The sequence below is a fragment of the Anopheles bellator genome, chromosome 1, assembly GCF_943735745.2.
Source record: "Anopheles bellator chromosome 1, idAnoBellAS_SP24_06.2, whole genome shotgun sequence".
Lineage (NCBI taxonomy): Eukaryota > Metazoa > Arthropoda > Insecta > Diptera > Culicidae > Anopheles > Anopheles bellator.
Genome location: NC_071285.1, coordinates 7576802 through 7647480, shown reverse-complemented (window position 1 = coordinate 7647480; position 70679 = coordinate 7576802). Strand labels below are relative to the sequence as shown.

At 50.8% G+C, this 70679-nt stretch overlaps 4 protein-coding genes across 4 annotated transcripts; 1 reads left to right on the top strand and 3 right to left on the bottom strand.

The window, feature by feature from the left end:
• Positions 1–11234: 11234 nt before the first annotated feature.
• LOC131215972 (zinc finger protein rotund-like) lies at positions 11235–20724 on the bottom strand. Its single transcript, XM_058210371.1, has 5 exons — positions 20574–20724; positions 20316–20486; positions 19363–20252; positions 16294–16444; positions 11235–11683 (listed from the first exon to the last, which is right to left on the bottom strand). The coding sequence occupies exons 1-5, from the start codon at positions 20722–20724 to the stop codon at positions 11235–11237; spliced, it is 1812 nt and encodes a 603-aa protein (XP_058066354.1).
• A 15844-nt stretch (positions 20725–36568) lies between these two features.
• Positions 36569–38981, bottom strand: LOC131213771 (eukaryotic translation initiation factor 2-alpha kinase 1-like). Its single transcript, XM_058207889.1, has 2 exons — positions 38833–38981; positions 36569–38733 (listed from the first exon to the last, which is right to left on the bottom strand). Exons 1-2 carry the CDS (start codon positions 38921–38923, stop codon positions 36683–36685), a joined length of 2142 nt encoding a protein of 713 aa, XP_058063872.1. The 5' UTR covers positions 38924–38981; the 3' UTR covers positions 36569–36682.
• Positions 38982–39396: 415 nt separating this feature from the next.
• On the top strand, positions 39397–44476 carry LOC131216285 (peroxisomal ATPase PEX1). The gene is made up of 10 exons (XM_058210735.1): positions 39397–39489; positions 39588–39818; positions 39888–40002; positions 40068–41495; positions 41564–41822; positions 41884–42503; positions 42567–42925; positions 42994–43167; positions 44106–44209; positions 44298–44476. The coding sequence occupies exons 1-10, from the start codon at positions 39397–39399 to the stop codon at positions 44365–44367; spliced, it is 3453 nt and encodes a 1150-aa protein (XP_058066718.1). The 3' UTR covers positions 44368–44476.
• A 10972-nt stretch (positions 44477–55448) lies between these two features.
• Positions 55449–63086, bottom strand: LOC131205471 (transcription factor Sox-1b-like). Its single transcript, XM_058197577.1, has 2 exons — positions 62845–63086; positions 55449–55902 (listed from the first exon to the last, which is right to left on the bottom strand). The coding sequence occupies exons 1-2, from the start codon at positions 63084–63086 to the stop codon at positions 55449–55451; spliced, it is 696 nt and encodes a 231-aa protein (XP_058053560.1).
• Positions 63087–70679: the final 7593 nt, after the last annotated feature.

Below are 70679 nucleotides of genomic sequence, written 5' to 3'. Positions count from 1 at the left end.
TATGGGCGCGACCTTGCACATTCCATGTTGTGCGCAATTATGAGCGATCGCTGCTCGCTGTCACCTGCCTGCCACCGCGACGGCACTTGCCGGCAACATCCGTCTCCTGCCGAGTTGCTGCTTCCGAGTTCCGAGCTGCCGAGCAACTGGCGCGAAAGTTGACTTACATAAGTGGCTGGCCTATGCGCGTAGATCCTTTTCTCCCGGTTCCTGCAGCTTTACTGTGCCGGCTGATAACAGGTTGTCTCAGGCGGTCGCAGATGATGACGGATTCCCGGTGCGCCAGTGCACCGCGATCCATTTACATGGCTCGCAATATGGCCTCGTTATCTTGTTCGATGAATTTATTTCCCCTTCGCGATGCGGCCCCAACAGCGCCATTGGCCTGCGGCCACATTAATATGGTACGGTGGGCACACCTAGCACACCTTTCGGTAATCCTTCGGCAGGGAGCTCGGGAAGCGGAACGACAGGACTTTCGCGCACATGTTCCGGACGCGCCGAGCATGATCGCGCAATGATAATGCGATCGGTTCGGGCCGATCGGGGCGGCTGACAAGCGAAAGTGTGCGGACTCCAGCGTGATGACAAAACTGTGGCCGACCAGCGGACGATAATTTATATGAAACCGCTGGGCCGAGGACATCAGCCGCGGACGATCCGTCAGCGGGGCGTTTTTGCTCCTGAAGAAGTCCTGTCCTGTCTTTTATGCTGATTTCGGTGCAGATGCGGCTGAAAATGTACCTTTTTTTCTTGTGAACAAACGGGAAATAGTTTAAGGCCGAGAGAGGTGGCCAATCCGAATTGATTAAGAATCCTACGAAAAATAGGTAAACGCAATTGTAAACGCTCAACGAAAGGGATTACCATTCTTAATGAGCGTGCGACAAGCCACACATCATTTGGCCAAGGATTGGCCACATATCAAGCGACTGACGCTGACGTCCTGCGACACAATGACGGTGCTTTGCGTTCGCCTGCGGATCAATTTATATCCCTTAATTAATGTCCGGTCCGAGGCGAGCCGATCGCGTGACACCGTGATAAACATATGCGCCGTGACACTATTTGTCCGCAATTGTGACGTTATGCAGTTATCGCCTTCAGCCCATCTGTCCTGCCGGGGCCGAAGGTGTGAGCCGTTTTTGCCATCGTCATCGCCCATTCCGCGTGAAAGTTCCACAGCACAGATGGCGGACGATTTTTTTTTCTGCGCTGTGCGTTGCCCCTCGTTCCGCCGCCGGATGGTGGTGAGAGTCGGCTGCTGATGGGATGAACCCAACATAAATCAACAGTCTGGCCGGTGGACGCGTCCGATTCGCGTGCACTATCGATTGCGGGCCCATTTCGCGGACCACGGTGATCCTGCGCCCCAGGTTCAATAAACCGGACATCCGAGCCGAAAAGTCTGCCGTCTGCCGACATCCGACAGCCGCGGGTCCGTCGGCCAGCTGATAGGCGATTTTCAATCGAACGGAAGACGGCGATCAATAGTGTGCCGGTGCGAGACGATAATTGCGAGTCGAAATCCTGGTGATTCGCGCAGCAGGATCGAGAGGATCTGTCGCCGCTCAGCTCAGGATCAGCCTGACAGGCCAACCTGTTCGATTGTGCGTACCCGGGCCGGGCAAACAAATGGCAAGTCGGAGCACGTCGGAGAGAAGTCATTAAGTCGGCCGCTGGCGGATGCGCTCCACAGTTCCACAATGCTCAATGCACAATGCTCATCAAGCTGCCGGGGAAGGCGATCGCACCTCGAGGAAAAGCTGTTTCCTCTGTCCTTCTTTTCTGTTCACGGAACGCGCGAAGCGCGATGGCGAAGGAATCGCCAGCAAAGGATAACATTTGGACACATCCTCAGCGGACGGGCCCCCCCCCGAGCGCTCGGACCCCGAGTTCATTCACTCTCTGACGAACGGCGCAAGGAACAGCAGCAGGGGTCTTAACGGACGCCTCAAGGAGCCCGTCTGTGGCGCTGATTTTGCCGGCCAGATTTCGAACCGTTTTGAATTTTTATTTAAATTTTCTTTACTTTTGAACAACTTTTGGGGAAAATGTCAAACAAAATGGAACACATCCTCGAGCGAACGATAATTCAATTGGAACAGTTGTTTCGGTCGGTCCGACGATTAATTTACGCGGTCCGAGCCACCGGACCCCGTGTGCCCTGCGGGCGGTAAAGCCCGATGTCCGCACCCCATCTCGTATGAAAAATAATAATTAACCTTAAATCCACTACGTCCACCAGAAAATGATTAGTACATTTTAAGACCGCCGGGCCGGACTGGGGCGGGCCGGACCGGGAGTGGCAATTTATGACAGATGCAATTTGCGCGCATTCGGCGACCGACGGGAGTCGGTCGCGTGTCTCGCGTGCTCCGGCCATCAATTTCACTTACCCCGCGCCCCACCTCACGGGTCCTGGCGAATCCTTGCGCGGTGCGGCGCATATTATCGATCATCATCAACCATATGATCGCGATCGCGGCGGCCGCACGGCTACTGCATGCATGACCTATTTTGCATGCTCCTGCTCCTGCTCCTGGTGCCCGGTTTCGGTGGCGCAAAAGCTGGCAAAAACGAAGCAACTTTTGCTGTAAAACCCGCAGCAGCCGCCGTGTATTCGCCATTAATATATCGTTAATGAAAACATCCTACTTTTGGGGGCCCCCGTGAATGCTTTATGATATCGGGAGGCGGGATGACCCGCAATGGGTCGCTCGCTGTGCAAACATAATTCTGGGCCCCCAGTTGTTAACTTATCTTAACGATACACTCCGCCGCCACCACCGTTCTCTCCTGCCTCCAGGTGCCTGTGGACGTAAAATAATTAAGCGCTCATCCACGCCGAACCCGGCGAGCTTTCACTCTGCGCGCGGCGCTTGGAGAAACTCGCAATCAGCACGCGGCGCGCATAAGGCGCAAGAATCTATGGGCGAGGCAGAACCCTTTCGGGCTCGTTACGCCGCACACACCGCATTTTTTTTTTGGCGCCCCAAATGCGCCATTGACACTTTCTCGCACATCGCGTGACCGAGCATGCGTCGCAGGAGTCGCATTAATTTCGAATTAACGCGACGGCCAAACGGTGGCGAGTTCTGGAAATCTTTTCAACCATTCCGCGCTAAACCTAATTCAGTAAACTGTGGCCGCACAGCGATCATCATTAGGTGCCGGTGAAGCGTCGAACGCTGTTCCCCGAGTCAGCCGGCTGGTCGGCCGGCCGGCCTCATTTATTATGCTAATGAAAAGATGCGCCGGAATCCCGTCCATGACACCTTGGCTTCCGATACGTCAACCACACCGGGCAAAAACGAAAAAAATGGGGCGACCAAATTACACTCGCAAAGCTGTTAGAAGCAGCCGATGGCAATGACCACGGTCGTCTGCACCTCATTTAGGTGTCTCCTAGTCGCTCGTCCTCTGACACACCGCCAGCCGCCGATGCCAACTGCTCCGAGCTCTCGTGGAGTGAAAACGGACACCACCACGGAAGAGATTTTTTGTGCGGCCCCAGGACGGTGCTGGATCCTGGGCGCTGGGCGTCTGCCGTTCACCTGGTACCGCAAAGGAACAGGAAAACGATAAACGAGCCCCCAAAAGCGGAGCCCCCGAGAAAGATTGAGCGCAAAGCGAAACGCTCGTCCACCGGCACCGGCCGGCCGGTTGTGGTCGGGACATTTGGTGCAATTCCTTTGTGTAAACAGCTGAACCAATTATTCGATAGTTTTTAGCGCTTCTCGGCCACCGCAAAGTGCCTAGAGCAGTGCCGGAACGGTGCAGGCACACACACAGGGCCAATCAACTCCACGACCTTTGCGCCAAATTACTTGACTGACTGTTTAATTCCTCGGCACTCGGATGATGGGCCGGCCGGCCGGCCGGCATGATGGTCGCAGCATTCGGTGACGTCATAATTATGCTCAATCGGTTGGCACGTGCTGCCACCGAACGTAGCTTTGGGGATTTACTTCATTGATAATATTTATCGACATGGCAACATAAAACTATGCTGTTTCAGATCATCGGCAGCATTTGCCAACGTTGGAGACCCAACATTTATGTTTAATCAATGCGATTATCGATTCAGTAATAATAGATAAAAAATATCCTCCTTTCGTTAGAAGTACTTGTAATACAGGGATTGGAAATTGTAATGTGTTTGGATTGGTAAAACAATTGAATTTAAAAACATTAAACTTCATTCAAAAAATTGTAAACATTGAGTAAAAACTTTGACATGAATACGAACGTCAAAAGAAATTTCTCATACTCATTTACTTAAAGCTTATTTTCACCTCGTTGATTATGTTAATAACCGGAATGGACGCATTTGGAGCTCGGAAAACCCACAGGCAGAGGAATTCAAGTTAGGAGCATCAACGAAATCCAAACACTGTTAGAAAAATTGGGCAAACTAGGTCTAATTAATCGTGTTTTAAACTTTCTTTCCTAATGTTTAAGGATCTTTGACAAAATCCGAAGCTCTGAAATAATATGAAGCAACTAAACCAAAAGTTGTTGCTACATTTGGGTGACATCTTCGTTCAAAAATGCTTACAGCTCAGTGTCCTTGAACTTCGTCGGAGGTCTTCCATTATCGCTCCGCTTTTAAATCTCCAATTTTAAATTGTTTTAACCTCTCAAAACGCTGCGACTGTCCAAGAGCATGCTTCCCGACAAGCATTGAATGCAGCAGTTCTTCTTCATCTGGAGGCAAAAGTCGACCTGCCCAACACCTAAACTAAATGGAATGCTAGCGCCAGTAATCCGGTACACCGGTACATACACAATTCTGTCTAAATTTCACATCCTTTAGTGCTGTACTTTAAAGCATTGCCCGTTTCGTACAAACGAACCAAAAGGCTTTAATTGAAAACGTGATGAAAAAGAAAGAATCCGGCTCCGTTCATTCATTGCGTTCAGTTTGCAGACTGCAGACCGCATAATGATCGCTCGTTTCCGTGTTACGTTACGGACCCACACAACAAAAGGACCCCTGGCCTGCCAAAGAGTCGTGCTTCGGAACTGTAACGAACTGCCAAAAAAACCACTGGCCCTTTCCCAGGTGCGCGTACTGAATTCGGTCAGATTTAAGACCCACCCCAAGCAGAGCCAGCCATCATTCTAACGACCGCAGCAAGTGGAGCACTCCGAGTGCAAACAAGCACTGCAAGCGGAGCAAAAAAAAAGCCAATTATGTTTGAAATTTATCTGCGGCCAGGCTGGGGCCCCCTTAAATCATTCCCGTTCCCATCCGCAATCGGTCGCCTTATAAGGCAGACAAGAGAAGCGAGCTACAAGACGGGCCTCAAGTGCCGATCAATTTATCAATGCGAACCTCTACAACCGCTCAGCGGCAGCACTCAGCGGGCCATAAGGATATCAGTTTGGGGCCAGCAGCAGGAATTCGAGCGGGAGAAATGCAAAAAACGGCCCCGATCACGAAACCAATCACCCGGCACTAACATATGGATGCTACTTTTGACCACCACCCCGCACACACCCCCCCACAGCGTCACCTTCCGCTTATAAGATTAAGTTGTTCCACACCGAGGGGGGGGGCAGGTGCGCCAGACGCGCGCGCGCACCGCGTTCGCGTCACATTTCGAGGCACCTCAAAAATCGTTTGGCCGTGTGAATGGCGACCAGGACGATTCCGATGCCGTGGCGCGATGCCATAAAATAATTGATAAATTAAGAGAAAAGCCCCGTGTTTTTTGCGCGCCCCCCATTTCACCGCTTTTTGCTGCCCCGCCGGAGGTGGGCCCTTTCATTTCGCTTCATTTCGCTCGCGGCTCGCGGCGGGAACCGAATTATTCCGAAGCCCGGCGAGTGCTGCCAACATTGATTTCATTGCTTTTTGATTGACCTGCGACGACACCAGCGACACCGAAGACGGGACCGAACGACGCATCAATAATCGAGCCATCTCCAGGAAATCAATTAAATAAATATCATTCACTGGATTTTTATTGCGATCGGTTGGGGCCCGCTCGATTCCTCTCGAAACGTGCTCGAAATGACTGATGGCCGCAAGCTGCGGCTGCTGCTGGTGCCAGCCATTTGGGACCCCCACACCACAGTCAGATCTGTTTTCGGGTCCGCCTGGGATCGATCGAACCGTGCGCAAATCAAACGCCAACCCCCCGAACCATGATTGATTTTCTAATGGCCGCACGCGGAATCCTTTAGCGCGGCGGCTTCCAATAATCGCGAGCGTCGCGAGCATCGCAATCCATCACCACGCAGCACTTAAGCCAACGACGGCGATCGCGCTGATGGCCAAAACACACATCAGTTAATTACACCCGACATGAACGATGCCTGCGGACGGTGGGGCCGGGGCGAGGAGAGCCAACGACACGACGGGGCCCCAGGCCAGGATCGCAAAAAGGCGAACGCGTGTGCAGCGCAGCGCGGGCTGCACCACGCGGAAACATGTGTAACTTGCATGCTTAATTGCACTCCGAAAAAGGTGCCACGTTTGTTTTATTGCATGGCGTTTCGGGGTTTTTTTTTTGGTTGTTGCCCGGTGCAGCTTATCGGCAAGGACCTCAAAGGGCGTCGATGGCGATTAGATGGCCTGCGTGTTGATGGATCGGCTGACGAACGGAGATTCCTTTTTTCCGGTTCCGAGCATTCGAGAGCGAAAGAATAGCCCGATTCCAGAGTCCCTTCTAGAGTTCCGAGCGCTTCGAAAGATAAATCAAGTTCGTGAAAGTCGCGCGTATATTTTAGAATAATTAGACAAGAAGTACTACTCGCTCCCGGTAATTGCTCCCATTTAGGATACTTTTCATAAAACGAAAGCACGCCCGGCAGAAAAAAGGACACTTTAAATTAAACATTATTTTCTCTCGCGTCAACGCTGCCAGCGGAGCCAATCAATCATGAAACACCACGCGCACACCACATGCTGGCTACAATTAATGGGCTGTTGGCCGGGCAGCCGGGCACGGCCCCGGTTAACAATCGTAAAATAAAGCCCCGCCAAAAACGGTGTTGTGGCCAACGCAGCAAAAAAAAGGCCCCAAACCCTACAACCAACCGCACAGCATTTTACCAACGATTCCGTTGCACGTAATGGGATTTTAATTAATTTCTGGTTTTCCGGGAGCCAAAACGGTGACGACCTACTGTTTCGCATAAATTTCTGCCGGTGTCTGCCCGGTGATCGTCGTCGGGCCAAGTTCAGGACCAAACAACGGTACATTACGCATCGCGCGTCCGGGAAACGAGATTGAAACAATCACCGGGCCCCGTGTTCATTCATGCCGGCCCCAGGTGAGGCAGCATAAATCATCGTTTGCCACACGGGGCCAACTCGAGCGGGAGCATTCATTCACCGGCCTAACAATTACCCAATCCCGAACCGATGACACGGTGGTGGCGCTTCGGTTTCGGTGCCCTGCCCGCCCGGGTTTAACGTCCCTTAACGCCAGCAACAATGTATAGTCCGCAGGACCTGGCGGTGGGCTCGATGAATATTTATCGCGGGTATCGCACGGGTTGATTGTCCTTTCCGAGAGAGACGTGATTTTGATCCTTCAGCCAGCCAGCCAGTCAGCCAGCCGGTGCCATTAATTAGCAGCGTAAAGTATTTAATTGCAACCCGAACTTTCACAACGGCAGCGTTTGGTTCGCCCGCGGTATGTGAGGTATTTTAGATTATGTGATAACCGGACGAAAGCGGGACCGGATTGCCACCGGAGGCTGGATCAATCTGACTGCTGGAAGGCACCGCACGAGAGCATTCGAGAGAAAGAGTTCCGTTAGGCGGAAAATGATAATATATTGATTTTTGACAGATGTGTCCGGGGCGCGCATGATTTTCGGGTCGAGGCTGTTGCAGGTTTGCTGAATTATTCAACGCTGCGCGGTTCGGCCCTGGACGGACGCGTCCTGGGCCCTTTGAACTATGCGTATGTGGCTGCGGGCTACGCACAGAGGGGCACAGGAGAAAAAGAAAACCCGCTGTAAATGGTTAACGACTGACGATGATGACGACCGTGACCACCGGGCGAGTGACATTGTAGACGGCGAACGGTGGCCGAGTTTTGCGAGGCGGCATCCGGCATCCCCCGAAAGCCCCGAAGTGACCCCTTTTTTCTTCGCCCCATCGTCGGAATAAATGTTTAATTCCGGTTTCATTTATAATCTTGTTGAGCAGCGGCCAAACAGCGTGTATGCGGTCATGTTCATGACACCATGCGACAGGCGTTCGAAGGCGTGCGACGTCCTTTTTGTGCGGCTTTGCCGAAGCACGCAAAAGATTTGCATTGTGGGTCCCAATAATGAGGGGTTGCGATGGGTTTTGGAAACTCTAGAGGAAATGGACTAGTTTTAACAAAAAATCTAATTATTTATTAGAAGTTGGCCCAAAGAGTGATTGGAACGCGTGGTTTAATCGAAGAAGGCCTTCATTCACTTCACTCTCTTGTCATCGTTCTCAGCTTGATCTCCAGATCATTGAAGAAGGCGACGCTCGTAGCCAATGAGTGAGATGAGTGGATTCAGTGAGATGGTGAGAGGACCAATAACCTCACTTTCATCAAGAATTCACTTTGTAAAGTGACAATGCAATTAATTGCGCCCATCTAATGCTGCGAACGAAAGGTTACTGACCCGAAGACCGGGACATCAAAACAGATTTGATGTCAATCACTTCGATCCACGGGAGAGGAGACTGAAACACGGCGTTTGCCGTCGCTCGAGGCACACGACGAAAGTTCGCATTACCCCCCGCTCGAAAACATAAACAGGAAGCCAAATTACCGGCCGATTGGTAAATTGCGCCACCGCAAAACATCCCCAGGCATTTTCTTTCCGAACTTTCCCCCACCCATGACCCGATCCGATTCCGGTGGCCAGGCCGGTCGGGCGGCATCGATTGCGGCGGCCTTAGCACCTGATGCAAAAATCATAAACCGACAAATTAAAACATTCCCCGACAACTATCGGTGGCCGCATCCTTTGATCCTTGGCGGGCGGTGCGACGGTGGCGGTCAATTTCCTGCCAATTGACCGCAGCACGGTGACCGCCCGTTCGATCCGGCCGTATCGATCGCGCCCTAACGAGCTTCGCGGCTCGTTTTAAAGCGCGAATCGCCCGGTGGCAAGTATGTTGTATCTTTCCGGCGGCGACCGCCGGCCAACGAACCGATTCCTAACCACAGATTTCGAATCCCAATTGCAGCGGGCGGCGGCGGCAACGGCGAGGGCAGTTAAGTACGTGCAAGGTGAGCAATTCATCAATTTTTGCCTGGCCTGGACCCTGGGCGGCTTCGGAAGTCCTTCGGATGGGTTCTCCAATCAATCGGACCGATTCACGAATTGAATCCATCATCAACGGCACCGCCGCCGGGCGGCAATGCTTTGCGGCAGTGTTTGATCACCAACGAGTAGCATCCGAAATATGCGCTCGATGCAAACACTCCAGGCCTGGCGGCGATGCTCACCTTCCGGTCAGCCTCAAACGCGGAAGCTGCGGTATGTAGGAATTTCGGCTTTTCTTTCTGGTCGAGGTTTGGTTTGGGCTCTCTGTGGCGGCGTAACGAATGGACCAAAGTTATTCAACGCTGTGTTCAGCGCAAAAACAATATCATTAAACACCTAAACTACCTGGCAATTGTACACGAAACAGTGAATTAATATGCTAATTTTAACACTCCAATAAAATGGATCAAAGCATAAATATCTTAAAGCAAATAATTTTGGCGCTTGGTTGTCGGCCAACAAATGTCGTTCCTTGGCCAAGGATTTAAAATCCGGCCATCGATAGATAATAGTGTAGAAGATAATAAACGCATTCGTTGCTTACTTAAAATAATTTAAATTGTGTACAAATTATTTAAGTTAATCAAACGATGTAAAATGTGAACATATTCGAAACTCGAAACACGAAGAAAAAATGTTTTGAAATATTCTTGATGGGTTTTCTTAAATAATTTCTTTCTAAAAACAGCAAATTACCTCGCAAGTAATCAAACACATCGGGTCTGTTTTGGAATGTGGTATTTTATTGACCTTACGAAACAATTTATACATCCCCCCATTTTCGCGGTGGTTCTCTTTCACCGGCGCATATCCCCCCCTGGATTGTAATTCTAACAAAAAGATATCGTCTACTTACGGCGACTTATTAAAAGACAGACAGAGAAGAGAAGGAAAGAAGTTTCTCTAGCTTAAGAGCTTACGCCACTAGGGCTAAGGGCCTCTGCCGTCTGTTCTATTGGTTCTCTATTCACCTCCCGACGCGCGCTGGTACGCTTCCCGATCAACATCAATTTTTGCCGTTTCACCTAACAAAATATTTTTATATCTAGACACTAGATAACAGACGCGTCCTAACCATAAACGCTTACTCGAACCAGGAGCCGGATCGAGTGCTACTTTGCTGTGTCCGAAAAGGAAGGCCGCGGCCGTTGGGGTTCATTCGCAAACTCGCGGAGCAAGATAGCAAGATAGCAGAAGAAAGAAGGAGCTTCTCTTTGGTCATGTAGCTGTTTGATGAGAATTAGTGACACACGAATTCATGACTAAAGACTGTTCGACTTCGGCCTTCGGACTTATACTAGAGTGTGCCGCGCGGCACCTAATTCACATGTACAGGAGGAAGGTAATCCTAGTCGCAATCCGCGCTTTTGGGACGAGTATGCCTCATAAATTTTGATGTAACGTCGGCCAAGTCGGGCGAGTGAATGAACAGCGGTGCGGTGCGGTCAAGGGTCCTTGCAACGCGAAACTAGACTAGACTGCCCGTAAACGTGTCGCGCGGCTCGTGGCATCCGTCCCGACGCCCCAGCGCGGTATGTACACAAGATCGCAGGGCGTGACCAGGACGCAACGAGACCACGACGACGCTCTAATTTGGTTTAAAACGGTGTGTGCGCCAAAGGACCTACCCCTCCCGAACCTAAGCTTGCCGACGGCTCGTTGGAAGGACCCTTGACCCTGGGTTCATTCGCACGCCAAACCCCGACACTCACTTTGGTATCAGCTGGATCAGCGAAAGTGGTAATAAATTTGCGCTACATTACGCGAGTGACCTCTCGCGGCTAGTTAATGTTGTGATTACACGAAAGATAATAATAATAAATAAAGTACGATACGATACGATTGTGGGGGGTCATTGTGGTGCCTATTTACAAGGACCCTTCCTAATTTTCGAGGCCCCCATCTTACCACCACCATCTTACCGCCGTCGATGGCGAACGGGGAAGCACCGAAAATCAGGAGCAACTGCTGCTCACCACCTCCATCTTGATGTCCGCGTGGTGCTGATGGTGGTGGTGGAGCGGGTGATGGTACCCAGAGGAGGCCGAGCTGCTGCTCCTTGGTGCTGCTCCGGCAAAAGCTGCGGCTGCGTCGTCTTCCGAGGCCATCAGCATCACCGGTGGTGTCGGCGCGCCGTCTGGCTGGCTGTGGTGGAGCTTCGTCGGTTCGTAGCCGCCACCACCGAGCGACAGCATATCGATCGGGCTCGGAGCGCCACCGTTGGCGGGCGGCTCGTTGTGCTGACCCTCGCGATGACGCCGCAGGTCCACCTTCCGCTGGAACGCCTTATCGCAGAGACCGCACGAGAACGGCTTGTAGCCCGAGTGCTTGCGCATGTGCGTGATCAGGTTCGAGCTCTGGCTAAACGCCTTCAGACAGACGACACATTTGTGCGGCTTTTCACCTGCAAGAGAGAGAGAAGAAACGAACCCCATTAATAGGATAAAACTTGTGAAACGGTTTAAACATTGTTTGCACAAATAAAAGAAAACACCCGACAACGCTTCCGGTTCGTCCAGCGTCCTGCGTCTAATCATCAATCATTTCTTCGCGGCTCTGGCCGCGGCTCCAATCGCAGCCGAGTGCGCGCGCCGCTGCGTAATCATCAATCAAAAGACTTGCAGCAACGCGCGAACCGTAAGCGACGAACCTCCGATTTGTTCTGTCCCTTGCACTGGAGTGTGTGCGCCGGGACCGCGCCGGGAGCACCGAAAAAGGGCTAACGAAACGAAAGGCAGCCCCGGACACCCCGTACAAGGGTATCGCGTGCGATAAAATATTGCAAACACGCGGCCGCGCACGCCCGAGAGCGGGATTTTAAAGGCTCTTCCCGTCCCGGTGCCCGGTTAAGCCGCCCCGGGGAAGCAGGGAAGGGATTGAATTCTTTCCAGGCCAACCAAATGCCAACGGAAGTGGAGTGCAGAAGGGTGTCCGCTGCTGGTGCTGTTGCCTGCTGCTGCTGCTACCACAAATTAAAAGTATATTAAAGCATCGCGATGATAATTAATTTCAACGGCGGCGGCCCAAGATTATGGCCAGCAGCAAGCAGCCAGATCAGCGCCGAGCATGTCCGTGGGTTGGTTTATTTTATTTGCGTTTTCCAGGGGTCCCCCCGTGGGGTACACGGGGTGGCATAATAATTAAGTGTAAATATTTTGAAATGCACTGTCCGGCCATAACTTTCGGGGGGCCCGTACACCCGTTTAACACGTTCCCTCGAACGTGATACCGTACCGAGCGGTGGCCGAAGGATTTAATCAACGACCCAAACCGTGGCTCACGCCATTACTCGTCGGTGGGGCGCGCGCACACGCAACACCAGCTCCGAATCCGAACCGTTCCCGGGGACCAATCGGGCTAATGAAATCATTTCTCATCAAATCACCTTCGAATAGAGTGACCGCGAGGACGAGTACGCTGTCGCACTGGCTGAATAGTGGCCACTTCCGGTGTCCACCGTTCGCTGTCATAATATTATCGTCGTATAAATTGTGATTGTTATGGCCACTTTACGTGCCAGTGTCAGTGTCGTCGTCGTTCGTTGGAGGAGAAGGGTGCCAGTGACACCTTATTTCCTGCCGGCAGCCGGCCCGGGCCACCGGGCCAGAGTACACTCATTAAACTCGTACTGACACGCAAATCTAAAATAAACATTAAACCAGGTTCGGTCGTCGGAGTGTCGTGAGAAGAAGCGCTGACCCCGTGATGCCGTGCGGTCAATCGGTTCAAGAAACAGAGACATCTAACGCCGCACAATCAGCTCCCGGTGGTCGGTACACCAATTTACGAAATGAGGTAATAAATTGGTTCAAATTTGTTGCGCCACCGTCCACCGCCGTTTGATCTGATCCCGAGTGGGTCACCTGGCCCCCCGCCAGACGGTTCCGAAATGAAAGGTTTCACTTTCCACGAACCGACCGCAAATTGATACCGGGGGCGGGGGGGGATTTCTAGGAAATCTATCAACCTGGGGCCCCGGTCCACCCGGAGACCTCTAGCGAACGGGAAGCGCCACCGGGTAGCATAAATTTCGCCGTTCGCACAAACAAAACCCGGGTTTCGCCTTTCGGAACCCGCTCGGTCTTTTGTCGCGCCCTTTTGCGCCACGGTTTCGGCTCGGTTTTATTGCTCGGTACTTGTTACGGTAAAATCATGTGTCTCAAGGGGGAGGCCACCAGCATAAAAGCCGCCGCCCGAAGGGGATCGCGACCGCCGATCGCTGGTGAAATTGCTCGATTGCCTAAATAAGGATATCTCGACCGTTCCGGGGGCCCCCAGATGGCCAACTGTTGCTGCGCTTCGTGGCAAAGCGAAGGATTCCGGCGTTCTCCGAAGCACTTCGAAGCCACGGGGCAACATATTTATCACCGCACCGTGGCCGCACAATCGGAGGCAGCGTTTAAGGCGGCACTAAATGGCCCTCGGCCGTGGTTGCCCCGCGATAGCCGAAACACAACGGAGCGCCGCGTATAGACAAACATCAATTAGTTTAATTAAATCAAGATATGACCCACGACGGGACGGACCCACGCGGACGGGATTTAAAAACGTCGTATCTCTCTAACGACACACAACACGGTGGCCGGCCCGTCGACCGGCGGCTTTATTATCGGCGTCAATATGCTAACGCGTCGTCGAATCGCGTCGTAGGACCCTCGGTGGCCAGTGAGTCACCAAGTAGCGCTCGTGGCGCTCGTGAGATTTCCAATTTACGAAATGGGTCGATGACGTAATTCGATTTTAATTGTTAGGGTCCCTGTGGGACTCCTATTGGTTTCCGTGGTGCCTTCCGTGGTGGGTGTCCTTTAGGCTCCGTGTTCCCCGGTGGCTGGAACAAGGAAACGGCCCACAAACGGCCCACGGCTGCAGTGTAGATTAATCGTCCTGTCCTCGGACCCCGTAAGCGATCGCGCGAAAAGGCTGCTGGCGATCGCACAATGGCCATGCGCCATGTTAACAGCAGCAGCAACCGAGCCGCGATGGGCATTAATTTTTGCGTGTGCCCCCCGCTTTTACGGACCCCATTAACGGCCCATTTCTCATAAGCATAAAAAGGGAGAGAGAGAGCAAGGCGATCGCGTTCCGCGTTGTGTTGTGATTTCTCCCCACTGTTCGCGGCCCGTAAAATATGAGCCACGAAGCACTGGAACTGGCGCAACTCAAACCGGAGTGGCAACCATTTGTCCAACAAGCCAAGTCCTTAGCGCGACCCCGTGGCATGTTGTTGCCCCGTGCCGTGCTGCGGTGTGTCGTCAATCTCTTTCACTCGCGCCATGAATCGCACCCATTCACAGCCAACCTTGGGCACAGTGATCGGAAAAACCAAAGTCCCCGGGTGGTGGGTCACATTCAAATCAACCAACGAATAAGGCGAATCCCCCCCAAAAAAATAAGGCGCCCAAACAGAAGTGAAACAATTGTCAAGCCTCGTCGTCGATCGGCGGCAAACAGTGCGCTGTGGAGGCAAACAACAGCAACAACCGGCGCCTTTCATTAGTCATCGCGCATCGCGCACTCGTCGGTTTGCGCAGCGCAAAGAACAATATTTTCGACGACGACGGATTGCAACGCCGCGGCAAACAATCGAAAAAGGGGCATACGGGCCTAGCCGCCACGTCGATCTGACAGAACCCCGCTAGAGCGAGGGCTGTTCCAAAAAGGCTGGCGACATATGAATTTCCGCGGCCTACTACCATCCGATTATTTTTGGGTGACGTTAGGTTGCTACACATGTCAGTGACTTGTGGTGAAAAGTTCGTCCATTTTGAGTCGATCGTCGATTCTTCTCGAATCTTAAGGCCTCTTCACACCAAAATGAACTGAAAGTAGCGTAGCGAACGACGCGTTGTCTCGTATGGGATTCTATGGGACCCTTCACACCGGCGTCGACGAAAACGTCGTACGGCGACGACGAATCTGTATGAAAAGACAACGCTCCTTTTGTGTCGCTTAAAAACTTTGGCCAAGGTTCGTATACTTGGTTTTTGGGTGAGTGGGGCGAAGTCTTGTGTTTTGACAGATTATTTGTGTTTATATTTGGAAGATCAAGACACATTGAATTTTTGGTGCGAGAATTAAAATAGTTTCATGATGATTTGAGATTACTTATTTGAGATTGAGATTACTTATTTGTGTTTGTATTACAAGTAATAATTAAGTTAAAATTATTTTGCATGCTTGTGATACAAAAAAATCGTCAAATGAGTAATCTTCGATTATTTTTCAACTACCCAAGATGTCTAATTGTTTTCGCCCGAACGAGAGGGCGAAAGACTTTTCCGTTGCCTGTCCCGCCGTTCGTAACCGGTGTGAAAGGTCCGAAAAAGCGTCGCGTCGAAACGCACGTAACGTTCCCTGTGTGAAGAGGCCTTTAATCAAATTTTCTGTTAAAAACAAAATTATGAGCTCGGCCCAATCGAATGTTTACTGTGGCTTATGACGAAGCTATAATGGCCCATTTATCGGAGGTTCAACATTTTTTCAGAGGCCCCGAGAAGATATGAACATCGAAAGCCCATATTTGATCGATTGTAAACAGATTTGCTTACAGTTTTCTTACACTTTCAGGGTCTTGTTTCATCATGAGTTTGTCGCCAAAGGATGCAAAATTCACCAACATTTTTGAACAGCCCTCATATTTGCCTGATTTACCCCCGAGCGGCCATCATCGGCGGCGGTGATGATGGTCGTGGCCCAACCCGCTCCACAATGCTACCGATTCACCGCCACCATTTGTGCATACAAACCCTCCCAAGTGGCGGCCAAAATTTTGGGCTCCCGCCCCGAGTGACCCCGAGAGATCCGATATGGCTCGGGGCCGACCGTGTTTTATGCTGTCTTTCGCAGCCGGCAACCGGACTCTGCCCGGAGCCCCGGAGCAGATGCCGGGTCTAATGAATCAGCATCCCTTCCCCGTCGACCACAAAAGGACACGACCCCGGTAGGTCGCGTGCTGCGGGATCCACCACCGCAGAATGTCCTCGGAAAAGGAGTAACAGACGGCTAGAGACTTACCGGTGTGGATGTACGTGTGCTTCTTCATGTCCGACTTCTGGTGGAAGCGCTTGCCGCAGTACTGGCACGGGTACGGCCGGGTGTCGCTGTGGATCAGCAGATGGGTCGATAGCGTGCTGGACCGCTTGAACGTTTTGCCGCACTGTTTGCACTGCGATAGAGAGAGCGAGAGAGAGAGAGAATGGTGGTTAAGGACGGGCATCTAACGCACGATAACGATTGATGTGATTGAAGAGGCCTCGAAACGACGGCGATCGGTTAAATCGGAAACATTTCACTTTCGATTGAGCGAAAGAAGGGCCAACATAATTGCTGTCCCCGGCGGGACACACGCAACCGCCGGAGCTAATGGAGCCCGTCACGATAGAGCCGAAAGTTTCGGTACTCCTTTTTCGGTCCGGAATTTACGTCGATGGCCCCATTTCCACAATCCGCTTTTAATTAAAGTCCCCGGTGGGGTTCGTGAACTTTAATCGATTTCGAATATTTGGATGTCTAATGGACTCGTTCGCTTGGGAATCTCGGAAATTATTAACGTACCGCGCGGCAATTCAATTTGTTCTCCGGTTGGGGGTCTCCTCCTCGTGGTCATTTTGATTTATGAATGTGACCCGCGATAATGTGTGTGCCCGGAACCACAAACCCTGCATGCCGGGCAACAAGTAGACCATATCCGTGTCCGAGAACGGAATGGTGGTCCTAGGAGCCGAGCCGAGGGTTGTAATTTAATTACACAAACACCACACACATTACACCGGCCGGCCGGCCGGCCGGTCGGCGGATACGAGTCCGCGGGCGAAGGAGTGCTCACTCCGTTCCTCGGTACGGTCTGGTCACTCTCGGGTCGGCCGGCCCCGGGGATTACATATTCATGAGCCGCCGCATGACGACCCTTAAATTATGGATGTGGAAACGCGCGACCGAAATGAGAAAAGTTTGACGCGCTGATTATAAATCAATACCCGCGAGAAAGGGTGTCTTCCTGTGTGTGACCTTAGAGGGCACTTCGCTGCGCGTGGTTCCTTTATGGCCCCCGCCCGCCACTGGCCCACTGTCCTCCGAAGCTCACTTCCTGTGGCCCAGTTCCGAGCCCATTATGTTGCGATTCCTTGTCCGCCTCGAGAATTAGACCATGACCGCCGCGTTTTTGGGGGTTTCTTCTTCGGAAGCATGGAAAGGCTGCGCTCCAGTGGCTTCGAGATCTGCGCCACTAGGCGGAGGGTGGGGGGGAGCACCAACCACAGCAGCAGCCTGCCACCCACCACAACGTGACCTGATTACATTAGCATAAACTTCTGCCGCCGCCACCAGTTCTGCACCCGAGTATCTGGACCGTGCGACCGATAATTTATGAACGACACGGACAACAACAGATACTGGTCATCAGTCCAGCGGGTATGTGTTGGTGTGTGGCAAGGAACACTTGTCCAAACACCGCCGGTCCGCTCCCCACCGTGTACGTGAAACATCAGACGAGCGCAAGTCAGACGCGTCGCCGCGTCTTTCCTTTGACGCAGGCCGCACACTCCGCTTCCAATAAGTAGATCGTCCCGGGAGCTCCGGGACGCCACAATTTGTCAACCGAGCCGGACGGAAGTGGCGCACCAGCAAACAGCAGCCGCGGCGGGAAAATCGAAGCGACGCCGGTGATGATGAATGCGGCATCTCGAAAAACGAACGAACGGCCATTCCGGTCGTTCGCGAGTCCCCTGGAGATTCTTGTGACACTTGAGCAAACACGACCGCCGGCGGAGACACTGAGCCAATCGGCGTTGAGAATCCTTTCGAAATCCACCGGCGTTGTTTGATTGGAACACACCCCGGCTAGGGGTGTCCTTCATCCGTTGGGTTCTGTGTCAATTTAACTATCATTAGCCGGCGCATTGTGTGGCCGGAGGACGGAAGATAAATGGGCGGTTCGTTACCCACGACCAAAGTGATTCGAATGTGATTGATTGTGGCGCGAAGGTCTGAGGATTGGAACCAACGAACCGGGACGTGGTTTCAAGTGCAAATGAGCCTATTTAAGGAGCAGCTTATTAATCGCAAAAAGCCATTGGTATCTTCTTCGGTGATCGATAGAAATAAGCAATTTATCGCAGTCTCATTATAGTCAATATTTTGACAGGCCATCCCCAACATCCCTGACAATTTGGTGAACATTTTGGAGCAACCTTATGAAAGCTCATTTCAATTCTACAGAAACAATTGGAACAAATCTATATTTGGTAAAAAACATAATTTGAACGATTGAATGATAATTCTTTCAAAATCGGAATTCGAAATCAAGTGAAGCTCAATTGGCAATCACAAGTCTAAAGCAGAGTCTCTGTATGAAACTAGAAGCAATAACTGGATATTAATAGCTTAATTGAGCGCTCTCTCTCGAATTCTTTGGAATCTGTCTTTCTTTGAAGTTTAACTATTTCCCCATTTTTGTTACGGCTTATTCGCTACTCTGGTGTAACTTGAACATTATTTTTAGATTTTATTTTAGATTTAGATCCGAATGTTTTCTGTTAGTTGTCGTCTTTTCTGGACGAATATTTCTCGAAACAACCCGGGCCAAAATGTTGACAGCCGTGCAGTAGTTTGGTGATGCCAGAAACGTTTGTCTACATCAGCAAATGGTCTGAGTTTCGGAGAAGAAGAGATTGCTTCTGCGTTAAAGTAACAACCAATAAGTCTGCCATGATCGAGGATAAAAAATTGATCACTATCAAGCTTCCTTCACCACCGAAAGATCACCGAAGCTTGTGGGATTTAACGATGACGATGGCGATGGCGTAGGACGCTCACTATCGATGGATTGTGTCGGGAAAAGGATGAAAATGGAATGCCAAAACCATTGCCGGCCGAGTCGCAAAATTTAACACACCAATTCTCGCCTTAATAGAAACTCAACCGACGTGAAACGAATCGGTTCACTTTCGAGCTGTTTTCCCGCTCGCGACTCCAGTCGAGAACCACAATAAATTAATGTTTCTCAACGAAACTTCGTTAAACAATCTTTACAAAACTGGGTCAACGTTCAGTTACCAAGATTAAAAGAAGGTTACAGCAACTCACCTGGTACAGCTTGACGCTCTTCTTGCCCTCGCCGCTGGCCCCGACAAACGTCGGTTGATGGAGGTGCTGCTGCTGATGATGGTGGGCCTGGGCTCCACCGTGATGGGAAGACGAGTCGTTGGAGCTCCCGTAAGGGCTGTCGGAGTGCGCGGTCGAAGAGTCCGGTCGGGCCACGGCCACCCCACCACCACCACCACCCTCCAGCCCAGCCCCGTAGCCCAGCAGCCCATCGACGGCCGCCATCACAGTGCTATCACTCTCACTACTTCCGGCCAACACCGCACCCCCGGCACTCAAGCCCCGCGCACTCAGCCCTGCCCCACTCGCGTTCTGGTTCTTCACACCCTCCAGGTTGTTGTTGCTCCCGAGGCCCCCATGGTGGTGATGGTGGTTCCCATGGCCATTGATGACGAACACGTCCGTTTTGTTCTGGCGCAACACCTCCAGGTTCTTCTGCTGTTGCTGCAGATGCGTGTAGTAGCCCTTGCCGATCTTACTGTAGTTAAAGTAATCCTGTCCCGGGGTGGACGAGCGACCGCCGGCGGTAGCGGCCACAGCACCGGGCGCCCCGCCCGACTGATGCCGCAGGAGACTGTTGTACTCCGTCAGGATACGGGCCGTTTCCCGCTGGCGATCGCGCGAGAAGGACTCGTCCAGGTGCAGCTCCCCGCCACTCGTCGCTCCGATCGACTCCTCGTCCTCGTCGTCATCGTCACCGTCATCGTCGTCATTCTCGATGTCGATGTTGCTCTGCGTGTCGATCCCGCCGCAGTCCAGCGTCTCCTTCTCGCACATGCTCGCCGGTGACCAGATGTTGATCGAGTGCCGAGGGTTCGGTGTCGTCGAGGAAGAGGACGGCTTCATCGACAGGTTCAGGGGCATATCTTCGTCTGCGAGGCACACGACACGGACTGTGAGTTGTTGCCGGGGGACCAACCTACGGGGGAACTTACCGATGATCTCCTCCTTTTCCGGTGTCAGCGTGTAGTCCCGGCCACTCGTGTGAAGCTGCTGGTGGCTGGGAGACACCGGCGTGCTGAGTGGCAGTTGCTGAGGTAGCAGAAACTGGGGCCACAGGAAGGCGGCCCCCGAGTAGAACAGCGGATTGTACAGCAGTGGCAGGTCTACGACGGATAGAAAGAGAGACGCGAGTTTCGCGAAAATCAGTGACGGGGGGCGATGGTGAAATTTCGCGACTTCCGGACACTTACCTCGCGGGTTCCACTTCTGGCCGAGCACGGAACTGAAGGCGGACGCACGCTGGATGAGGCTGGCGGAGGAAGCGTTCAGGGCGTTCAAGGCGCTGACGGCCGGCGGCGTTTGGCCGACCGGAGGTGACGGTGGTGGTGACAGGTGGGCCATTCCTGTGGGTCCGACAAGAATCGGAATCGGAGTAAGTAGGGATTCGGGTGAAGCCATCTCTGTCTGGAGCCGGAAGGAGGAACCGAAAAAGTGATGCAGCATCGAAGGACAACTAATCGTTGGAATCTTCGATAACTCCCCGATGACGCAATGACCCAACTTTATGAATTTTAACAACTGTTGACAGGGAGCCTTTGGCGCCTACTGAGAACGTCAAGAAAACGTCATTCGTTCATTCTATGTTTGTGTCACATTCATTTCAAAACATAACATTTTTATACCGTTTTAACACAAATCTGGTGTGGGAATATTTGAAAATTATGTGAACTACAAATGAATGGGCATCGGTTTTGTAACTTCCAAACTGATTAATTTAAAATTCTTTTCAAACCAATAAATCACAACAAAAGTCATATCAATTTTTAATCCTTTCACAGCCACACCTCTAACGAGTCACACCACGCGGGAAATCCGGTTCCACCGAAAAAGGGAAGTGAACGCAAACAACTCGAAACTCAGCCACCCCATTCCGGCTGCCCTTTGGCCTTCCCCGAGCGACCCACGGACACGAGAGACCCCACGTCTACACACGATATTATCAACTAATTTGTTAATGCTTTTCAATTATGGTAAAAACGTGGCCCCTCCGTGGGGTGGTGGGAAACACGTCCACTTGTCCATCACGGCACACGCGCGTGTCTATGTGCGGACACGGAGTGACCAACGATGCCGAACGAAATCGGTTGGCGTTAACGCGTGGCGGCGCGCGCGAGCCTTCCAGGGGCGGCCAGTCGGCCAGTCCCCCCACCCCCCCGAACAACAAATTGATTAATCCATCCCTTTCCCCGACGGCTGGTCTCTTTGTGTTTCACAACCAATTGGCGCGGAGAGGCCAGTGGGGTTGTTCCAAGTGCCGGAGTGCGCGCTCCCCACTTTGTGAGCAAATGTTTGTGAATAAATAACACTGATAGCTGCGATCGCAGGGATCGGACTTGATTGATAGATAAATAGAGTGAGACAGAGAGAGGGGTGTTTGGTTCACGAGGGAATCACTGAGTAGAGCGAGGTCCCCCGTGGAAACACTTGTGGAGCCGAAGGCTGTGGCAACAAGGATTAATGATCGCGAGAGGGCGAGAGGGACCGAGCGGTGCCGGGTGACACAAGCAATCGGAATGCCAGTGGGTCGATTGCTGGTGGCCAATGTTTACCCCCGGCACTGATGTCCATCGTGTGCCAAGTTTGCTGAGCTTGCTGAGATGTAATGTTTGCCCGTAGCAACCGTTTCAACCGCAACCGGATTTGGTATGAAGCAATCGTACCACTTTATCCTTTCCATTGTCCTTCTATTTTAATTCAAATTTTCTTCATTTGTGTTTATTTGAGTTAAAGTTCTATTGTTTTGTAGGTTCTTTAAAACGCCATTTGCCCCTTCTTCTTCAAAGCCTTTGTCGCTATGGAAACCACCAAGCAACCTTGCTGCGACTGAATTTTTAAACTAATGTCACCACATTTCTAACGCCTGGCCGTTAGCGGAGGAGCATAAATAATCGAAAACCAGCGCCAAAGGGGTCTATCCCTCCACAATGGCAAACTCCGGGACCAACTATCGATTGCGACGCGCACCATATTGCCATTGTTTTTATTCGATTTTAATTGCCCTTTAATGGGTGACTGGGACCGCAGACCCGAGCAGATTTTACTACTCGGTCCACCCCGCACTGGATTTAGTGTGGCGCATCCCCGGCCACCGATATGTTTGCTTTGGGTCTAGATTTACTAAAAGCCTACAATTATCCTGCCATCCCGATGGGTCTGCCCGTCCCGGCCCGTGGACTGGCTGATGATCGATTGCGGTGGAAGCGGCGTGGAAGGGACCTCCGGAGGTCCCCCTCGGAGGGGGGCAGGTGACATGCAAACACACACCCCAGGACACGATGACGATGAGCAAATTGTTTTTTAATTAATACCGTGATTACAACCATCCTCGGTCCTCTCTCTATCTCTGTCGCACGCTCGCCACTTTCTGTCAGGACACTCCCGATCGATCCGGGACCGGTAACGGACAGCCCCCGGCAGAGGTGGTATTGATTTTTAGTTGTGGATTTATTTTGATAGCAAATTACACCCTTTTGCGAGGCGGCATCGATCGATCGGACGGTTCCTGTCCCGGTCGCGCCCGGCCGTCGCTGTGGTTTGTCGCACAACTTCCGGCGCTCTTTTTATCGAACACCGACGCACTCCTTTTAGGCATTTTTTTGTCGTTCGCGTTCACAGCATAACATTAGTCAACGGTGGCGCGGAACATAAAACGTAACAGTTCCGGAGCCGGAACCAATCAAATTCAGCACCACTTCCGAGCAAGAGCGGAAAACGAAGCAGACGCGCTGTGACCTCCATTCGCCGGAGCCCATCAGTGCGCGTTATCAGTGAGGAAAAGCGAAGACGACGCCCGAAACCCATCGAAAGCGAAACAGAAAAAAAGCGGTGGATCGCCTGCTCACCCAAAAACCGGGAGCCGATCGTGAGCCGCGGTGCGACGGAGCGCGCGGGGTGAAAATATATGGCCGGCGCCGAACCACCCGGTTATGCTGCGCGCCAACAACATACGCACGCACGCCACGCCAGGTAAGTCAGTGTTCTTTTTTTTTATCGTCGTCTCCTCGGTTCGGTCAAGGTTTTTCGGAAGACCCCCGCGATGATGGCGGCAGGTGCGGATCGCGCGTCGCGTCATTGATCGTTCGCCGCCATCGGATGGGTCGTCCCGAAAGGTCGGCCGGTTTTCGGGCCTCGGTTGGGATCCGGGTTAAGAGCCGGGGCCGGAATCGGAAGATAACGGAGCCGAACCGACCCAGCACAGGGAGAGAGAGAGAAACGGGGAGAGCTCAAGGAATCAATCCTTGCAGCCTGCGGCAGGATCGGGAGCGGATTCGTCTCACCTTGTTGTCTTCTTCTCGGTCCGGCAGGAATCGAACGGCAATCGATCGGCGATCGGACGTCACTGCTCGGCACTGCACTCCGGTGGCTGCCCTCGGCCACGCTACAATCCAGCTTCGAGCCGTGGTTCGCTCCTGGCTCTCGTCGAAGTTTTATGTTTCTGTTGCTGGGCCACTGCCACTCGTTTCCGGTCACTTCGCGGCCACTACGAATCCGACTCCGAGTCGCTGATCACACGCGGTTCGCAATGCACGCTCAACCACATCACCACTCATGAGTTGCGATCCTTGAATCCTGACTACCGTCACTCCCGATGTTCCCGTTCACGAAAGATCCGCAAGTTCCCGCGATCCTTGCTCGTTTTTTGCACCTAAACACACGCGAGATTTCTCGCACTTCGCTGCGCCGCGTGTGATCTCGAATGTCCTCACTGGCTCGGCGGGGTCTGCGGGACTCGAGCATAAGAAGCGCACGTCCGTTCAACTGGGTGCCCAGCACCTGACTGATCCCAACACTGCGCCTGATCGTACGAAGGAAGCATAATCACGGAGAAGTCCCGCGACAGAGACGGAGCGTGTGCGCCGCGCGAGTGAGACGGATCGGCCGCAACAGCCGGTCTCCGGTCCGGGGCAGAAAGCGAGCGCGAAGGCGAGAAGGCAACCACCCCAACACACTGTTCCCCACAAGTACATAATTGGCCCCGACTGCGGCGAAACGAGAGCGACCGAGTGAGACGGGTGGCCGAGCATTTCCGTTGGTCAGTTTAGCGCGTAAATGTCCCGCGACAGGGATCCTCCGGCAGGGAGATCCCGCGAATCCTTCGTATCCTTGCACGGTGACCCTCTCCACTGTTTCCCGATAATACCTGACGTGCCCTTATCGACCTCCATCGTGTGTTCGGCCACTTCCTTCCGGCGGTAATCCCACGCAGAGGCCGACCCTCATCGGAGTCCGCGGAGAAGAGTTCCCTTCGGGTTTTTTTTTCCTATGGTGTCCCGCGTTTCGCTGGGGCGTTTGTTGGATTGAATTTTTAGTGCGCAATGCGCGGAGGTAGGCCAGCCAGAGGGTGCCTTCAGTCGATGAGGGTGCCATCAGAATCGATGCACGGGTAGAGTTGGGAAAGAAAGAAAAAATAGTTGATGAGCGTCAACCGTTGGTAACAAGTCAACGGCTGCTACCCAAAACGGTTGATCTGGTTCGAAGACGATGCTGTAGGTTGCGGCTGCGATTGGGGTCGTTGGAACGTAGGGGTTGACGGTCACCTTCAATGTTGGGGGTCGAGAGTTTTCCACCAAACCAAGCGACAGTGTTCTAGCTCAACAAACTTAATTTGTTGTACTTAATTATTTCTGGAATAGAATATTAATAGAATAGAATCAATAATTCTATTCTATTAATATTCTATTCTAGGGCCATCTTGTTTCTGGATTCCAAAGGTCAATATGTCAATTTTGCTAATTAACATAAACACCGATGTAGAAATGTGCATAAATGAAATGAGCTTTACGAATTTCAATTTGTTTCGAAACGGGTTGAGTTGAAGACTCACCACTTCAGAAATTTTTTTTTTAATTTCCCAATTTTCTGCAACCGTAAGGCGTTTCAATTCCTAAATGTCTATTGTTTTACTAACTCTTTACAATTTCTAAAATGAAGTTTGACGTTTTAAAAGTCAAGTATCCGATAGTTTAAAAACACACACCAAACACAAGATTAGGGTATAGGCCTAGAATTCAAATCGTATCATGGTTCGAACTGACGACGTCCTAGAAAATGATTTTTGATATTAACGTCAAACGTTTTTTGGATTGTATTTTATCCCTATTTGAACTAAACTTCGAAGACTCCACCTTTGATGAATGCCTTACCACATTCAACCAACGATCGTTGTGTGACAATTGATAAAAGTCAACCGGCTGCTTGCGTTCCCGATCGACTCCACCAGAGCGAGGAGCGATTCCTTAGCCACCATCAGCGTCGACGTGCTGCCGTCTTCCTTCACTTCGACTTCTGGCGCGCTTTTCTTCGATCGCGCCTTCTGGCGCCCTTCGGAAACGCCATGCGGGAAATCCGTTACAAAACCGAGAAGCTCCGCCAGATGCTCCGCCGCCATCAGAGATTACCGCCACCAGGAACAACGAGCACAACGATCGTCGATCGTCATGAAGGTGCCCACATAGCGATGCGATCGCGAAGAACTGCCACGCCACAGAACAAAGACCTATTCCAAATCAAAAATGGCTTCCGGTTTCGGGGCAGACGACACCCCGCCGTACGTGATAAGGTGCCCCTTCTAACCTCGACCCCTCTCGACGCGAGTTGACCGTGAGACTCGGTTCCATCTCGGTGCGTTCCGGGTTCCCCCCGGGCCCCGGGGGTGCCGATTTGGCACAGAAAGGGTGCGATTTGCGCCCCACACAGGGGCGTGGAATTAGTAACGGAAAGTCACGTGCCTCGGGTTTTACGCTTCGCTGGCGATCGGACCCAAGAAGGCTCACGATCATGTCCTGGCATCATGTGGCATTCATCCTTCTCGGGCGCGAGTCGTAAAATGCGAGGCTCACGAGGCGCACCAGCTGGCCCCTGGCCAGAGAAGGGGAAAACTGTTATTACACGCCACCCTCCTGCGGCACGGGGGTCCTGCTGCGGCCACACAGTCACCGTGCCGCTCGTTTGGGACGCGTGCGCCCAATTGTGCAAGTGACGGACCGAGACAGAGAGAGTGCGAAAGAAGGGGATGAAACGTGCGTGTTGGGCTCGTGCCCGCGCGCGCCAAACCAACGATGCGTCGCGAATGACTTAAGTGCTCCGCTGGCCTCCGATCCCCTTCCAAAACCAATCCAAAATTCCCTCCATGTTGGATGCACCCGCGAAGGATGATTCGGTGGAAAAGAAGGTCCTTTTTCCTGGTTTTTTTGAAGGGGTCAAAAAGATTATGACTGTCATCGGCAGGATTTTTTGGGCGAAATTAAACATTAAACTAAAGGTTCTCCCTTTCGTCCTTTACTCAAAAACAAAATATTGAAGAGCAAAAAAAACGAAAAAAACGAACCTTCTCCCGCGTTTTAATGAGAGATTCTATGGATCCTAATAAAAACAGGCGATGAATTTTATGCTCCAAATCGGCCTTTTCAACAAAAGCGTGAATATTTAAACGACCTCGACCGTCAATTATTAGAGTTTTAAATTATACCCAAATGTTCATGCAAAATGGTAAACACACTGCCTTCTGATATCTTTACGGCCTCAGCAATCTCCTTCAATTTCAATTTGCGGTCGGATAAGACGATTTTGTGGACTTTTTGTATGTTTTCTTCAGTAACTGCCGAATTTGGGCGACCGGAACGTTCAGCATCATCGGTGTTCGTACGACCACGTTTAAAGTCACCAAACCACTTCTCAACCATTTGCCTCGATGGAGCAGAGTCCGAATAACATTTGTCAAGCCACTGTTTAGTTTGCACGGCATTTTTTCCCATCACAAAGCAATGCTTAATGAGCACACGAAATTCTGATTTTTCCATTTTTTTCAATTTACAAAAGTTGATTGAATTGTTCACACTGTAACTTGGTAAATAATACTCCGAATGTCATGAAACTTTGACAGATATCGTTTGAAGGTTGGTACTGTCTAAAAATCATAAGGATTCTGTATTTGTTTCGCCATCTATATGTCATCCTGCGAACTTATTGAGCGATGTGTTATTTTTTATATTTTTTGGCCAAAATGATAAAAAAATGAAGAAATGATGAAATGGAAAAGGAACAACCAATTATGATCGAGCTACATTGATTGATAGTGTCCTCACTTAAATGAATTCACTAATTTAGGTTCAATTTTGCTTCCTCTGTGGGTTGATTGACGCCATAAGCAATCCGTGACCTTATTCCTAAACTATCTGTACCACAAAAGGCTTAATAATGGTAAACTTTGGCATCCACAAAGTGCAGAAACGGACCTGCTTCAATGAATCTGTCTGAAACATGATCAAATATTTGGTCACCATTTTCAAAGCGCGACAAATCTCACTCGCCCCACAGCCTTAGCCACCCGGACCGTGGCCTGCGGGCGTTTATTAGATTGTTGGTCGGGCGAGAGGCACGAAGCCATCCGAGTTCAAATGGAAATCTTGACGCCGAGCGCGCCGTGCTTCGAACCATGCTCGAAACCGTTCACCCCGCGCTTATCTAATGAGCTATTCATAAAACCACCATTTTCCCTCCCGACCCGACCCGCCATTGGGGTGTGAAGCCACGAAAGCACCCCCGGGAAAACACGGGTATCCGGTAGGGGCCCGGGAAGCCATTGCAAAGCCCGCATACGCGCACGAGGTTCACCGGCTCTCCGATGCGCCATCAGGCGCGCTCAAGTTTCCAACGGTCCCCCGGGCTCATTTTCCACCTCTCTCGGCTTCGTTTCGGGTCAACGTTTTTCTAATCGAGAGTGTCCCCTAAGCGCAACGGCCTCCCTTGACACTGGGTGGTGGTGATTCGTTTCCCGGCCGCTGGGTGACTGATTTTCCATTTTTTTTTTCATCATCGGACGAGCACGGCTCAGTAGGCGGGGCCTGTTGGTTTATGTAAACGATAAATAAATGGTACATAACGAGCCGAGCCGATGTTTCGCTCTCTCGCGCTCTCGGAGCAAAACGGAGCGACCCGAAGCAGAGTCAGCGAAGCAAACACGTGCTTCGTGTTTGAAAACGCACGTTCCATAACGGTTTTATTTGAAAATAAAGATTGGGGATTTAGGATTTTTAAAACATATTGCAACGAATGATTGTTTTAAGTGACAATAATCAATAACTAACCTTAAATAAATTAGATTCCTTTTGGTGAAACCTTCTCCAACTCGGCATCGGCAACTCGGAGCCTTTAAATTGCTTGGACCGCAGTAAAGAAATGAAAACATTAGGCGTATATCCGAATCTGAGATGTAATAAATAATGCTTCCGAAAGATTCCTGTGAGTTTCGAGTAAGCCTCAACTTAATAAAGCAGTGTTTCCTTAGAGCACGTTCATCTCAATTAGCTCGCCAACCGGTCCTTGTAACGAATTTTAAACCTTCCGCGAACGTGAATGGAGCCCGCTCTCGATCGAACCCGGCCCGATCGTAACTACAGATACAGTTAGGTCCGTACTATCGATCAGCGCACCATCATTAGAGCATCCTGGCCCGAGAATCGGCATTAAAGAGCACCGGCCGTTGCAAATTTCGTATCCTATCCATCATACGTGCTCTTTCAATTTTGTTACCCCACCCCGGGCCCGGCCCGGCAACCTGATCGTCCGATCAACGACCGTGACGCGTGCCAAAGGATCCTGCCGGTCGGCCCAAAAAGGAAGGAATAAAAATAAAAATTCCCGAAATGTGAATAACCGCGCGCGCCCGCTCGCGCCCAGTCTGTGGCTCGATGGGCAGCATAATTTCGAGATCACGGATTCCCGATCCCGGCCGGCAAGCCGGGCCGCCAGCGGCCACGGGTGAACCAATTTCCCGGCAGGCACGATCGCACTGCACTTCGTTGGTAAACACATTTCTCAAATCGCTCACACAGCGCGTTTGCGATCGGAACGGCGCATCCTGCGCTGGGCGCGAGCCACTTGCGCGGCCAGAAGGATCGAACCAAAGCGAAGCGTAAGAAATTGGGCTGCGCGCGGGCTGTCGAGAGAAGATCGGGATGTTGTTCGTTTGCGCTCCGAACCGCTCGAGATACGTATCAACAACGGCCCGGATCGGGGCAGCAGTTGGGAAAATTTATGATCGTTTCTGGGCTCGTGCCAGGTTGTTGGGCTCGAAACATACTTTCCATTCCGCTCGACCCGGCTCCCGGGGATGAGCTGCAGTTTTGATTAGTTCGCCTCGTTCGGGGTCGCCCACCAGATCGCCAGTTGGCGTACGGTAGCACTCTGCACGGGCCGTGCTCTGGGCCGTGTGACACCGTTTGGCAAAAGGAGGTTGAATAGGGACCCGAAATAGTCGCAGGAAAAAAAAATACCAGAAGCTCGGTCGACGGGGCGCTCTAAAGATCGACATATGAGATCGCATTTGGGCGCGTGGTCGTCTGGCCGCAATTAGGAAATCCACGCGAGGATCGCCTCCGTCAGGGTCGATCGCGATCGCGCCGATCGCAACAGTTGGCCCCGGGGTTTTCGGCGGGGCGCTAAATGCAGGAGCGAGCCTCGCGGCCGTGCAGCATTGGTTGGACCGCGTCACGCGCCATCTTACAGATGCTTCTATTGTTTGTTGGGCTGGAACACTGGAACTCCAGCCGTACGTACATTAAAAAGCGATGCAATCTGTTGCACTCCGTGCCAAGTCTGTCGTTTATGTTTTGCGCCTCAACTTTGACCCAACTTCGAGCAGGATTTCTGGCGATACAGTTCCAAAAGGCTCTCGTATTTGCTTTGGGAAATTGTCTTTAATTTCAGTACCGTGCCGAATGTGTGCTGTATCGGCACCGACCATCGGGCACGATTGTGGTTTTGGATGCTAAACGCAGGATTACATCACTACTTGCTGCCGCTCCGGAGGGCCGAATCCTTCCAAATGGCACACGCACGGCGGCACTACAAAAGGGCCTCCGAAAGAGCATCTGGATGATGCGTTTGTGCTTTTGGGGAGCGCTTGGGGCCTCTATTTTAAGCCCATTACATTGTTGCAGCCACGCCGAACGGTAGTAAGGCACCCAGATCGAATGCTCATGTTGATATCGATCGATGTTAGAGTTTTAGACAAAATATTATCAAAATTTTGTGAGCCTCAATTGGCATTGCTCAGTCCACTTTCGAATTCGATAAATCCTTAGCTCGTTGAGTCTTACGTGAAAACGTGACAAAATGGTGAAAAATATTCGATAATCAAAAACGGCTGAATATTGTTCAATACTTGAACTTTTATTTGAAAAGTAGATTTTTAACATTTATGTATAAAATACTATTTTGGTTGTAGAAAATTGGGAAATATGGAAAATTTATTTCCAAAGTGGTAAGTCGTCAACTCTGTACTCAAATGTACTTAAAAGTCGGTCGACCGAATGAGCTATTGCCAAGCCAATCGAGGTGATCATTTAACCAAAATTGTATTTTGTACATAATTTCGATGAATAAACCTTTCGAAAAAATGTTCACCTTTTTTGGTTTGCCTTTTTCCGAACAAAAATCCACATTCTTGTCTGGAGTCCCATCGAACAGCCTGTTTGCTCTTTTGCCGAAGCCCGCCATACGCTCGACGGCCACGGCAAGGACCTCACGGGACCTCACCCCCAACAAAACCATCAACGGTTCGTGTGTGGGGTTCAAGTACGCCTTAATCGGAATTCGGAGCGTCCAGCGCCCCTCGCACCGCCTCAATCTGACGGTGCAACATCACCCGGGCGCTCGCTCCACTGCACATGCAATCCGCCGCTCATCCGAAAATCAAACATATGCTGCGCCACGGACGGCCGGCTTGTTGTGGAACCGATTTTTCCCCCTTTTCGATGCCGGGCCGGAGAGGGTGCCGAGAGAGCCTCGACCTCAAGCCAAGACAGCCGGCACGCGTTACCTATTTTTTTTTTTTTGCTGGTGCACAATTCCGCTTTCGTGCCCTCTTCGCTCCGCTCCTGACGATGATGATGCTGCTGCTGCAGTCGGGAAGCGGGCCCCAAAAAGGATGCAAAGGATCGAAAATTAACGAGAAGGAAGTGGAATCGACCTTTCGGCCGATCCCGGTAGGAACGGGAAGTAGGACGAGTCCGCGATAAGAAATGCGCATTTCCTGCCCTCGCTGGGGTGTCCTTAAATTTTGGTTTCCTTTTTTTTGGCCTTCCTTCAATCAACGAATGATCCATCAGCTCGGACGAGAGAGCGAGCGCAAGGACCTGTGACCCTGCCGGTGAGGGACCCCTTGACTTTTGTGGTTCTTCGGGCCCCTCTTTTTTTGTCGGCGCTGGTGATGGTGGTGTCTGGCCATTGTGTGTAGTGATGGCACCCTCGCCTTGAGCCAGGACACAGGATCCAGGCCCGGCCCGGCTGGCTCGTGCCCTTCGTGTTGTTGGTGCAATAATTAAAATCAACGGCACGATCGGCTACGGGCAGAGCGAGGTATTCAAGCGTCAAGTTTCAGGCGGTCGTCGATGAAATCCTAATTTTTCGATACCTTTTTTTACGGCGCTGGGGTTCCGTCTGTTTTTTTTTATGGCGCTGGCCGTTGTTAGCACACCTTGTTGAATATGTTGATGAGCCTTCGGTCCGGGGCTGTGTCTGGGAATGGGTGCTCGGGGTTGGGGCTTTTCTTTTCGGTTTCAGGTGCGATCGAGTGACAAATATGATCGCTCTCTCGAGTCAACATCACGGGTGTGACTAGTAATTAGCAACGATCTCTTAGGTTGGGTATCGTTTGGGCCCGCAAGGTAGAAGAGCCAATTTATTTTTCTACAAAACCAAAACTACACCTAGGCTTATATTTGAAGCTTTAGTAAATTAATTAAAAGGTTACCGAATAGCTTCTTCTTACACGTTTATTAGATCTCTGCTGAATTGTTCTCAGTATCTCAGTAACTCCTTTTGAATTTTTAATGGTCTCTGTGCGATATTACACAATCTATTATATATCCAACAGCTACCTCTTAAACAGTATTTTATTCTTAAATTGCATTTCTCTCAAAGCTGCTTTTCTGCCGTTTGCATGCGATCATCTTTTGTCCCAATTGGTTCCAAAGTATTGAAATTGTCGCCTCTGGGGAATGTCTGGTTCTGTATGTCTTTTCATCTACCACATGACCAGATAACGCTTCAAAAAGCGAGACATGGCTGGTTCTTATTAATTATTTTACCACCAAACCATCCTTTCCATCTAACGCCTATCGACACGGACAGCACCTTGTAGCTGTGGAAGGCCAAATGCTCAATTTGAGCCAGCAGCAGCATCGGTGTTTTGACTGACGGTTAACGAGCCATCCGCTTCTGCCCGGTGTATTACTTCATTATTGTGTTCAAAATGGTTCTTTTGGATTTTTTTCCATCATGACACTCACGTTTAATATTTTTGGAACACACTCATATACAGAACCGAGTACGAAGCGGAAAAAGAGCATCCAACTAATAAGCAGCAAAGCTGAGTCCAAGCCCTGGGCCCGTTTCGCGGTTTGATCGCTCAATTTAACGACAAAAACCTAACATCTGTAAACCCGACACGAGCGCTGCGGTTTCGCCCGATGGCTGGCAGGAACAGGATTCAAATCAGAAAGCCCGGATGGGGCCTCCCTCTGTGACGCTCCCACCAAAAACCAGAAGCAACCGCAGCACCACCACGGATTCGAACACCGGACCGGGCGAGCCAATGTGTGAAGCGGTCGGAGACGTCGATGATGACGACGGCGACGATGATGCGTCCACCTCCAGCTGCCAATTGAGATAAGTGTAACGGCCCCGGTCGTCCAGTAATAATTTCCCTTTACACATCAACACACGGCGCAACCAACGGCCAACCAGCGGCCCATAAACATAAACAACGCGCGCCGGATCACCACCGGGATGGTCGCTACATCTGACGGCCGGAATAGGAGTTGGGCTCATCCCGAAACTCCCGAACGACGATGATGATGCTCGGTGCCCCTGTGATGTGTGCCGATCGCCCTGCGGAATGAGAGGTACGTTTTCTGTTCGTTTTTGTGGTCAACATACGCCGGTTTGAAAAGTTTCGTGGAAACTGTTCGCAAAAAACGGTTTTCGTGTGTATCAATGTTTGAATTGGCCACAGAACTCGTCTTAGCTTTCGCAAATGGAGCACTTTGGCGTAAAAATTATTAAAAACATTTTAATGGTTAGTAAATACTCGAATGGATCGAGGACTCGTGCACTTTTCAATCCGCAAGGCGCACTGGCAGGATTGGCGCGTGCTGTGAACCCAACGATCCGTAACCTGCGCCGCTTCACCACTTCGCCGTGATCATCACCGAGGGCGATGCTCGGATCCCGCCGCTGCCCCGGGACGAAGCGTTTAACGAACTTCGGAAGCTTCCCTCGGAGGGGTCCCAGGTCTGGGGAGTCACTTTTTTGGCTTTCTTTTAATAATAATAACACAGCAATAAAGTTTTTGGTTTCCGACCGAGGCTTCGAACCCAGGGGAAGACACGCTGGCCGGCGAAGGGTGAACTTTATTAATTCCTTTTTCGTTTCCATCGTCGTCGTCGGACACGGACTGGTGGCTTAAATTTCACCTCTCGGACGGAACGCAAGGACCCCCCTTTCTGCCGGCCGAAGGATCCGTGGTGGTGCCGATGGACGATTATTACGGCGGCGGGTGAAATGGAAGGGAGCGATCGATCGGATCGTCGAGAAGGAGAGAGAGAGAGAGAGCGAGCGAAGGATTTGAAGTTGACGGGGCAGTGCTCGGGGTGGTGGCACGTGGATGCGGGCACGCGTCAAGCAAGACAGGTGGATTTCGGAACGGACCTACGGCCCGTTGCCACGCGCGCTGTTGTCCTTACGCTTTTCTTTTGTTGTTTCCGATCGTTCCGATCTTTCCGTTTTCTGGTTGGTTTCTTCTTTTCGTCCTTTTACGATGCGCATTCTTGCGAGACAGAGAAAGAGAGAGAGAGAGAGAGGGAGAGAGTGCGTAAACGGATCCTTTCGGGTTGGGATTCAGTGTACGATCGGATCGTAGATTCTCTACTTTGCCGCGAGTTTCTGTGGGCGAGCGATTAATTCCGATCCAGGACTTTCTATCGGAACAATCATCGTGGCTGGGTGCTGTGAGTTGAGTTCAGAGGAGAACCAGTTTCAGAGGCCGTCTTCAGGACGACCGGCACCTGTCACACACCAAATCAAATCGAAAAAGGACCCTGGAAGGAGCTGGAAATTGTTCACTGACCTATCAATAGTTCTCATCTTTTAATTAAAAATTCTGTTAATTTCCATTTCGATTCGAAAACCGGTTATTTGAGGTTAGTTTTATGAAACAGTTCTGGTTAGTTCTGTATATAAGATTGTGTTACACGTTGGGTAGCTTGTTCGTAGCACAGCTGAAAGGACCTGAACTACTTTCGAGCAAGATCGAGACAAAACCAATATTTAATCTTCCCAAAGTGGTGTCTACCCATTTCGGCTCCATAATGCTTATATTTATTGAAACACACGCGCCAGTGACGATGACGACGCGGACCGTTCATCGTTAATAATATACCTTCCGCCACCTCTGCAGTGCCTTATCCTTTCGCAGTTCGCCCGACATTCGGAGCATCACCTGGAGGCCGCTTCTCAGCTATTCGCGCCTCGCTTCACGCGACGCGTCAGGTGCCGGGTGCCCCAATTGCGCCCCGTTACCGGCCATTCGTAGCCGTCTTTTCCCTTCAGCTGGAGGCCGGTGGATGGCCTCGAAAGATGAATTGAAAATAATATATTAATTACCGATAAGTGCGAAAACGGACCCACTAGGAAACGGTAGCGCCAAACCCGAAGCCGAAGCGTCCCGAGTGTAGCCACCTTGCGCGCCCGGGTATGATTGCCTTCCGCGTGGCCACAGCCCCACACACCTGGTAATTGGCCTCGATTTCGCCTCGGCCTCGCTGCTTCCGTTATATCCTTTCGAAAGGAATCGTGTCGCCGTGCGTCAAAAGGATCCTCGCTCCGGTTGGCACCGGGTCCTTGCGCCGATGGGATAATTGATTCTAATGTGATCTGCTTAAGGCAGCGTTGAGCTGTTGACTTTCACGCAGGACACGCCGTGGTGCAGAACCGAGCTCCCTGAGAGAGAGGGGAAAGCAAAGCACGCCAACCGGACACTCCAATTTGCTGACATCTACATCGGGCGCACTGCCCCTTTCGGGGCCGCCACCGTGCTGCGGCTGCGAGGATCGCATAATTGCCCCTAATAAGGAACACGTTTTCCCGCTGCGCCGTGGCCGTGGATGATTTCTGAGAGCCCGCACGTCAGTCCCAGACACACACGCTACCCAGCGCCAATTCCAATTTTGTTGTCCGAAAGTTCTGACCGGTTCGATCGTTCCGGATCGTTATGTAAATGCGACCCCCGGAACATGCGCGGCTTCAAAAGTGTCGTCCATCGAAATGATTGCACCAAATGATAGGCATTTGCCGGCAGATTATGACCGAAGTGATATTTTATGTTAATGGCCGATCGGTTGCCCACTCTCTCTCTCTCGGGTCACTCTCGGGACGCCCGGCGACCGGGCGGTGAAGATTGGCCAATTTCGGAGGTCGGAAATCACTTGCCTGCTCGGTTGCGGCCCCGGGAACGCACGGAGCGCGAACAGCGACTATATGAGGTGATAAAATCAATTACTAACGGCGCCACGGCTTCTCTAACGCGAGCGCGCGCAGCTGTAGGCCAGGCCAGTGTGGAAGCGTGGATTTGGGGTCGGACCATTGCGACCGGAATGGTTACGATTATGACGGGACGGGGACAAGCGATCGACATCTCGAATCGAAACAGGTCCCCACCGGGAAATTGATCCCGGAGATAGTTTTCTACCGTTTTTTCTTGCGGCGAAAGCGATAACATTCTCAGAGCGTGATCTTCGAAGAGCGATTTCCGCCGCCGCGAATTAGATGCTGTCAAAGAGGACACCGAAAGTGATAAAAATAAAACATTACGGCCAAAATGGAAGGCAAGCCCCTTTTACTTCGCCTCGCTCTGATTCACCAGGCCTTTGATTCGGCCACCACGGGCTGGTGTAAAATTTGGGGACATAAAATGTAATGGAAAATTAGCTCAGCTTTACGATGGTTTGAATGAGGTTTGATTAAAAAGCGTGGCCATCGCGCTGCTGCACCCTGATTGTGTGGCAAGCTGCTTTTGCTGCGATCGTAGATAGTAGTTGTCTGGGCGCACTTTGGAATCTGCAATTATGTCCGGGTTCAATCTCCCGAAAGAGCATGCCCGTTGGAGATTCGACGTTTCAACAACTTCGGGCATCGATTGGCTTTTATTACGTAGAAGGATACAAAACAATGTCAAAAACTCTAAATGGCGATCACGAAGAAAACGTCCTTAATCCTAATTAATTAAGTCTTTCACTCACTAACGTGCGGCACCGTTGTTTTCCTGGCCATTCCTGGCGTCATCACTGTGGCCGTTGCCTTCCTCTTTCTCTTGGTACGTCCGCAACATTTCCTTAAGCTTACAAATCTCCTCGTCCTTCGTGCGCAGTTCCATCTCCTTGCTGCGCAGTTCGATTTCCTTGTTTTTGATCTTCAGACTCATGTAGATCAGTTCCTGCTCCTTTACGACCAGGGTGCGCGAGGTTCGCCTTTCCAGCATCAACCGTTCCTCGTCCGACTCGAGCTGCACACGCTGCTGCTCGTCGATCTGGGTCCGCAGGCTAACAATTTCATCGTCTCGCAACGAAAGACTTTGGCGCAGTTCCGCTATCACCTTATCGCGATTGATCCGTATCCGGTTGACGGCTTCCACGAGATCGAGCATTCCCGGTCGACGGGACGGCCGCTGTTGGAGCAAATTCTTAAGCAGTGCCGTAAAATCCCGGTCCAAATCCGGTGGATACTGGCCCCGGCGGACTTGCTTGATCATATCGGCGCGCTCCATATCGGTGGAGAACGGAACGAGCAGTTCGAGCAGTATGATACCGAGCGAGTAAATGTCCGACTTGGGGTCGCATTTGCCCTCGAGTTGCTCGGGCGCCGCGTAAAGCGGTGTCCCGAAGCCCACGCCGGCGTGTGAGCTTTGCAGTGGACACGCCAGCCCAAAGTCACCCAGCTGGATGGTGATGGCCGACTCGTGGTCCGATCGACTCACGAAGATGTTACTCGGTTTGATGTCATGGTGCACGATGCCCCGGGAGTGAATGTAGTTCAGTCCGTTCAGTAGCTGTTGGAACACATCCAGCACCACATCGAGATGGTGCACGGGCCCTTCGGTTTGGGAGCCATCGCGGGATACCGCATCCGAATCCGTCGGCAAACACTCATCGGATGCTCTCGGATCGATCTCCCCGGCAAGCTGTGAGCTTTGGCGACAAAAAGCGTTCCTGACGACGGTACTTACGGCTTGCTCGTCGCAGAACCGTTGCTGCTGGAACTTGACATAGAATTGGTCGAAATCTTCGGACGCATTGCGCTCATCGAGCCACTCGCGTAGCGTGAGATGGCACAGCGTCATCTGAATGTACAGTGTGGCCCATTTGAGGTTCAGGTGCGGTTGTGCGTCCTCGATGCTGATCACACCGCGGGGCGGATCTTCCAGTTCGACCACCTGATTGCGATTCTCATCCCCACCACTGACCGCCGGATCGCCACTGCTGCCCTCGAAGAGAACAAATTCCTCCGAATCATGCTCCGGACGCCTCAGGGAGTCACTAATTTCAAGCTTCGTTCGGCTGTAGTACAAACTGACCACTCCGTTCTGTTCATCATCGTCATCGTCCTCTTCCTCTTCTTCCTCTTCATCTCCATCATCCATCGCGGAGGAACCGTTCGTGCTGTTCGAGCTTTTACCGGGTGACAGAAGCGGTTCCAGCCAGGCCGCCTTGTACGGCACGATGTTGATGTGGTTGAGGCTGGCCAACGTTTTCACCTCCGCGAGATGCACCAACACGTTCTTGATGGTGGTCGATCGGATCGTTACCTTCTTCACGGCGTACACGGTACCGTCGAGCTTGTTGCGGGCACGAAACACCTTCCCGAAGCCGCCGCCCGCCAGGAACGACACTTCTTCAAACTCCCGATGGTAACGGGACCACTCGAGCCCGAGTGGTTGCTGCAGGGGCCAATAATCCTGCAGCACCACCGGCAGATCCTGGCCACGGGCGATACTGACCAAATGATAAAGGGCCTTCTGGTACTGGCTGCGCATCATTTCGAACTCGCCCATCGCGTACGTTTCGTCAATCAGATTGACGGCGTGCAGTCGTTCGCAGATGCTTTGGTACAGATCACGGGACCGCTCCACATTCGGTTCCAGCATGGTGCACAGTTGCTGCAACAGGCTCTCGACCAGCAAGCTAACCGGAGCGGTCGCTTTCGTTGTGATACGGGACTGTAACGAGCGGCCAACATCGTGCATTTCGGCCGTCGTACGCGTTACACTCGAGAGCAGATTGGACGCGGCATTCGCTGGAAGAGATTGGAAACAGAACGAGCAAAAGTTCGGGTCGGTTCTAGAACATTCTACGGCCAGGAAGGCGCTCGCCGAATTTTTACGCTTAGTTTCACCTGAATCAAACTGTGTAATCGTCTCCAGATTGCTCCAATCAACGGTCAGATCATCATCGTCGTCGGAATCTATCGCCATTGCTGTAACCATATCCTTCCGGTGGCCGATTACCTCATTTCACTAAGGGCAGGAAAGAAAATCCTTGTAACGAAGGATACGTGCTACGAAAATATCAAAACAAACACCGATTAGAACAGAAAGCGCGTGACTGTTTTTTTGACATTTCTCCAACCGGTTCCAACCGGTTCTCTGCGACCGTGCTCCGTGTTTCGAATTGCCCACGATTACAGGACTATACAGCGGACGTGCCCCGAGGGAATGTTTTGACAGCTCGGCATCAGCTGGAAACGACGACCACAACACACGAGCGAAAACAGTTTATCGGCTCTTCGCGCGATCGGCGCACAATTACGGTGCAAAAAAGTTCCCTCCTCGTGCTGGTGCGGCATAGCACTGACCACTAGGTTTCGACGGCAAGGGCTCAAAGTCCGCCCAGAAAGGTTTGTCCTCTTCGGTCTGTTTGCCACTAGCTTCCTCCCGGGGAAACGATCACGATCGTGAGAATGTTCCGCCGCTCGCTAACCGTGTCCTACTCCCCGTTCCGAAATAATTTCGTTACGCTGCCGGACAGCTACTACCGGATGCTTTCGAGCTACGTAAGTACCGAGGAAGGGGTTTTATGACCGGCTGTGCCCGGTGACCTAAGAAATGCTTCGATAATCAATGGCTCCCGGTGACGTTGGTTTATTTTTAGAAAAACGGCTGTCTCTGCCTGACGCACCGCATAGACACGTTCTATGTGTCCTGGGCCCCGTACGGCGGAAGCGGGGGATTGCAGGAAAATCACATCGGTCTCAACGCGCTGGTTGCCGCCGCCATGGGTCTCCGCGAAGGCGACACCGTGATGGTGGCGATGATCATCGACGTTCGATCACTGAAACGGGTAGAGGTGTGTGCGGCAACCGAGAAGGACTGGGAGATGCTGGTAAGTCTGGGCAGATGATTGATCACCCAGAGCAAAAGGTCGATGCTTTATGCCATCTTCTTTTGCCAGGAACTCAGCAGTAGCCGCATTCAATCAATGTTGCTCGATCAAACGAGGATCGTTACCAAGGGACAGAATCTGATCGTGTGGGTCAATGACTCAATCACCATCAAGATACGGATAAGTATGTATGGATTCTTAATCCTCAAACCCTTCGACCACTTTCAATTCGGCGTTCCACCGTTTCAGAGTTCACAATGCCTACGCTACCGTTCGGACGGTTAGAGAACGACACGGAACTGATCGTGGAACCGTTCAAAAAACTTCCTGGCCTCGGAAAGCAGCTCCTGCCGGAAACGCCGAAGCTTGCCCGCAGCAACACAAACCTCAACATAGCCGAGCTCGTGCGACAGCGAAATATGGAGCGTAAAAAGTCTCGCGAAATTATAGCCGCCCTTGAGAACGGGTTCACACCAGCGTCCCCTCCGGTCCGAACAGAACCGGTCGCGAGCGCACCGAATTCGGCGAAAAACCGCCCAATGACATGGCACAAAAATAACGCCGAAAGCAACAAAGAAAATGGACACGGTCTGGCCGGCGGGCTTCCTTCGACGGCTGGATCACTGAAGCGATCGTCGACGGAAGGAAAATCTACGCCATCGGCTGGCGCGCTGGCAGCGCTGAGTGCCCAAACGGCGGTCCGTAATTCGATGTTCGAAAACGATCTCGAGCGGCACCTGAACCGGCTGCAGACGAGCAAATCGATGGCGAACATATTCGCGGCCGGTAGCGATCCACCGTCACCGGTCAGCGAATTGCGCCCCCTGACGGCGGCCAGTACTCCAGCGAAGGGGGAACGAAACAAAGCACAACACCTGGACGAGTTGATCGACACGCTCTCAGCGAGCGTGGCTCGTGTGCACGAGTTTCGGGTGATCCGCGGGACGTGGAACAGTCGGCGCTGTAGCGTCCAGTTGTGTGATATTTTCACCACGAAAGCAAACATCCCGGCCACGATGGATATAAATTGTCCGTGTTTACTCACGACAAACGATTCCCGGGAGTACTACGTGAACGTGCGGATGGCACCGGACGAGGAGCGGTTCCCACGAAACGCCTACCCGACGGTCGAGATTAACGATCGCTTGATGGAGCAGCTGGAGATTAATCACGGAGAAAAGATCACGCTGAAGCGGGTACAGAATGCGCTCAACATTGTCGATCAAATCGAGCTGCTGCCAATCGCGAAAGTCGCCCCCCGGATCGAGGAAGATATCGTCGAAAAGTTTAAACAGTTTGTGCTGTACAACTCCAAAATTCACCCGGTGCTGCTGAACCAGGAGCAGCTTTTTAAGCTTCCCGAGTACTATCTGACGGTTAGACTGCAGCCGGCATCGTTGAGGTACTGTCTGCTCAATAGCACCATCCTGCGACAAGGAAAGATCACGTGCAACGGGGAAGTAAAACCGATCGCGGGAGCACCCGGTGAAGATGATAAGGACAACAAGAACAAGGCGGCAGTAACCAAACCATCGACTGGCGCCGGTGACGCTGGCAAGTTGGTAAAATTCGAGAAATTCGAATCGATCATTCTCGAGTCCGTCGATCGCCTTCGCTTTGCACTCTGTCTCGACGATCGCAACAAAGTGCCCCAGATTTGCAACATGCTAGTGGCGGGTAAGTGGCCTCCTGGTGGGATGTTACCGTTTCATTACACCCCGATCGCTCCTATGCCGACATTTCAGGATCAACCCAGAGTGGCCGCAAAACGATTTGTCAAAACATTCTCAACCGGCTGGCGGAGGTACCGTTCTACTGCTTCTGGACTGTGTTCGACTGTGCCAAGCACAAGGGCCGCAAACCGGACTCGATTCAGAAGGACCTCCGGCAGGCATTGTACCTGTGCATGTTCCACAGCCCGGCAGTGATCTTTATGGATGGCCTGGACGTGCTGACACATCACCCGGGCGAACAGAACACCCCGGATGCGGAGTATCACAACAAGTAAGTGGAATGGTGTGCTTCATTGACTTCGTCGTCTTTAATTCGGTGTTGATCCTTGCAGGGTGTCCGACGTGATCCGACGGCAGATCGAAGAGTTTACCTCCAACAATCCAATCGCGGTGATCGCCACGATCGCTGGCACCTCCAACCTGAACCGTCGGTTGTACGCCTCCCGTGGCTATCATCTCTTCCAGCGGCACGTAAAGCTGCCCAACCTGGACAAAGCCGATCGTGAGCACGCGCTGAAAAGCCTATTTCTACAGCGTCACTGTAAGCTGGATCGGCGCATCGACTGGAAACGGTTGGCCAATCAAACGGAAGGTTACGCGATCGGCAGCCTGGTGCAGTTAGTCGATCGTGCCGTGTTCTACGCGTACAAGCAAGACAGTCAATTCCCGTTCGTTACCGAGGACATGGTCGGTTCAGCGCTCGGTGTGACCAACGCGTACTGTTTGGCCGGCATCGAGAATCATAAATGTGGCACCGCGGCCGGGGACGTTGATGACGATGAGGATGGTATTGAGGGCGATAAGATCGCTGGCCTCGACGGTGCGATCGAAGTGTTCCAGGAGGTGCTGATGTGGCCGACCCGCTTTCCGAAAATCTTCGAAGCTTCCCCACTCCGGAATCAAGCCGGGATACTACTGTATGGGCCACCCGGCACGGGCAAAACTTACCTCGGTATGCATGGATGACGATGGCCGGTTGACGGAAATGCTAATTTTGGTTTCTAATTTGCAACAGTCTCGCGGCTGGCTCGAACGTGGAACTTGCGGATGATTTCGGTGAAGGGCCCGGAGCTGCTGGCAAAGTACATCGGGCAGAGCGAAGAGAACGTTCGCAATCTGTTCGATCGTGCCCGGAGTGCCCGACCGTGTGTGCTGTTCTTCGATGAGTTTGATAGTTTGGCACCACGCCGTGGCCACGATTCGACCGGTGTCACCGATCGGGTGGTGAACCAGTTGCTGACCGAGCTCGATGGTGTCGAAGGGTTGCAGGGTGTCACTGTGATAGGTGCCACTTCGCGCCCCGAACTGCTCGATCCGGCGTTACTGCGTTCGGGGCGTATCGATCGGTTGGTGGAGTGTCCCTTGCCGGGTGTGGTAAGCTAAAGAAATGCGATTAGGGAGTAATGTCAGGGGGGAGTATTAATGACCTGTCCTGACCACAGAATGCCCGGCTGGAGATCTTCCACCATCACAGCAAATCGCTAACCCTTGCGGCGGACGTCGATTTGCGGATGTTTGCAGTCAAATCGGAGTACTACACCGGGGCGGACATCCGGAGCATCCTAACGACGGCCAACATGCTCGCCGTGCAGGAATGTTTGGCGCTCTCGGAAGCAGTAAGTGTCAAAAGCATCTTTTTCATAGAAAAAACTATTCAAATATTCGGAAAAGAAGTGCAGAAAATGACGATTCTTTTGCCTAACAATCGGCACTATAAAGAGATCACCTCCCCACGGAATCGCCCTTGTTCTGCCGAATTGTCCCTCGTGGCTCCGAGGAAACCGTTTCGCGTCACGGCCCAAAGCCAAATACGTTCTCTCCGGCCGTACCGTCATCCGGTTTTATGGCCCTCATGCAGCATCCTGATAGCGGAAGATAGGCCCACCGAACGCCACCACCACGCCGAGTAGCATTTAATTACAGGATTTTAATTATTCGCCAGCATCGTCGCCGACAGGCCGCCGCCACCATCGTCGTCGTTGTCGTGCACGGCCCTTAATTACTTTCCATCCATCGCCCGGGTTCGGCAGTGGCTGTTGGAAGGAAAAGTTTTAGCCTCTCAGCGCGCTCAGCCGCGCGATAAGCTTCGCGTTTCCCGTCGGCCATCACGGCGATGATGATGATGATGCTTCTAATATCCTGTTCCCAAAAACCCGAACGGATTGTGGCCCCTAGAATGGGGCACTGCACTTGTTTTGGCATTCATTCCTGTTGAAGGTGCGCTGCTCTGCGACGAGTGACAAAAGTAGTTTCTGATGGATCCGAGCCCGCCGGTGTCGGAGCGGAGCGGTAATGATACCGCACCGAGGCGCACCACGTTTCTACCGGGCTTGATCCGGCTTGATGAGATGACGATTATGTAAATGCATATGTGACACGCCTTCCAGGAACCCCTCTTCATTGGAGCGATTTTAACGATTATTATGATGAGAGTCGTTGCGGTGGCGTGCCACCCGGAATCTGCGCCGTCAATGCGAGAGGTGTCTTAACTTTGTCCCCTGTTTTCTTTTTCCTCTTGTGGCGCACATTGTTGCACACTCCGGTTTTTGTGCAGAACGTGCCGGAGCAGATAACGATTAGCCAGCGGCACCTACTGGAAGCGTTCGGCAGCACCCGGCCATCGCTTACGGCGAACGATGTGGCAAAGTACAGGGAAACGTAAGTAGTTGCGCCATATCTACACATTATCACTCGCGTGCTAAACCCCGCGTGATGAGGTTCGTCTAACCGCCTTCTGTCGTTGCAGCTACGCCCGGTTCACCAACAAGGAGCCTCCGTCGAAGGACTTTGTGGCCAAACGGGCCACACTGGCGTGAGCGGTGATGCGTCGTCGTAGAGTGAAGCAATTTGACCCCTTGTTTTGCATTTTCTTTTCGGTTTCTCGGTTCGGTGTGCAGTTGAGGGTTGACATTTTTCTACACAAAAAGAACGAATTAGAGTTGTTGAAATTTTGAGAAGCAATAAAAAGGCTATTTGGAAGTTATGTCCGTTCAACAATCCTCCGAATGCATTGATAAAACATTCCGGCTCTTTTTGCGACCGGCTAGCTCAATCCCGGTGATCTGTGCAATCCGCCGGAGCAGTGTATCATCATACGGGCACATTGGGAAGTTCATCAAACCGTACCGCGATCGCCCGCGGCGGGGGTCCCAAATGGCAAACAAATTGCCCACCACCAGAGCGCCAGAGCCCGGTCCAGTCCGGTCTCGTGTCCTAAGGGCTTTTGATTTTTCCATTTGCAGTGTTCCGTGTGCCGTTTTTTTTGCTGCAAAATGGTGGAAAATTGGAAAAATAACGCGACTCGGCTCGGCTGCCGGGAAAATACCCTGCGGAGGAGACAAAAGCGTTCATGTTGAAAATAAACGACAGCGCCGTCGTGTCGCGCGGGGAGCTCCCCAACTTTCCATTTCTAATCCCCGAACCGCCGAACTGTGGAGTGTTTATTTTTCCATATTCGAGTTGATTTCGTTACGCGTTCGGCTTCCGTTCGCGGGTTGACGGTATTCCATTTTTGTTGTGACGATTGTGAACATGGGGCCCCCCAGGAGACCCAGGTGGTGCCACAATTTGTCCGGAACAATTTCAATTTCTCTCGCCCGGCTGCCCCTTTTCCGGTGGTACGGGATTGGGACACTTTTAAACGTCCCTCCAGTATTTCGCCGGAATGAGATTACACGTGTTCCGCGCCGCGCTTGGTGGCCCTTTTTTCCGGCTCTCTCTTTTGGCGGCGGCCACATTAATTGCTTTATCGAATGGGGAGCGATCGGATAGCGAACGGGGCCATTATGCCGGGGCGGGGCGTTCGGGAGAGGGAAACTCATTTCGAAACGCGTTCGGTTCGTTGAGCTTATTTAATTTTGATATCGTCCTGGTCGTCGCCATCGCTTTCCATATTGTTTGTTGCTTGAACGCCTCGCGGCCACGGAGGCAGGATACGTTTTCGGGCCGAATCGGAACGAGCAACGTTTATTGAAGAAATATTTGTTTTATATACAAAGCATTTTGCATAATCAATACCAAACATGATCGTATTGGGGAGGTCTTTCAACTATCATCGGTGGACGCCCGAACCGAACTCCGGGAACGCAACGGAACGTTATTATACGAGATTGAAAATTAATTTTGCTCTACCACCGTCCCGGCCACTGTTGCGATGCAAATAAACCGACCGACGGTACGGCGTCCTCGGGCCATTCCATAAACACGCTCACTCTCTCTCCAAGGATGCTGCTTTCACCGCCACCGTGATATTGTTGCTCGACCCAGCGGTCCTAGATCCCGGTCGGAAAACATAGCCCGAGCCCGGCCGACCCCAGGATCACGCTCCGGTAACAATGATAATCATATTTCCCATATTGAAAATTACTATAATAGTCATTCTACTGTTTAAAAAGGTGTGATGGAGGTAATTGAGCGTAGAATCGACACAAATGGAAAATGCCCAAGCCGAGCCGAGTCGGGCCGGAAACGACGGAGCTTAGAACGGTGGGCTTCAAATTGCCTACGGCCCCAACATGGGCCGCCTTCGTCCTCGTTGGTTGGCTGGGTGGGTAACTAAATTTGCTTTGAGCCTTTTACGACACCAACATGGCGTCGCTCGGAATGGAGCCGAGTCGACAACGGCCGCTTTGTGGCGCAATTGTTTTTAACCCGTTTTGCCTGGCGCCGGCGATGCAGCACTAGGGCCTGAGGCCTGAATATTCTTATTTTGGTCTTCAAATTTAATACATAAACATAGTCAGGACGGTGAAGGAATCACATTCGTTTGCCCGATACTCTTAAAGTAGAAATCGATTCCGATACCCACCCAGCCATGTTCCGGAGAATCCTTTCGAAGCGCCCAAAGAATACGTAAGACCTGCGCCCAAAAATAAGTCGATTCTTTTCCGTTTTCCCAACCAACAATTCCCAGCTTCGAACGCCGTCCCCAGTAGCCGTGGCCACGCTTTGATGCCCGATAGAAATGTGTGCAAATTTTCTTTTCGCTCCAGCGCCACTCGAGAGCTCCTGGCTCCGTTTGCCACAATTCCCAGCCGGTCCCTATTCAGTGGCGCCAGGAAGGCGTAAAAACACACCACACAGCGCCCAGGGAGGACAGGGATTTGGCGTGTGGCACAATGTAAAGTTAAAACTGTAACACCAAACTGTGACAAATAACGAGAGCGGGCCCAACTGGCACCGGTTGCAAATCCTTTCTTTCATCGCCACGTGCGCCCTCGGCTCCGGGGTTTACATACGGTATGCGAAATCGCCTTACCTTCCCGCGGTGCGGTGCCTTTTCAGAGGGGAAAAATAAGGCTTTTTCCGATTGAACGGTGCGTTCGATCGAAGTGTAACGATCGATGATTTATGCACGGGCGCACTCGCTTCGTATTCTGTTTCTGTACACTTCAATAATTGTGGCCCCGCACCACGGAAAATCCTATCAATTTTGAGCAAATTCCAATCAACGATCGGCTATTAACCGAAACCACAAACCTCATTCCAAGGCTGGTGATGATCTTCGTATCGCTCGGATGGCCGCCCGGGCTGGCAAGCTTAATCGCGACCGGGCGAAAGCATAATTTCCAATCACGGTCCGTGTTAGATTGGACAATTTTTTACCCGATTAAGCTCGCAGGATATCCGTTCCGGGTTTCCGTATCATTATCCGGGTTCGGATAAATTTGATTGGTCGGTAACGATGACTGTGATAAGGCTGAAAGCTGCTCGATGACTTTTCGCCATTTAATATCACTCGAAAGCACGCAATCGAATCACGGAATTGCGATACGGGTTGACTACTTTTGGTCGTTATTCAAAATTCACAGATGGAAGCACTTTCTAGTTGAAAAAAATGATATAAAGTTTCCATAAGAAAATAGAAAGATTACCAACCTTCCTACAGGCGGTGCAGATTAATGACCCGGGCAGAAATAATAGACCGGCTGTCGTGTCGTTAAATGACAGCCACTCCCCGAAACCGGAAATGAAACACGTAGTGCGAAAATGAGACAAACTCACCCGCCATGCCATGTGCCGTGTTCGATCGTGGGCTACATAAAACAGGGGACAGAACAGAAGGGAAGAACAGGCGCGAAAAAATGGAGGCCGCTTGCAGCACTTTTTATGGGTCACATAAAGCGCGAAAAACGCTCCGACATTAAAACCGCACGGCCGTGGCCGGGCGGGCCCGGTGCAAAGTAAGATATATTTCCGCGATAACATCGTTAACGTTTTGTGCGCCCTCGGTGCGCCATTATGTGGCAAACACAAAGACAGGAAGAAAGGAAACTCCGGCCAGCATAATGGAGCCTTTCATTGGCACCTCCTCCCCCGGAAGGCGGAAGGAGCTCGCGACGTCGCCACCGTCAGCCAGCCCGGGCCAAATCGGCTAATGTTGTGTGCAAGCAGTGTCCTTGCACGAGGACCTTTCCCGTATTTTTTTGCTTCTGTGGCGCTCATCAGCTTCCTACCTACGGCCATTCTTTGGCTCGATTTTTCCTTCGTTTGGAGTTTTTCTTTCCACACTCTGGTTTGGTGGCCAGAATGTCCTTATCAGCCTGCCACCGGCGGGACCTCTGGCAGAGCCAATGTTCACGAGCGCGAGGCTTTGGGGATTATGAATTGATAAGTTTATGAAATGTATGAAGCATTGGTATTGAGAAAAATATAGGTATGGATTTTTAATACTACTCTATCTGACTTTTTTCGAATTTCAGTATTTACCATTGCACAATCTTAATCGTAATTGCACAGTCCCAATTTATGTTAACAAATTTTTCCTTGTCCACGGAACCACGAACCTATCATCCAGTTGGACCGACGAATCATCCGTCTCCGTTTGAGCTGCCATTTGCGGATCGGAAAAAGACTTCTTCGGCGTGGCACACACTCCGCGGAAAGGTACTTAGAATCACATTTAAGTTATCAACCGCCAATGCCAATGTCTCCCTATTGTGCCAAGCTGTATGTAGCGATTAGTAACTGGTTTTGAGGTGTTTTTGTTCAAGAATCTGAGGCCATCATTCCTTGGGACAATCTTTTCAATAACCATTCAGAACACCCAACATATAAAATGAAAAATCTTTAATCTTTGCCCTGAAAATTCGGGTCTCTTTTCCACACCCTAGAAAGTATCCTAAGAATGCTATCCTTTCGAGTATAAGCTAGACTCTTATCGCACCGCAAGTTTGCAGTCAACAAATCTCCGTCGAACCGAAAACCGGGAGGATGCATGACTGAAGTATTTATTAAACACCGTAATCGTATCGTATGCCGATGCTCCGCACCACTCCCAAACAAGTCCTTTGTGGACGCCCTCGTCGCGTCGCGAGAAGTTTAAACTCTCATTATCACGTAGGGCAACCGAATCCGGCCCAGAACGAACGCCACTTTGTAGGCACTCTGTTCCCGTTCCGCTTCCGCTGGCGTTCATTAGCGATCCTCGCGATTTTGCACGCCACTTGTTTCGCGACCGACCACCCTTTCCCGGGGCTCTCGAGTTCCCGGTGTAAGAGTTTGTGCAGCAATCGTTCCGGAAAGTTTTCTAGCGCGAAACAAACACCAAAAATGCGGCCGCGGCTCGTTCAAATTGCCGCGCGCGCGATTCCGCCGGATGCACAGATAAATCATGTCGAGAGGGCGGCGTTTGGGAAAGTTTGCGAAAGCCCCCCGCGTTCCTCGTTGCCGTGGAACCCCCCGGACGCCCGCCAGCTTCCGGGCACACCGGCGAAGGCACCGAGTGGCGCCATGTAGCAAAATTATTGCAAATAATTTCCCGCCAAACGGGTCGGCGGGAAAGGAGTGCTAATATCTTATCGCGTGACGCCTCGTAGTTCTCCGTAGTCCCCAGAGCTGGCTGGCATCGCGAAACTCCTCGCGCGAAAAGTTTCGCTCGCTCAACGAGTCCTCTCCGGGGCTGCCGGAAGTTGGCAGGCCATTAAACAAACAACGCGCACCAGAAAGAATGACGCACCCGGCCGATTGTCGTGCAATTACACAGAACGGAGCGACGGAACAACCGTTCCGGAGCTCTGGACCGATCGATCGATCGCAGTTTCAACGCTGACGCAATCCGCGCATTCCGTTTTATTATTATTAGTAGCAGAATGGCGCGTCGCAAAAGACGGCCAATCGAGTCAAGTAGAATCGAAACGCGCACCGGCAGCCCTATCGATGGATCAATGGGGTTCTTTCAGGCCACGAACGAGCGCGTTATCAACGGGCGAGAACAAATATGTGGCAGCATAAACCAGAGACCGGCTGGGCGCTGGGTTTTTGTTGTCGAAAGAAGGCCCTCTCGGGGGAAGGATCGATGATTTTGTCCTATTTGCCAAGCTTATCGGGCCAACAGCCGCTTTTTTTATGGCCACGCCGCTACTTCCCATGCACGACCAACTTACCTTTATTTATTATGCTGTCTGTTTTCTTTTTGCTCGCTCCATCGGACCCGGCATTGTTGGGCCCGGTCCCGGATACACCCGACCCTCGACACTCGATAAGACTTCAGAACGGGGCTGAAACGGTAATATGGTGCAATCATGCTTTGTGCTGGCGATATCGTTGGAACGCTGGCAAGATGGATGGACACCCTGTTTTGTGTGTTCTGATTGATTTGACCTTCATTTTGGGCTTTTGCTGGATGTCATGTGATGAGTTGGCAATTAAATTAATGCGACGCGTTTATTGAAAGGGAAGGTTTATTGGTCACTCCAGAATCAGTCCAAACCCAACATATGATGATTTTGACACAATCTTTATTTGTTAGTTTCGTTCCAATCCTTTACCCTTTAGTTTAACAGATAATCCGTCCAGATTCTAGTCCTTTATCCTCCTTGATCCTTCGGACGTTGAAACATCCTAAGATGCTGCTGATCGGGCGCCATCGATAAACCGAACACCCGCTAAGCTTCCTCTCACGGAAGTCCTCTTTTACGGCGTCCAGTCCGGTGACTGTGGGGGTCAACAAACCGCTTTTGTTCAATCAACACCCAGCCAGAGGGAGGGATCGAAGATCGAATTTCACTCCCTGGCCTCGGAACCCATTTCCGGCCTCGGATCGAGTCTCTCGAAGTGGATGGAACAAAAACAACCCCCCCCCCAAAAAAAAGAAGGTTGACCGGAAATAAGACGATCCTTATCAAGGCGGCCCCAGAGTCACAAAACACTACACAGCCCCTGGCCAGCAGCCAACTTCCGGGCCCCTTTTTCGGACCATTGTGCGGCGGTTTTGTTCCTGGGGCCCGAGCCCTGTGCCCGCTATCGACACCGGGCAGTTGTTGCCAAACCAGTCGGGGACATAAATTTATGATGCACGATTTTTTTTTCGCTGGCCTCCATTCGCTCTGGCTGGCGGCGAAAGGTTTGGAAGCGATGGTCAGTAAGAATTCTTTTTTTTCCTGGACGCCCTCGATCGAAGGACTTCTTATAACCGCCGGAACGTGTAGGAAATTCGAGTAAAATTGTGTGCAAAAGTTTTTTCCAAAACCATCATTCGATTATTAGATCGCCAGGGTCCCAACTCATGAAGGCCTCCAATTTAAATGACAATCTCTCATCGCGTCACGAAGACGCTACGAACTTTATTAATTTTCTTTCTCGATTTTCAAATTAACTTAACTCGATTGACTTGCGGCCCTTATCGCGAGTGTTCCGCGAGTGCGGTTTGCCGGCCAGATTAGGCCGAACATCGCCAAACGAAGCACCATTCAGCGGCCATTCTCCGCCAATCCATGCCGATTCATTTGGCCGAATGTGCTGTAACTTTCGAACGAACAAAACGGTGTGTGTCCCTCAGTGGGGGTCCCCTTAAAAATGTGATCTCCGTCGTCGACAAGATGTTGGCGCGTTTCAGCTTCTGGCCCCCACCCCGGTCCCGATGCCGACAGAAACCGCTCCATGGTCGTCCTTTTTGCTGTTCATCGCGCCCTTTTCAATGGCGCGCTTCGGCGTCGAAGGTCGAAGATCCGGTTTGCCTTCCCGGGGCGAAGAAAAGGCAAACTCGGGAAAATTGCTTCATTATCACTGATACCGTTTTTATGGCCATCGCTTCCGTTTTGCAGTTCCGCCCGTTTGTCTTCGGCGTTCGGTGGCCCCCGTAAGCGGCGACCCGTTAGTTCTTTCCTTTTCGTAGAGTTTCCCAACCAACCACAAAAAGAAAAACGGAACACCAAAAGCAGCACGGGAAGTGACGGGAAATTTTCACCAAATCTCAAACGCCCACCGAGTGCCCGGCCCGGCACGGCCGGTTTGGGAAACTTAATTAGGTACAAAAGAAGCTTATTATGATTTAATGCTTGTTTGTCCGTTTGTGCTCCGCGGCTGAATGGGTCCACCGCCCCAGCCGAGCTCGGCCGAAAAGTGTGAAAAGTGTGGAAAATTCGGTTTCCAAAAAAAAGCCCAGGGATGAATCGTTTCACTTCATCTAACTTGCCATTCACCGTTCCTGGTTCCTGGGAGGACGTCGGGAGCGCTCTTTTTTTCTTCTTCCATTTGTTTAGATGCTTTGATGAAGTCAATTCAACCATTTAAGACACCAGATCACACGGCCAGGGGCCGAAAAGTAAGCGAGTTCCGAACGAAAGTCGCTGTCTGCGATTCCGATTTGGTGAAACAAAATGGACCGTAACTCGATAACGTAATAAAGGCGCTGTTTTGTGTTCGAGGTTGAATGGAGCAAAGAAACTGTAATCAGTTAAGTAACTACAAAAAGGATTTTAAAATCAAATAAACGGAGCTGAAGACAACGGTACGCTACAAGCCTTTTTGGGAATCACGGTTCTAAAGTGCGACTAATAAAACTTCCCCCGATCATTCGCTTAGATTCCTTCTTGATTTATTCATCATTCACACTTGATTGGGCATCCTCCTCCGCTCGGCCCAGAGCCAGGAAGCCGTAGGTCTAACAAGCGTTTCCCAACGCCACGAGTAGCAACACTTCACTTTCGTTGCACTTCATTTGTTTCACTTTTGCGTGATTGTGTGGGACCGAGTTTTTCTCTTCACCCCCTCGATCTCCCACTCCCCCTCTGTCGCTTAACAACTTCATCAACTTCAACCCCTATAAAATCCGAAGCGGAACCCGAACGCCCGCGCGCCCGGTCCGAAGTGATTACCGTTTGATTGTTCCACAAACGCCCGAAAAACGATGATGCGCCGCCGATGAGGGTGACGATGTCTCGCGACTTTCGGGCGATTTGTACGAGTCCTTGCAAGGTTTCAGGGGGTGTTGGCGAACGAACAACAACAATTTGCTCGGTTGATTTCCATCGGTAAACGGTTGCGGTGTTGATGTCGTGCAGTGACTGCTGGCACCCTAACTGTGAACCGGCCGGCCGCAGAAAGAAGGGATCTCCGAGGGGTGGCGCAGGATCATTACTGGAGGCGGAGGCCACACGGAGGCACACGAGATAACCCGGGTTTCAGGGTGGTGGTAGAGACTCATAATTTCTTATTTGGGATGGCTAAAGATAAATTTTTGGTGCACAGTGCACGAGATGAGGTATTTTATGCTCGATCATTTTAAACTACTTTTTGGAAAGGCCTGACATTTATCAGGACGTAATAGAAAAAGGAAGAAGTTTTTCTATCCACTTAAACTAAATAAAGTAAACTCTTTTTCTCAGATTTTGTCCTTGTAGACTCAACAACCGCGATCACTGTGCGCTCTGTTTCGCGTCGGACGGCGCATAGCCGGTGGCGAAGGGAAAAGTATGCTACCGCTCACAGCATAATTCGGGAAATTAATTTCCACAAATTCGGTTTCGAGTGGTTTATTTTATTTAACACCGCTTGCGGGTTGATGGCGTCACCCTCCGATTGTCTCCGATGAGCAAGGCAAATGATACGCTGTTCCGTTGCATAAGTTACGTAAAGATAAGTTACAAAAACAAACGCATCCTTTTTCGAATCCTTCAGAACGGTCGCGTCGGAACTCACAATTGTTGATTGTGAATCGCGGCGTGGAACGTGACGCGAATGCCCAGAGCGCCTCCTGAATCGTTACGCGCCGTGCCCTACGAACCTTCCGTTACCATTCCGACCCGTTACCGGAAGTGGCCCAATAATGGTGGAGGTCCAATCCTTTCTTTCATCCTCCCCCCATGGGGCCGAAAACAGGGAACATTGGCAGTCAATTCACGCAGCCACGTCACCCAGCGTGGCTGGGCGGCGGACAACAATGAGTGTTAATACAAGATCCAGAGATCCATCTTCCGCTCCGATCCGATTCCGGCGGGTGACGCGATTGATTTTTATTTAAATTCGCACGTGTTACACGGCTTCCCCACCCGGGGGGGGGACACGCACACAGCTCCAAAAAGAACGGCTCCTTTTTGGGGACGAACTCACAGTCCGAGTCAATAATGGCCACAGGAAGTCACACGGTTCTGTCGGGCTCCGAGGCCGCTCTTTCGGCACCCCGGTCACGTTCGCCCCGCCGCTAACAAAGCAAATGATGGCCATCCGGCTGGCAATGGGTGGTGGCGCACGGGAAAGGGTCCTGTTGCCCTACAGGTGAACGGAGGCGGTGTCCTCGCCGGAACAATATTTTGCAGCGCAGAGAAGCTTCGGATTTGTTCGTAAAATGAGGCAAACTTGAGCATTTTTCGGTTGTTATCTTACACCCAGGGGGTGTGCTTGTGTTTGTGTAGTATATTCTGATATGATTTATTTGCTAGTGCCACTTTCGGCACCCTGAATCGATCGCGGACTGTGCATGGATTAAATAAAAATGAAACCAAACAGAAAGAACTTATAGGAAAACATTGATTTATTCGTTCCCTCCAAATCGTCGTTCTCTCACTGGGTCACAACTAAGAACTGGAGCAACTTAAACTGCTAACCGACTTAACACGTAAATCCTAATCGATTACAAAACTCGATCACTTACTGTAAAATGCAACATACCAAGCTAGAGAGAGAGACAGAGAGACAGAGAGAGACAGACAGCAGCCTCGGAACCTCAAACTATCGTTTTAAAAAGGGTGTAACAATTTTGATTAATCTGTTGCCGGGGTTACAAACCATAATTTCCCGAACGGAACCGAGGGAAACGCCCTGGTGCGATAATGCCGTCCGGCACTGTCTATTTGCTTTCACCTCTCACCGGCGTCCCGGTTAAATACGAAGTTGCATGCCGTTCCCCGCTGTTATGTGCTGTCTTGTGTTTTTGGTTCACTTACACGCTCCTTAACATCTGCCCTTATCACAATGTACACAATCGCTTATCGTGTGCGGCTTTAAAAATGCTGCATAGTGCCCGGTTACGTGCCCAGCCGGAGCGCGCGCATTTTACGTTGGTATCATTCATTCCGATCCGATCTTTTTTCTCCGTCGCTCCGTCTCTTTTTCTCCCACGTGCGGAGGGCTTATCTTCCGGTTCCTGGGCCGATTGGCCGACTTTCCTCCGGCGGCCATCTTTCCGGCCGACACAATCTGATGCACTTTTTGCGTACTGCACTGTGCCTTACTGATGGCCTACTGCGCTCGGTCCGTTTTCTTTTCCTTTTCTAATCACACTCTGATAGGCTAGCTGCTGGGGGGGATGGAGGGGTTTTGTTTAAAATAAACTCTACCATCGAGAGAGTGAGAAAGTGAGAGAGAGAGAGAGAGAGAAGTTGAGGTTTGCTTTTTACTATCAGGAGTCACAAATAAACAACAATGGAGCTGCGTGAGTCCGAAGAGAACGGCATGGCACGTGATGAAGCACGGGGTGCAGAGAGGATCATGGTATGTACAATGATTGGGTCCTTCGCCTTATTTACCACCCCTTAATGGTGGGTTCCATAACTTATGTCGCGGACATTCACGCGAAACTAAAATCATAATTATAAAACCTAAACTATGATGATGAAATTCGGAGCCTAATCGCTACACTCTAAACGTTATGCTCGGCGCTGAAGCGCAGTGGCGTAGGTCAGATGACGTTGCCCGTGGACTGTATGGGCGACGGCGGGGCGATCGGTGACGGGGGCGACGACTTGGGCGGCTTGATGTAGGGCAGCGGGAGGGCCGTGTGCGGTGGTCCGACCCCGTACGCGGACGGGACGACGGTGGACAGCAGATGGGGGCCGTACAGGTTCCAGAACGCCTTCTGGTGCAGATCGTACGCGAAGTGGTACGAGGGGAAGATACCGGGCGGCAGACCGACCGGGGTGGTCAGCTGGGTCGGGCTGAACGAGCTCTTGCCGATCGGTGACTGCGACTGGCGGGATTGGCCGGACCCAAGGCAAACGTCCTTGCCCGACGCAGAACCGGCGCCATTCGAGAGACCGTTCCCGGCCGCGGTCGGTGTCGGCGATTTGACCAACGGTTTCGGTTTCCTCCGTGGCCGGTACTTGTAGTCCGGGTGTTCCTTCATGTGGAGTGCCCTTGAAGAAACGGGGGAAAGGAAACGAATAAATAACCCGGTGCCGGTGCCGTAGGATTGATAACGACGATGTTGAGTTACTGAGAAATGGTGGCATTGAAATATTTTTTTTGGCCGTTAAAAATTTTCAAACCGATCTGTGCGGGCTTTTTGTCACTCGCCGGGGCGACCCGGGCGGGTCGAGTGATTTTTAATCGATAAATCTATGTTTGCTTTCGCTATCACAAATTGTTGCTCCGATAAAACGGGCTTTTCGGAGAGTGATAAACGGCGACAGGAGGAAGGAGATAAGCGGAAGCGAAAGTCAGTCTCATTATTTACGCTTCCACTATTAGCATATCGATAAAAGAGGTTTGCAGTTCCGTTTAAGGAACCTTGATGCGATTCGCCGATGTCACCGATGACGATGATGATGTCATGAATGTGAGTAAAAACCCATGCCAATTTCAAGAATTCGCGAGAGGCACATTGAATACGAAACCAGACAAATGTTGTTCAATAGTTCAATTTTACAGAAAAACTGTTGGAAACCCAATGTTTCTGGGGTCTTTGGAATTGATTACGCTTGATGCGTAAAATCATAATAATCATATTAATAATTAAACAGGTTTTGTGATCCTTAAGTTATGAAGTCCTGAGAATACGAATGATACTGAGTTGTTCAATAAGTTCAGAGCTTCGAGTTTGTAGCTCTGTCTGTAATGAAAGATCTGAATCTATAGTGAATCATCTGAAACCGTAGAAAATATACAGGAAATCGTATTGGAAAGTCGTCGAATGACTGAAAGAGATTTAGTAAAAGGCTAAATAAGCGTATTTTAAAACATAAAAATGTGTTTTTCTTATCGAGGCTCCGAATTTATTGAACACCCCAACACATCTGCCAATAGTTCTTCATTTGTTATTGTAATAAAGGTAATTTTAGGCGTGTTGTAAAACATATTTTAACGCGTTTGAAGCAACATTAATTGCCGCTCCGTGACTCCGTAGCGGAACATTGCGCCACCCTCTAACGCAAGGCCGGATCGAAACAGAGTAAACACCTTAAACCCGCAACATGATTCATACACGATGCTGCGGCATTAGAGAGGCCATAACCTCACCCACGTGCCGGGCCATCCAGGGCCATCGTCACGATTTGTCACTCGCGCCCAGCTGGTAAGTCAATTTTTGACTCCCAATGAATGGAACCAGCAGACCAGACTACGCACGGCGTAATCCGATAAAATAATCAAATAAATTCACTCCTTTTCGGCCACATCGCGCCGCCCCACACCGGGGCGCTTCCTCGAAGCCGCTGTGGAACACTCACCAGTCATGTGCGCTGAACAAAGCGCCGTGACAATTGCGCCATTAATTGCGCCCAGCCCATCGCGTTCCGGAGTGGAACGGGGAACGGGAAATGAAATCAAACAAAATAATACGCGGCCTCAGCCTCGCGCACACACGGCACGGCGTGAAAAGTGTGAGTGTGGCCAGAAGGAAAGAAAACAAAAAAGAAAGTCCGCCCCGGAACCCCATCGTGGGGCCGCTCCTCGTGGCTCCTCGTGGCTCCTCGTGGCTCCGGCTACAAAGTGAGCAAGGATTATGACGCGGGCGGCCGGCCAGATTGGCCGCACCCGGGCCCGTGGGCTCGTGGACAATGGGAAAATTAATTTGATCCTGTTTTTCATTATTTCATCGAGCGTACCATTTGTTCGCTCATTATGCCACTTTTGTTCGACCGCTTCCCGGGCCCATTGTTCCCTTGCGTGGGGCGCGAATCCTGCCTGTCCTTTTTGGCGGCGTTTTGTTGCTCGTGGTGTGGTGTCATTTGTTGTGCCAACACTTGAACGGCGGAGTAGAGCTCCACAGCTCCGGAGGCTTGAGGAAAGTGTTTGCCGAACGAACAGAATTCGAACGCGGACAGTTGATGCGATTCCGTTACAACGCCATGGCAGATGGACGGTGATTCAATGTTTAAAACTATTACGATTAACAGTTGAATGTAATCAATTTAATCAAATAACAATTAGGCAGTCCTCGGACAATAAGTCACCGGTACAACGGGACGAGAGTCACAATTAACCCGAATCGGTTACGAAACTCGCCAGTCAGCCCGTGTGATTCATCGTTGAATGTTATCTGCTAGCTAAATACGAAGACTCAGTGGTCGAGGTGGTAATAATGATTAGTCTGTTTTTTCGTAGAAATGGTCCCAATAATGAACATCATCCGTAACCGATGACGGTCGATTCGTTGAATCCGATAATAAACCGACTGAATCGAACGTGGCTCAAGCGTGCAAAACCGAAGCCCACTCAAGAAATGGTCACTTCCGAATCAGGAATCCAGGATCCTCTTCACAGCATTTCCCTGTGCGCTTTTCTTTCAATCGCATTCGATTCGAACTGTCTTGTCACACTCGACATTATTGTTGAGGCAAGAACAATAAAAGGACCCTAATGTTCTTCAGGCGAAGGACGTCTCGTACTAAATATCGACGATCCGTTGGGTATCGCATTTTGTTTCAAGTATTTGCCCTTTTGACTCTCTCTGTGTTTGACTTATGGAATGGAACGAAAACAAGCCACCAGCCTCCGGCCACTTCCGGATGCTTCCCGGAAGGAACTGTCACGCTGCCACCCTTGTGGTTGTTACAGTTTTTTTTTTTGCGCTTGCTATCTGTCGCGACGGCCACCACCACCACCACCACCACCTGCCAGCCGTGTGTCCGATAAGCGGATTTTATGCTCCCTCCCCCGGGAGGGGGGTTGGCAATACTTTCTTTTTCCTTCAATAACCTTCCGGGTTTTGTGGGCGCTTCGTTCCGCTCCGCTTTTAAACGGGGCCGTTTGTCGACCTTCCGGTTCGATGTTCCGGTGGGTTTTATGCGCGCTGCCTCTGCGTGTTATCACTCGATTGTGTGGCCTGCGGACGGGGACACCTTTTTGGGTGGTGGGAAAATGTCAAACCAATACCTCGGCAGCGAATTGAAGAATTGAATCGATCCCTTTTTGGGGTGTTTTGTTACATGTCACTTTGTATCGGAATATCGGTGGCAATAACTGTCAATTGAATATGCATTCTACTCGCTATTATGAGATCCTGAACGGTACTCGAAATCAGTTCCGTGCCAAACGTTGCTACGACAAATTTACCCATTTTTAAACTCATCTTTGTTTACGTAAATCTGTCCAAACTCTGGGCATGGCCCGACCTCAGAGGGAGATAAAGCAATGGGTTTGTATTGGCCGACACCGCACACCGGACCCAAAACGGCAAGAGAACGCATCCAGTTCGAAGGAAAAAGTTCCAAACGTTACTGGTTTATGTTAACACAGCATAATTATCTGTTTACTTTTTCCACCCGAGCTTTGTCCCTCTGCTGGCTGGCTAATATGTTGCCCGGGGCTGGGAAAGCATTTCTCCACTCCGTTATTCTTTCTCCGCATTTTCCCTCGTGGCCTTAAAATAAATAAACCACCAAAGCACTTCATTCATCACCGCCGCCGCAGCAGCAACATCCGCTCGCTGTTCTAGCTCTGTTCTTTATGCACGAAATGAAACGAAATGTCGTGTTTTCCGTGCGCCCGAAAGTCGTTAAAAAAGGGAAACTTGCCACCGAACTCTGCCGCCGCTAAAGTGACGAAACACTCCCAAACAATCAGACGCGGGGCCCATCGCGTTCTGATGGGTGCAAAACATGAGCCCGAAATTAGTTTTCATGTAACCGGAGCGGAGCACACCGAGAGTGTCCTTAACGGGCCCCGATAGCGGGCCGTCCGCTCTCTCGAGCATGTGGTCGCCATCGGTATGCGTCTGCGGCCATTAATGTGGGCAATGCATTTGGCATCGGCACTTGTGCCTGTGCAGAGATTAAGGACTTCCTCAACAACTTGTACGGGAAAAGTAGTAAATTTCATTCGAATCCGTGGGTCCTTCTTGTGTACCTCGCAGATGTTTGCTTTAGGCCCCGTGGCCCCCTTCGAACATGTGCCCTCGAATCCGCTTTGCTTGCAGCAGCCCGTGAGAGTGTCTTTTATCGGGCAGAGTTTTCACTTTCACCACGATACCGAATGGGCCCCGAATTCGTGTAGTGTAAGTGTAAGACCCGGCCGGGAAGGTCTACGCCTGGTGGCAGCCATCTCTGAAAGGTGTCCTTTCGGCCCGGAACGATGTCTCGGATGGATCACGAATGAGTGAATCACCGTGCACGTTGTGCGGCTCGTTGGCGGCCCCATTGTTGGCGTGCCCCCGGTGAAACAATAGGCTTAAAATTTAAACACAACAGCCCCATTTAAGCCGAGCCAAAACAAAGGACCCGGGCATGGTACGGACCCGGACGTCTAACCCGAACCGTCGGCCCCTTTTTTCTCACATACGCCATTCGTTAGCGCCGACAGGACATTCGCTCGTCGCCCGAATACGCACTGCACTCCACGCCACCGGTGCAACTGCACCGGTTGATTGCAACAATGCGTTCCGCTAACCGGTCCCAGCCGCACGAGCATTGATTCGAGGTTCGAGAGCCACGGAGCGTTGCGCTTTTAATTCGCGTCTGTTTGTCTTCCGGCGAGACTCAGCGTAAAATTTATCGCCTCAAAACGCGGTTTCCTCGAGCGAAACAAACGAAACGATTAGTGCACATCGCAGTTCCGGAACCTTCGGTCGGCGAGGTCCGGTGGTCATCAGTCAACCCGGAAGCGGGCGGATGTAATTAAGTCGTTTGGGGCTACTGTTAATTAAGGTCCCATTTCCCGAGCTTCCGGAAAGGATTCATTTCTCTGGACATCCGGTCGGGTCGGACACCCTGGGGGGGAAGCGTACGGTTCACACCGGTTGGCGACAGTTATTACTGGGACTGGGCTGGGGTAATCATCAGCCGCCTAAATATATATTAAGGAGTGAATATAACGATCCGAAAACAAATCTTTCTAAGGATCACGATGCCATTCCGCCATTTTAAATTATAAATTATTCAAAAGTATAGTTTACATTAATTTTTGGATGATTCCGAAACAGATTATTACGTAAATTTAACGGCTAAGAAACATTTACGGACGAATTGCACACAGTGAATAATAATTTTCTGGAACCAACCATCTTGAGACTAAATTGAAAGTCAAACTAATTGTCTCACAACTCCCGTTGGCAGTTGAGGGTCCTACTTCGAAACAACCTCTTCAATCTGGACCCTTCCGATTGAAGACTAACAAAATTAAAGTAATTGAATATCAAAATTTGTCAAAAATCGGAGCCCGTCAAGGATCCAGCCTGCCAGATTGAACGACAGATGCCAAAGTGTCCCGCGACATACTGTGACGACTTTTCCCGATAGCAATGGCCGGGCCAACAACCTGCCGCAAGCCTCCGAAAGCCCCTCGGCCGCGCCGATGTTGTCGTCGGATGCAAATTGAAGTCCTCGAGGATTGCCTGCCAAGTTGCGCAAACAATCGAGAGAGAGAGAGAGAGAGGAACTCGTAAATATTGACCCGAAAAAAACAACAACAACACGGACCACGGACCAAGAACACAAATCCCATCCCGTGGAGTAGGTATTTCCGCTTTCGTGGTTCGTCTGTGCGTCTGCCGTTTAATGTACATTGTTTTTTATGTTGGATCGCTTTTTGTGTTTCCACTCATTTAGGGCCGTTTTGGGACCGGGATTGCTCGCATGCTGGCTCGGCCTGGCCCGGGCTGGTGTTGGTGTGACTTACTGACGAAATGACTTACACATGTGCGATTTCCGCTCGGAAGAGTCATCACGCGTTTCACTTTCAACCAAACGAAGCAAAAGCGAAGCAAAAAGAAAAACCCGCGCAACATAACATATTCGCTCCGGCCCAGAGTGCCGTTTGATGCGTGTTCTGGCCGTGTCCGGACCGTACTTTGCAGCCTCACAGCACAACAAAGCATAAACGCGGCGACATTCAAGACACAACACATCTGGTTTCGGTTGACCAAACCTTCCGGCCCGGGCACGATCTGGGGTCTCGGGTTGGCGGCGAGTTCGCGTTTGGGAAGCGGTTAAAATCTTTTTGCACGAACGCTTTCTTCAAACGACCCGCGGGTTTAGCGAAAACAGCTGTTCCGTCCCCGGCAGCTCTCTGCGATCTGTTTCTGGGGTCTAAAAATATCGTCAAACACCAAGCTGTTGGCCTAGTTCGGGCCGATTGATAAAGTAGACAACAAAAACGGCACAAAACAATCGATTTAAGTGAACCCTCTATTTTCTGAAGCGGAGTAACCACAGCGGACAGACGGAAAATTCTACCGTTTCCGCTATTGATCGATTGTTTTTCGATCGCGGGCCGTGATTTTTTGGGACCATATTTAATCAATTTGTCTAGACCTTTAGAAGGCACTCTTGCCCCGCAGCCGATAACATCCTTCCTTGGGCGCTCTTTTATTGCGTTCCACTAATCCACGCGTTACGCAATAAATCGCTTGTAATCGCGTCCATCGCGATTGTTTATTCTTCAGATTTATTTTCCGTACCGGAACGGGATTCTTGCCAACATCTAGCAAGGCCGGTTGCTCTCCAGGCACTAAGGCCATTCCGCCGAGCATAGAAACCCGCGATAGTTATCTTCGTCCCCCAAATTTGGTTTATCACCAATCCAATCTTGGCAATCGATCGATTTCGAACGCCGAATCATGGCCCGAACCATGAAGGGGGCTTAAAAAAGGGCTGCCCACGATGCGGCCCGTGTTTGGGGGGTGTGATATGATTTGAATGTTTTGTGACCCCAACACGCGCTTTTATGATCGTGATCGATAGTAACGGGCGTGAGTACCGGGTGCGGTGCGAAATCCGGCGGTGGATCGCTTATCGCTCGCACCACCGAAAGGCGGTGAGTCACGCTCGTAACACGTAGTAGCGTGACATGCCATGGGTGGGTAATTTCGCCAAATCACGATGATGGTGCCCCGACGGCACCAGAATGACCTAGGGCCTTACCTTAACCGCTTGGCTTCGTCGATGAAGGGCCGCTTCTCGCCCTCGGTCAGCAGCTTCCACTGGGCGCCCAGGTTTTTGGAGATTTCCGAGTTGTGCATCTTCGGGTTGTCCTGGGCCATCTTGCGCCGCTGGCCCCGGGACCACACCATGAACGCGTTCATGGGCCGCTTGATGTGCTCGCCGACCGCTGCCGACGCCTGTTGGGCGGTGGGACTGTGATGTTTCGTCGTGGTCATGTCCATCTTGGACGTGATTGTTCGCTGATCGCCCGGTTTTAAAGTGCGCCTTTCGATTGTTTTGTATTACTGCACGAATCGAGCACTTCGAAACACTCAGTGATGGAACATTCTTCTTCGTCACGCACGCCACGACCTCCGAAGACAAAAGATGCCCGTATCACCGACGATAGATTGCTGTCTTATCTCAACCCCCCGGCACCTGGCACCTTATCAACCGCTCTCGGTAAGTGGTCCTTCGGTTCTGCACACACTACAATTTCACCAGCCAATTGACGACGCGGGCTTAAAATTTCTCCATCTACGCGCCATCACTTGACGGGCTATTGCGAACGAGCCGGCGGATTGTAGTAACCATGGCACGCGATGCCTACTGAGTCACTGGCTGCTGCTGCTGATGCTGCTCGTAACACCAGCCCCGTCGACACGACTCGCCGGAACACGGAGTTTTCAACGACCGACCGAGATTCCGATGTTTTCACGCTGGATGCCAAACGCATAATGGCCCCTATCATAATCTGGCCCACTGTTGATATTTTGATAAAAAAGGCGAGCACCGCACAAAGCGGCATTGTGTTTGTGTGCGGCCGTGCTCTGGCTGTATGTGTTTGGTTGTTGTCGGCGTGAATGGGAAGCGCGTGTTCCTCCGAGCCGCAGGATCGCGCACTTTTTCCACTCCACGGAAAGCCGAGCATGACTTTCCGACATCAGCGTGGAGAACGGGAAAATAAGTGGGAAAAAGACGAGCCCGGCTGCGAGTGAGGGAGAGAGAGAGAGAGAGAGAGAGCGAGAGTGAGAAAAGGCACTTTCCACGGGCGGGCGGTGTGAGAGCGCATGCTTCTCACTTCTCACTCTCGCGCCTCACTGCTCACAATGCGAGCACGCACACACATCCACTGACGGCACTCAATACAAATATAAAAAGCGAAAGGCAACGACGGGCGAAAGAAAGAGAGGGCGCTGCCAGAACGGGATAACACGATACCAAAAGGATAACGCGTGCGTGCGAAGGAACTTCAGGCGTCCTTCGCTGACTTGTGTTTGTATTGTCACTGGGAAAAGGATTCTATTTTCCATCAGCAGCGCGCAGGAGGCCAAAAACAACACACAAAAAGAACATTTTCCTTTCAACCACAAAGAGCAAAGCTGTCCGGTGGACAGTGGGACAGTCATTTTATGGTGCGCATTTTGAACACCCGTACCCATTCTCATTTTGGGCTTGCTACAATGGAGGACATTTAAAATCAGTTACTGTTTCTTTTTTATATATATGCTTCATTATAGACTCTAAATAGTTTTATGGAATTAAGTTGAATGATAACTAAATTCAATAACCGAATTGAACCAAATTCCAACTCAGAATTTAATAGTAATATCGGGGGCGATCTGAACTAATAAATTTGACTCTGATGCATAACAAATTCCTAGTCCAAAAATAGACATTGTAAATTCGAAAAAGCGGACGATTCCCTGTTCCGCTGTTACCTAGTGGACACTTGTGTAAGAATTTTCCTCCAACGAAACCGTAATTGTTTGCAGCAGGCAATTCGGAGCATAAGGAAAACACATTAGAAGCACAGAATGCCCGCCGCAGTGCCGGAGCCGTGATGATAAAAGTTATGTTTCCCTTCGATCTGCTCTTCTGCTTCGCAGAACTCGTGGCGAGGCTGTTGCTCAGGCCATGCTTTCCGGGGGCGCGGGGCCATATGTACGCGCTTCGGCATTCAACATAAATATGTTGCGCGCGAAGATACGCTAAACAGACGCTGGCAGACGCGCTCTCGGGCCGGGAGTGTGAAACAGGAGCGAAAGCAAACTCAAGGAGTGGGAAAACTGTTTCCAGCTTCTCTTTTTTGTCGATAGTTCGGTAGTGGCCACAAAGCAAAAAACAAAAATCGGTGGTCTATTCTTTGTGGGCGATTTCAATGAGAAAAGATGCCGATTTCCCGCAAGAAAGTCTTGCGCAGAACACGTGGTCGACGCGCGGGCTCCAAAGCTCCAAATGGCGAGCCCCATGCCAAGGCAACAAGGAGACTCAAATCAATTCTTTCTCGTTCGTAGGCAATCGAAAAACGAAACGGATACCAGTGCCATCACGGGCCGTTTGTTTGTTTGGCCTTTATTTATGCGCTCCGGCCTTTCACTTGCCTGGTGTCCTTTCCTTGTCCTGTGTGCGGGAGTCGATGATAATGGTTTATGCTGCTTCCGCCGTGCTTTCTGCGCCTCGCCTTTCGTTACCGTTCCACTCTTGGCCGTCCCACACTATCTGGTCTATATCCATTCGCTGGTGCGCTACAATATTGTTGCCGCGAGGCAGCACTCGGGCACTCTGTTTATCAAAAAGTAAACTCTACTCTCGATTGATGTTCTTGTTCTGGTTTTGGCTTTCTGCGGCGCTTTTCTTACGCCAACCTTATTCATACGCCGGCCGTTGTTTTGCTTTCCCATCGTAGCCGTTACACTGTACAAACAATCGATAAGTGTTTAACCTTCCGCGCCGTGGCTTTACGGCTGGCTGTTTTCTCTCCTTTCGTTCGTTTACCCCCATAAATGGCATCATCAAAAAAGTGGAGAAATAAAAATTGATAAAACCGACAATCGACGGCGGCGGCCGCGGCAAAGAAAGCGCGTCCATTGTTGGCGTCCGATCCGGCGGACCCACCACACCATCTAGCGGCCATCATTGTTGTCTCCAGTCGCAGCGGCCAGAACGGGACAGTGGGACGTGTGGAGAGCGAGAGCGAGAGTGACTTTTCCCGTTTTTCCATGCGCCGCTTTTGTCCCCACAGCCAATAAGAAAAATTAGCGGGTGTGGTTTTCCCGGCGCCCGCTTTATGCTCGTGGCTTTCACCGAGCGGCCACCCGACCGACCCACCGACAAAACACAATGGGCGAGTGGGTGGTTGGGTTGGCGGGAAATGTTCGGTCGAACCCCCCCCACGGAACACAAACACAAGCGAGCGCCCGCGCACGCGATTACTGGCAAAGTGGCCTCACCAACACACGTCGGGCCGTCGTCCCGCCGAACACCAGCAAACGCGAGAGAGTTTTCCCTTCGCGTTTGCGTCGCGCAACACGTGGCCGTACTTTTTGTTGGTGAAAATTGGGTGCTGTTTACGGTCAGCCATCGGAATGTGGCCAAATTACAGCACAAACAGCGTCAGCTACAACAACAGCAGTAACAATAAATTAATTATTGGTATTACTATTAGCAGAAGTTGAAGGCACTACCGGACGGACAAAACGTAAGCAGGATAAATAAGAAGCATAAATCGAATAACCAAAAGTGAGTAAACTGTGATGCCCAACACTCTAAAACAAATGAGAAAAAAATGAGGTAACTTCAGTCAATAATTTAAAAAATGGAGTGCCCTGAGTAAATAGAGGCCCCTCGCGATTACGGCTAGCATTTGAATCGTGTCTTAGGTCAGTTATTATCTCCCACCCTGGGCCGGAAACACATGGAACGCCTCATCCGACGGTCACCCTCTCACAGTTAATTCCGAATCAGCTTCGCTTCACTTTCACGCACCACAGCGAGAAGCTAATTCGTTGCACGCTTCCTCAATTGAACCGGGCGCCCTAATTTCCCGAGGACCCAGCGCGAGTGCGAGGGTTTGCGTCTGATTGCGCCACGGCCGGCCGGAGGGACGCGCCGCGTGCCGGGCCCGAAATGGAGATATATTTATGAATAATCGTAAACACTGTAAACAATAAACACAATCCCATCATTATCGCAGCATAATCATCGCCGCGCCCTGCCGACCTCCTAGTGCGCCCGTGTGCGCTTCCGTGGCGAGCCGAGGGAGGAAATCTGGAAAATCCTTTCCCGCGCCGAACGGTCAACACACACGGCCGTCCGAAGCGTAGCAATAAAGAATTATAATCCACGCTGAAGGACAGATTATAAATGCCATAACAATAACTTATGCCACGGTCGGGTCCGCCGGAAGTGTCGCAGCCCCGCGCATCTGGCTACTCTCACGTGGCACGCACTCACTATCGCCGCTCGGTGTGACCGGAAAAGGGTTGGGCCGCTCTGTCGCTGCTCGGGGGCCGCGGTTTGGGAATTCGACTGGTGGCCATTTGAAAATTGAAATTCTATCCTGAAGGCTGGCGGACCACAACAGGTACGCCCGTGGCGGGTGGTGAGAAAACAATATCACTCACCGGCCCTCCGCAGCGGCCGGCAACAATCGGAATCGGTCGGACCATCGGGGGACCAATATAAAATCCCAAATTATCGCCGGCGAACTCGAAACACACACGCGACCGATCGGGGCACGATTGTTGCAGCATTTTTTGTCCTTCTTGGGTTGGACCAAAAGTATGACCCCGCTTGCTGATACACTGCCTATGTCCTCCTGTGAAGTTTTCACATTTGCTTCCCCCTAATTCATTCCATTTTGTACGATTTTTAAACGAAAGAACTTTCACCGACACCCAATCGCTTCAATCAAGGACCGGGCGCAAAAGGACGGCCCACTAAATTGTGCCGACACTTTGGCCGCCCCGGGTCAGCGGAAGCACCACGAATCGTCGAGGAGAATCAGCATGTCCGAAGTAAAGCCACCGCCACACGGTGTGTGAAGGGCGTTGCATACAGGGCGGGAAAATGGAGCCACCCCAGCCCACGGGATGGTCACGTGAAAATTGGTTTGCAAGTGAAGCGAAATTTATTGCGGTCGGTGCGCCGGTGGCCGCTGGCACCGGGGTTTTTTATGCTTCCAGCACGTGCGCCCCGAATGGGCTGGGAAGTCTCAAATTTTGATAACGAAGATAACCGCGCGGCGGAAGGCATCGGATTTCAGCCCGACGTTGCCCCGTTCGCTGCCCTGGTTGTGATGACGAAAAAGGACGAAGTGTCCGTTCCTTTGTGTGGGACGGTTTCCCGTTTTGTTCTCCGGTCACCGGCGAAGTGGCCTCGGTGCTGGTGTCATTGTTCGTGGCTTTTGTGCTGGCTTCTGGCCGGCGGCAACACACACACAGAGAGAGAGAGAGAGAGAGCGAGAAAATCCAATAGATTTTCCATCCCTTCGGGCGGCCAGCGCTGAGGCTGCGCTGGACCCCTTGGTCAGTTGTTTGGCCGGCAGCGACAGATATATTGAATTTTCCCAGCGCAAGTTGTTTATACTGGGCATGGGACCGCTCGGATCGATGGCCCTCGTGTAACGCCATTGTGTTATTGTGTCGGAAGAGACAGAAGAGCTCATAGCATGGAGATCATAAAAGTATTATCAGTGGATGACTTTTGTGTGGTCAACCAAAAGGTTATATTCGCTGTCCGCTGCGGTCCGTGGTTTGTTTCGTGTTTTTTTAACTAACCAGGGAACATTTCATGACAATACAAGGTAATGAAGCGTAAGTCCGTTTCATATTCTAAATAACTGAATAAGAGAGAATTTTAAAATTAAAAAGAAACACTTTGAAATTTGCGTTAAGGAACGGACTGAAAAGATAGAATGAGTTGGGAGTTTTTCTATTTCTATTTCAAAACAGTGTTACTGGGAACTACTATGAACTACTTTGACTGTCATAGTCTTTGAACGAATGTTGAAAGTACATAAGGACTCTTCGCTTTCATGTACATTACAGTCAAAAGATGGGTTGCTGAATTGAAACGTTGTCGTAAGAGGCTCGAAGTCGATCCACGTCAAGTATGTCCAAATCCAATAACACCTCAAAAATACAGTATACAGTATTGGAAAATCGTCGAGTGACTAAAGGAGAAAAAAAAACGCATTCAAATGCAACTTTTTCGGCAACATTTAGAGCGTTTTGGGAAGGATAAAATGGATTTTGTTCGTCGGCTCATCACTGTGGATCATACTTGGGTCTATCGCCATGATCCTGAGCCAAAACAGTAAACCTGGTTCTTCGGCTCCAAAACGATGGTGTGTCCAAAAATCGGTCAACAAGGTGTTTTTGCATCTGCAACTGTTTTTGGGGAAGCGAAAGGAATTTTTAATTACGTGGACTACGTGCAAACTGGCAAAACGATAAATTATTAATAAAAACCCTTTTTCATCAGCACAATGTACCATGTTACAATAGCATTTTGACAATGACAAAAATCCCATTTGTGTATTTCAAACCATAACATTGTGTTTTTACGAGGGTCACTATTTATATTTCGGGAATAGGAACAAAAACAAATAGTGAAGCTGCGAATTTATTTTTATTGTTTTTCAAAGTACTCGCCACGATGATCGATACACTTTTGCATGCGCTTAAACCAATTTTCAAAGCATTTATTCCATTCCGAATGAGGTATCTCCAAAACATGATTTTTGAACGCTTCAAGAGCTTCTTCGGGCGATGAAAATCGTTGACCACGCAGTTTATTCTTCACGGATGGGAACAAAAAGAAATCATTGGGTGCCAAATCAGGGCTGTACGGCGGATGACCCATCAATTCGATGTTTTGAGTGCTCAAATAGTCTCTTGTTTGAGCCGATGTGTGAGAGCTGGCATTGTCATGATGAAGAACAATCCGACGTCTCTTGTTTGTTTTCCTTATTTCACCGAAGATTTCTGGCAAACAGATGGTTGTGTACCACTCAGAATTTACTGTTCTACGATCCTCTAGAGACACTGTTGCAATATGACCAGTTTTTCCGAAGAAACAGGCCACCATTTTCTTTGAAGTGCTTCGTGTGCGAACAACTTTTGTTGGATTTGGTTCATCTTGGAACACCCATACAGTCGACTGCTGCTTACTTTCGGGCTCATACGAATATATCCATGATTCGTCACCTGTCACGATTTTATAACCGTCTTTTGAAGCACCGCGATTGTATTTCTGAAGCATTTCTTTGCACCAATCGACACGAGCCTTTTTTTGAGCGATTGTCAAATTATGTGGGATTCAACGTGAACATAATTTTCGCACAGCTAAGTGTTCATGTAAAATCGCATATATGCTGGTGGAACTAATGCTTAGGGATGCCTCAATCTCACAATAGGTTACATGACGATCTTGCTTAATCATTTCGTGCACAGCATCGATGTTTTCTGGCACTACAGTCGATTTTGGACGACCTTCACGAAACTCGTCGGACAGCGAACTACGACCACGATTGAATTCACTATACCAGCGATACACAGTGGTTTTTGATGGAGCTTCATCGCCAAAAGTCAAATTAAGTTGATTGACGCACTCTTGTTGTAATAATCCACGTCGAAAGTCGTAAAAAATCATCGCTCGAAAATGTTCACGATTCAGTTCCATTTTTTTGCCGAGACGAAACTTTCAACTAAATATAAAATAAACAAATAGCGTCCGTATGACAAAATGTTCTGAGTACGTATGTCGTCAAAAATGTCAAACTTTACGATGGAACCATCAGATGGACTCACATGACATCAGTGTTGCCAATTCCCGAAATATAAATAGTGACCTTCGTATTAGCCAATGCTCAATCTAATGTACTCTTGAACTAGTTACTGCACCCGCCCCTAGCTCCCATTATTATTTAATTTTTGAGGGATTCGTTAAAATGTTGGTCATGTAATTAGCACTGTGTGGCTAATACCTATTGCCATTGAACAGTGGAAAATTTAAACATGAAAACGGACATCCATTTTTATACATGTAAG

What these genes read in the sequence shown, in the direction of transcription:
- LOC131215972 (XM_058210371.1), bottom strand. Translation starts at nt 20,724, where the DNA reads ATGGCCCACCTGTCACCACCACCGTCACCTCCGGTCGGCCAAACGCCG. An exon ending in CCAGAAGTGGAACCCGCGAG is followed by an intron (nt 20,487 to 20,573) that starts GTAAGTGTCCGG and finishes TATCCGTCGTAG; the next exon opens with ACCTGCCACTGCTGTACAAT. An exon ending in GCACACGTACATCCACACCG is followed by an intron (nt 11,684 to 16,293) that starts GTAAGTCTCTAG and finishes TCTCTCTTGCAG; the next exon opens with GTGAAAAGCCGCACAAATGT.
- LOC131213771 (XM_058207889.1), bottom strand. Translation starts at nt 38,923, where the DNA reads ATGGTTACAGCAATGGCGATAGATTCCGACGACGATGATGATCTGACC. An exon ending in GATTACACAGTTTGATTCAG is followed by an intron (nt 38,734 to 38,832) that starts GTGAAACTAAGC and finishes AATCTCTTCCAG; the next exon opens with CGAATGCCGCGTCCAATCTG.
- LOC131216285 (XM_058210735.1), top strand. Translation starts at nt 39,397, where the DNA reads ATGTTCCGCCGCTCGCTAACCGTGTCCTACTCCCCGTTCCGAAATAAT. An exon ending in TTGCAACATGCTAGTGGCGG is followed by an intron (nt 41,496 to 41,563) that starts GTAAGTGGCCTC and finishes CCGACATTTCAG; the next exon opens with GATCAACCCAGAGTGGCCGC. An exon ending in GTGGCAAAGTACAGGGAAAC is followed by an intron (nt 44,210 to 44,297) that starts GTAAGTAGTTGC and finishes CTGTCGTTGCAG; the next exon opens with CTACGCCCGGTTCACCAACA.
- LOC131205471 (XM_058197577.1), bottom strand. Translation starts at nt 63,086, where the DNA reads ATGGACATGACCACGACGAAACATCACAGTCCCACCGCCCAACAGGCG. An exon ending in GACGAAGCCAAGCGGTTAAG is followed by an intron (nt 55,903 to 62,844) that starts GTAAGGCCCTAG and finishes CGTTTCTTCAAG; the next exon opens with GGCACTCCACATGAAGGAAC.